The sequence below is a fragment of the Salmo trutta genome, chromosome 21, assembly GCF_901001165.1.
Source record: "Salmo trutta chromosome 21, fSalTru1.1, whole genome shotgun sequence".
Taxonomy (NCBI): domain Eukaryota; kingdom Metazoa; phylum Chordata; class Actinopteri; order Salmoniformes; family Salmonidae; genus Salmo; species Salmo trutta.
Genome location: NC_042977.1, coordinates 200 through 72,288, shown reverse-complemented (window position 1 = coordinate 72,288; position 72,089 = coordinate 200). Strand labels below are relative to the sequence as shown.

The 72,089-nt window shown below is 42.9% G+C and overlaps 1 protein-coding gene across 2 annotated transcripts; it reads left to right on the top strand.

Annotated features, from left to right (window-relative positions):
- The first annotated feature begins 15,283 nt into the window (after window positions 1-15,283).
- LOC115156494 (kelch-like protein 18) lies at window positions 15,284-60,167 on the top strand. 2 transcript variants are annotated; one of them, XM_029703916.1, is made up of 5 exons: window positions 15,296-15,514; window positions 23,011-23,141; window positions 41,724-41,864; window positions 52,016-52,214; window positions 59,886-60,167. In XM_029703916.1, exons 1-5 carry the CDS (start codon window positions 15,380-15,382, stop codon window positions 60,048-60,050), a joined length of 771 nt encoding a protein of 256 aa, XP_029559776.1. In that variant the 5' UTR covers window positions 15,296-15,379; the 3' UTR covers window positions 60,051-60,167. The 2 variants fall into 2 exon arrangements, with proteins under 2 accessions (XP_029559777.1, XP_029559776.1); XM_029703917.1 differs by lacking the exon at window positions 41,724-41,864 and having other exon boundaries at window positions 15,284-15,514.
- The last annotated feature ends 11,922 nt before the right edge of the window (window positions 60,168-72,089 follow it).

The following is a 72,089-nucleotide window of genomic DNA, read 5'->3' as shown; positions in this document are numbered from 1 at the left end:
TCAGAATGAGTTTTTCCCCACAAAAGGGCTTTACTACAGACAGAAATTCTGAAAGCTAGCTCTGTAGAGGGATATGACAGTCAGTCAGTCCCTCAGGGAAACATCACTGATAGCTCTGTAGAGGGATATAACAGTCAGTCAGTCCCTCAGGGAAACATCATGTTAGGGTTGGCTACGAGACTGAGAAATCATAGCAATGACTAACAAGGTATACAGCAGCTGTGATTTAACGTTTACATTTCCTTCCCAAATGGTGTGTGTGTGTGTGTGGGTGGGTGGGTGGGTGGGTGGGTGGGTGGTGTGAACGTGCGTGTATGTGGTTGTGTGTGTGTAATCAGTAACGTGCTGAACCAAGCATCAGCAGTATAAAATCTACTAAACAGAGAGATTAAACTGATCTGTTCTGCTTTACATTACATTGTGAGAAGAGAGGAGAGCCACAGATTGTGTGTGTTATAGTGAAGCCAGTCTGTCTATCCCACTCCTAGACCCTACAGAACAGCAGAGAAGAGAGAGCAGCATGCCAGTGTGTCTATCCCACTCCTAGACCCTACAGAACAGCAGAGCAGAGAGCCAGTCTGTCTAGAACTAGAGAGAGACATATCTGCACTCTGAACTGTGGTGAGACAATATCAACAGGAGAAGAACAGAGCACTAGAGGAGAGGATCAGAGTGCTGGAGGAGAGGGTGAGGGGGGATGACAGAGAACAACCGATTAGAGAGGTGGTCACCCCCGCAGAGAAGCCAGCAGAACAGCCCACCTCAGCTCCCAACAAAGGTCTTGACACCACTGCCGAACAGTCCACCCCAGACCATAGCGTCAACATCACACCAGAACAGACAAATGAAGAACCCCAAGCCCACTTCCCCCAATGCACAAATGGTTATCTCCACCCTGCTTCTACGAAAAGACTTCCACCCTGCTACCATATAGCGGGTAAACGCAAGTATTTCCTGTGACTGTTCCTCAAAACCAAACGTTTACCTGGCCCACCACTCCACCCTGGACTTGAACAGCCTCTATGACCAGGTCCACCTATACAAGGCAGCAGTGCCCACCTTTGCCCGGACCCTAAAGGACATCGTCCTCAAACGCAGCCCCAACACTTCACACAGGAGCAACAGATCAATAGACACACCACCCAGACCAGCGAGACACTATCCCAGACCTGCGGGACCCCCCCCCCCCCAGACCTACACATAGAGGACCCACGCCGAGAGGACCCGCATCCAGACCACAGCACCACCAGCCACATCCCGACCCCAACCAATCAACACCCCCCCTAAGTCAACCATGCCCACACCCCATTTAGGCCCTCTCAGATCAGACCTATGCCCCTCCTGCCCACCCCATGGCCTCCACCCCCACAAAGAGGGCCTCAACATGGAAGTCACACATACGCCCAGGCCGTGGGCAGGCAAACAGGCCCAACCCCAACTCTTACACTAACCCAAGCCAATGGCATGTACCAGATGCTCAGCAGGCTCTGCTCACACTTACTGGCCTATGGCCAAACCACACAACCAACAAACTTGGACACTTTATAGAACACAAAGCCTTCACTATCTCATCCTGGAAATACAGACATTGTCATCCTACAAGAAACATGGTATAAAGGAGACGGACCCACTGATTGCCCTCTAGGTTACAGAGAGTTGGTAGTCCCATCCACCAAACTACCATGTGTGAAACAGGGAAGGGACTCAGGGAGTATGTTAATTTGGTATAGAGCAGACCTAACTCACTCTATTCAATTAATCAAAACAGGAACATTTTACATTTGGCTAGAAATTCAAAAGGAAATTATCTTAACAGAGAGAAATGTCCTCCTGTGTGCTACCTATATCCCCCCACTAGAATCCCTATACTTTAATCAAATCAAACGTTATTTGTCACATGCGCTGAATACAACAAGTGTAGACCTTACTGTGAAATGCTTACTTAGAAGCCCTTAACCAACAGTGCAGTTCAAGAAGAGTTAAGAAAATATTTACCAAATAGACTAAAGTAAAAAACAATAAAAAGTAACACAATAAGAATAACAACAACGAGGCTATATACAGGGGGTACCGGTACAGAGTCAATGTGCGGGGGTACAGGTTAGTTGAGATAATTTGTACATTTAGGTAGGGGTGAAGTGACTATGCATAGATAATAAACAGCGAGTAGCAGCAGTGTACAAAAGGGAGGGGGGGTGTCAATGTAAATTGTCCGGTTTATTAATTGTTCAGCAGTCTTATGGCTTGGGGGTAGAAGCTGTTAAGTAGCCTTTTGGTCATAGACTTGGCACTTCGGAACCGCTTGCCATGTGGTAGCAGAGATAAGTCTATAACTTGGGTGACGGGAGTCTCTGACAATTTTATGTACTTTCCTCTGACACCGCCTAGTATATAGGTCCTGGATGGCAGCAAGCTTGGCCCCAGTGATGTACTGGGCCGTTCGCACTACCCTCTGTAGCGCCTTCCGGTCAGATGCCGAGCAGGTGCCATACCAGGCGGTGATGCAACCGGTCAGGATGCTCTCGATGGTGCAGCTGTAGAACCTTTTGAGAATCTGGGGACCCATGCCAAATCTTTTCAGTCTCCTGAGGGGGAAAAGGTTATGTCGTGCCCTCTTCACAACTGTCTTGGTATGTTAGGACCATGATAGTTCGTTGGTGATGTGGACACCGAGGAACTTCAAACTCTCGACCCGATCCACTACAGACCCGTCGATGTGAATGGGGGCCTGTTCGGCCTGCGTTTTTCCTATAGTCCATGATCTGCTCCTTTGTCTTGCTCACATTGAGGGAGAGGTTGTTGTCCTGGCACCACACTGCCAGTTCTCCGACCTCCTCCCTATAGGCCGTCTCATCATTGTCGGTGATCAGGCCTACCACTGTTGTGTCATCAGCAAACTTAATGATGGCATTGGAGTTGTTTGGCCACATAGTCGTGGGTGAACAGGGAGTACAGGAGGGGACTAAGTACACACCCCTGAGGGGCCCCAGTGTTAAGGATCAGCGTGGCAGACGTGTTGTTGCCTACTCTTACCACCTGGGGGCGGCCCGACAGGAAGTCCAGGATCGAGTTGCATAGGGAGGTGTTTAGTCCCAGAGTCCTTAGCTTAGTGATGAGCTTCGTGGGCACTATCATATTGAACGCTGAGCTGTAGTCAATGAACATCATTCTCACATAGGGGCGGCAGGTAGTCTAGTGGTTATAGCATTGAACTTGTAACCCGAAAGGTTGCAAGATTGAATCCTTGAGCTGACAAGGTAAAAATCTGTCGTTCTGCACCAGAACAAGGCAGTTAACCCACTGTTCCTAAGCCATCATTGAAAATAAGAATTTGTTCTTAACTGACTTGCCTAGTTAAATAAAGGTAAAAAACATTTTTTTTAAATAGGTGTTCCTTTTGTCCAGGTGGGAAAGGGCATCTATGGATCTGTTGGGGCGGTATGCGAATTGGAGTGGGTCTAGGGTGTCCGGGAGGATGCTGTTTATGTAAGCCATGACCAGCCTTTCAAAGCACTTCATGGCTACCAACGTGAGTGCTACGGGGCGGTAATCATTTAGGCAGGTTACCTTCGCTTCCTTGGGCACAGGGACAATGGTGGTCTGCTTGAAACATGTAGGTATTACAGACTTGGTCAGGGAGAGGTTGAAAATGTCAGTGAAGACACTTGACAGTTGGTCTGTGCATGCTTTGAGTACACATCCTGGTAATCCGTCTGGCCCAGCCGATTTGTGAATGTTGACCTGTTAAAAGGTTTTGTTGACATAGGCTACCGAGAGCGTTATCACACAGTCATCCAGAACAGCTGATGCTCTCGTGCATGCTTCAGTTTTGCTTGCCTCGAAGTGAGCATAAAAGGCATTTAGCTCGTTTGATAGGCTTGCGTCACTGGGTAGCTCACATCTGGGTTTCCCTTTGTAGTCCATAATAGTTTTAAAGCCCTGCCACATCCAATGAGCGTCAGAGCCGGTGTGGTAGGATTCAATCTTAATCCTGTATTGAGACTTTTCTTGTTTGATGGTTCATCTGAGGGCATAGCGGAATTTCTTATAAGTGTCCGGATTAGTCTCCCGGTTCTTGAAAGCGGCAGCTCTAGCCTTTAGCTCGATGCGGATGTTACCTGTAATCCATGGCTTCTGTTTTGGATATGTATGTATGGTCACTGTGGGGACGACGTCGTCGATGCACTTATTGATGAAGCCGATGACTAAGGTGGTGTACTCCTCAATGGCATTGGATGAATCCTGGAACATATTCCAGTCTGTGCTAGCAAAACAGAACTGTAGCATAGCATCCGCGTCATCTGAGCACTTCCGTATTGAGCGAGTCACTGGTACTTCCTGCTTTAGTTTTTGCTTGTAAGCAGAAATCAGGAGTATAGAATTATGGTCAGATTTGCCAAATGGAGTCCGGGGGAGAGCTTTGTATGCATCTCTGTGTGTGGAGTAAAGGTGGTCTAGGATTTTTTTTCCTGAGGTTGCACATGTGACATGCTGTTAAAAATTTGGTAAAACCGATTTAAGTTTCCCTGCATTAAAGTTCCCGGCCACTAGGAGCACCGCTTCTTGGTGTGTGTTTTTTTCTTTGCTTTATGGCCTTATAGAGTTGGTTGAGTGCAGTTTTAGTTTCAGCATCGGTCTGTGTTGGTAAATAGACGGCTATGAATAATATAGATGAGCACTCTCTTGGTAGATAGTGTGGTCTACAGCTTATCATAAGGTACTCTACCTCAGGCGAGCAATACCTCGAGACTTCATTAATATTAGATATTGCGCACCAGCTGTTATTGACAACTAGACACACACCCCCACCCCTTGTTTCACTAGACGTAGCTTCTCTGTTCTGCCGGTGAAATCGCGCCAGCTCCCTGCTGCTATTGGACCAAGTCTCTCTTGTAAAAGAGATGTTATCTCAGTGAGAAAAGCCTGTAAAAATAAAGGTTAAATAAAAAATGATATTATCCGTATCATTGTTCAGCCACGTCTGAGAAACATAAGATATTACAGTTTTTAATGTACCGTTGGTAGGATAATCTTAATCGTAGGTCAGCAATTTTATTTTCCAATGATTGCAAGAAGAACGGATGGCAGTGGGAGTTTACTCGCTCGCCTATGGGTTCTCAGAAGGAAGCCCGATCTGCGGTTCCTTTTGCTGCGTCTTTTCTTCAAGCAAATGACGGGGATCTGGGCCTGTTCCAGTGAAAGCAGTATATCCTTCTCGTCGGATTCATTAAAGGAAAAAGTTTCTTCCAGTCCGCGGTGAGCAATCGCTGTTCTGATGTCCAGAAGTTATTTTTGGTCATAAGAGAGGGTAGCAGCAACATTACGTACAAAATAAGTTAAAAAAAATAAGTTACACAAAATGCAAAAAAATAACAAAATAGCACAATTGGTTGGGAGAATGTAAAAGGTCAGCCGTGTTCTTCGGCGCCATCTTTAATGAAGACAGCTTCTCCAGGGGGAAATCAATCATTTCCAGGCCCAGGGACTTGTGCTAGTCTGTGGCGACCTACACTACCGGTCAAAAGTTTTAGAACTTCTACTAATTCAAGGTTTTTTCTTTATTTTTACTATTTTCTACATTGTAGAATAATAGTGAAGACATCACAACTATGAAATAACACATATAGAATCAGGTAGTAACCAAAAAAGAGTTAAACAAATCTAAATATATTTGAGATTTGAGATTCTTCAAATAGCCACCCTTCGCCTTGTAGACAGCTTTGCACACTCTTGGCATTCTCTTAACCAGCTTCATGAGGTAGTCATCTGGAATGCATTTCAATTATCAGGTGTGCCTTCTTAAAAGTTGATGTGTGGAATTTCTTTCCTGCTTAATGCATTTGAGCCAATCAGTTTAGTTGTGACAAGGTAGGGGGGTATACAGAAGTTAGCCCTTTTTGGTAAAAGACCAAGTCCATATTATGTTAACAACAACTCAACTAAGAAAAAAGAAAAGACAATCCATCATTACTTTAAGACATGAAGGTCAGTCAATACAGAAAATGTCAAGAACATTGAAAGTTTCTTCAAGTGCAGTCGCAAAAACCATCAAGCGCTATGATGAAACTGGATCATGATGAAACTGGCTCTCATGAGGACCGACACAGGAATGGTAGACCCAGAGTTATCTCTGCTGCAGAAGATAAGTTCATCAGAGTTAGACAGAAATAGACACATCTCAGAGTCAGAAATAGACACATCTCAACATCAACTGTTCAGAGGAGACTGAGTGAATCAGGACTTCATGGTCGATTTGCTGTAAAGGAACCACTACTAAAGGACACCAATAAGAAGAAGAGACTTGTTTGGGCCAAGAAACACGAGCAATGGACATTAGACCATTGGAAAGGTGTTCTTTGGTCTGGAGTCCAAAATTGAGATTTTTGGTTCCAACCGCTGTGTCTATGTGAGACGCGGTGTGGGTGAACGGATGATCTCCGCATGGACAAGAACCTGACACCCGCAGCACACAGGGGAACAAACACCTGCCTGGAGGTGACAGCATTCCTTCCCCCATATATCCCCCCTAGGCACAACTACGACAACATAACATACAAGAATGGGTCACAACTCCTGCAGCTCTGTCACACGCTGGGTATGTACAGGACATAGTCAATGGTAGGCTTCGAGGGGACTCCTATGGTAGGTATACCTATACAGTGGTTCTTCCTTAAAGTGTTGCGGCATACTGCAGCACAGCTTGTGGGGTACCGCAGAATTCTATAGCACGTTATTTAAGTGTCAGCCATTGTTGCCAGAATGACACAATTTACCACAATTTGCCACCATCTACCACAAATGGTCACGTCATAAGCTCCAAACTTTTAAAGGAAGAACCACTGTAGTTCATCTCTTGGCAGTAGTACTACAGACTACTTTATCACTGACCTTGTCATGGAAATATTCAGTCAATAATATTTCTCAAATACCGGAGTCTGTGAGTTCAAATAGACTTTTATTACAGAGTTATATAAGCCGAGCTGGATCATGAAAACAACTAACTTTCCAATCTTGGCACACACTCTTTATACGTCACACACATAGTAACTCCTCTTTATGTTAATGATTCATCCCCTCTGGCATTTAGCCACCGTTATCCTTTTTGCCGTGCACTACTGATTTTAGTTTGGTTTCACATGGAAACATTAGGCCATAGCAAAGGTTAAAAAATAAATAGATATGTCCACTCCCCAGACAGGTTCATGTCTAATGACCCAGACACACATATAGATTGCACTTATTCTTTTGACCACTCTGAAAGGAACACCAATGAACACATTGCCAATGTGTTCTTTGCCAATAGGCGTAACCAACCATAGCAACAGTAAATATTACGTCACACACATAGTAACTCCTCTTTATGTTAATGATTCATCCCCTCTGGCATTTAGCCACCGTTATCCTTTTTGCCGTGCACTACTGATTTTAGTTTGGTTTCACATGGAAACATTAGGCCATAGCAAAGGTTAAAAAATAAATAGATATGTCCACTCCCCAGACAGGTTCATGTCTAATGACCCAGACACACATATAGATTGCACTTATTCTTTTGACCACTCTGAAAGGAACACCAATGAACACATTGCCAATGTGTTCTTTGCCAATAGGCGTAACCAACCATAGCAACAGTAAATATTAGGACATAGCACTGGTACAGAATTAAACAGTCATGTCCATTCCCCAGACAGGTGCATGTCTAATGGTGTCTAATGACCCAGACACACATACAGAGTGCACTCATCCTGCTAACTCCTCTGAAATGTATAATGGACACATATGTACTGGAACATTTCCAGTAGTATCTGCCAGAGTCGGTATGTCATCAGGAGCAACAGGCATGTCACTCCTCCTTATCCCTGGACTCTCTGGATATTCAGGAGAGAGTGTCTGTTGGCTATTGAGAGTTGCACCTTGGTCCTCTTCTCCTTCCATTCCCTCCAGGCTCCTACCTGGTGTATCAGCATCCTCTCCTTCCATTTCCTCCAGGCTCCTGCCTGGTGTATCAGCATCCTCTTCTTCCATTCCCCCCAGGCTTCTACCTGGTGTATCAGCATCCTCTCCTTCAATTCCCTCCAGGCTCCTGCCTGGTGTATCAGCATCCTCTCCTTCCATTCCCTCCAGGCTCCTACCTGGTGTATCAGCATCCTCTGCTTCCATTCCCTCCAGGCTCCTACCTGGTGTATCAGCATCCTCTGCTTCCATTCCCTCCAGGCTCCTACCTGGTGTATCAGCATCCTCTGCTTCCTCATAGCTCGATGGTTGCTCACCGATCTCCTCCAGAACTCTGGTACAGCGGTTTAGATGGTACCACGTAGTGCTTCCTTTCACCTGGACGGCTGTTGGTGTTGCTAGTGGCCCTCTCGCCTTAGCTCGTTCCACTTCCTCTGGAACACTCGGCTGTAGACCTGGTCCCCTGAGATCACCGGACGTGGAACCTCTGGTCCTGGTTCAGGTTTATGCCTTCTTTCCATAAGGTTTTCAAACTCAGAGACTAATGGGCTCTGTTCTATGGTTACACCATACACAATCTTATTTCCATCTCTCATCACACCTCCACTTTCTCCTTCTGGTTCCTAAGAGAGTGATAGCGTAAGACTTGGAAAGCAACAAAAACACTAAACATAACAGTATTAACAATGTGGTAAGCGATGCAAATTATATATGCATGAAAACCAAAGTCTGAGACCATGACAATTCCCACTCTCTCTTCACCTGACTCTATGTCTCCAGGATACTTTTCTGCTGGACTCCACAAAAATGAAGGCTCTAAAAAGCCTCCTCGTGCTTTCGCCCAGTCTTCCCCTTTCCGGCCCCAGGTTCCAAGAGGTGTTCCCCACCCGATAGGCAAGTGCATATCCCTAATCAATGCTACATCCTCTTGAGGTAACTCAGCACTGTATATGCTGTATATAGACATGGGAGGCAGATAGTTTGAGTCTTTGATATTTATTACATCCAAAAGGGGTAGGCAAGAGAATGGTCGTGGACAGGCAAAAGGTCAAAACCAGTTCAGAGTCCAGGAGGTACAGTGTGGCAGGCAGGCTCGAGGCCAGGGCAGGCAGAATGGTCAAGCAGGCGGGTACAGAGTCCAAAAAACAGGCAAGGTTCAAAACAGGGAGGACTAGTAAAAGAGAATAGAAAAGGCAGGAGCACGGGAAAAACACTCTGGTTGACTTGGAACATACAAGACGAACTGGCACAGAGAAACAGGAAACACAGGGAGAAATACACCAGAGATAACAAGCGGCACCTGGAGGGGGTGGAGACAATATTAAGGACAGGTGAAACTGATCAGGGTGTGACACATTCTGTCTCAAACACCTCGCCTCCTGCTACAGATACATTTGCACATATATCACTACATCTAACCTATAACACACTAGTCATTACTCCTCCTAATGCACTTCTTTAGTTATAAACATACTACAACATTCTCAAATCAGTTAGTCAATATACATCAATCCCTCCTCTGGAACATTGATCACTCCGATGTTCCACAAACCTAATAAACATATTGACTTGAAAAGGAAAGAGAAAAAAAATACATGTTTAATAACTTTACACCACCCATTGATGCGACAAACTATAATTCTGATGACATGGTAAAAACAAAAGACAACAAAAAACTTAGCGGTTAACCCACGCTATCATCCAGTGAGTTCTCTAACAACCTCCCTGTCAGAGCACAGTTAGAAATAAGGTTTCTGGAGCCGCCCTCGGGCTAATAAATTTGAGCAGTGCCCTCACCCCTCACCGTTCGCAAAAGCAATTCTCTCTCGCTGTATCTGAATCATAACTACAACATTTTATAAATTATCCAACACAAATTCAGAATGACAGTCCTTAGTGCTTATTGAGACAATGACTCGCATTCCTGCTTCTTAACTTAGCACACATCATCCCGGTTAGAATGTACATTTGTAAACGGAACCTTTTATTATCGTTAATAACTCTTCTCATTACAACCTCCCTTTGTCCCTGTTTTCCTGTCACAAGTGGCCTGGTAATGAAAGATCAGTATCATAATGCATCCTTAGTCTAAACTGTTCGTAGTGTATAACTCCCTTATTCTACTGGTGACCACTCGGAAGAGTTACCAGATCATGAAGTTATCACCCTAACCCCTCGCAGAATCCCACACTCGAGTATCCCAATCTGGTGAAATTTGTATCGAAACAAAAACACATTATGAAATCAGCAATACATATATCACAATCCATTTGAAGTAACTGTCATCCCTTATTAACATATATTTTCCCTTCTATATACAGACTGAACAAAGGACCTCTGTATATTTACCTAAAGACCATGACCCTCAGGGAACTGGTAATTTTCCCTTCAAACACGTGATTCAAAAGCAACATGTTAAATAAAAAACAAACAATTCAAGTAACTAATCAACTTAGAATTACAACTCTTCATAACTCCCATAGGAAATAATAGTATCTCAAAGTAATGGTACACTTTTACTGGTGTTTCTTATTCATTTTCTAATTAAATCCCACCTGTTTTCGATCATTTCTAGTGAGATTGATCAGTCCTCACCTGAAAGTCAGGATACAGGGCATTCGACACCAGTAAAATATTTCCTCCCCCTTTTCTTTTCCCGTCCTTCAGAACCCATTTCACAACCTTTCCATCCTTCTGTATACCCAATTTAAAACTGAATAAAAAAAAACATCCAAAATAAATCCCACATTATCAACACCACTATGGCATGTTTCATAACCGGTACATTGTGTGTGTGTGCTGGTGTGTGTGGTAAACCATATGGCAAAAACAAACAAAAATGTCCAGGCATTCCTATTCTTTATTTAGCATGTACTACCCTTAGACACAATTCACTCCCATATGGTATTATATGATTGGTCTCTCTGTCCCATAACCATGTACAATTATCCTGGTATCGTTAATAGACCAATGTCCAATTAACATATGTAATAGCTGTTTCACCTTAGATTGTTCCTGACAACCTTTCTAAATGTAATACTTTTTCCTGTCACAAATGTAGTATATTTCTCAGCTTAAGAAATCAGTGATATTTGATCTTAGGTCTCTAATAAAAAGTTGTTTGTGACATGGTCTCATATCTCCCTTAATTAACATACACACTGTATTGGACTTCCATCAGTCCTGGAAGCAAGAATTATATTCAAGACACATCAGAAAATACAGTGTTCCATTAAGTGGAATCGACCCCATCTAAAATAAACAGTCCCAGAGCCCCTTTCCAGTAATCCCATCAGTTTAACCTGTTGCATTAGTTTAGTAAAATACAAAACTGTTGTTTAAGAAAATGTAGAACCTTCAAAAAGTTGGTGCTGTCTTATCAGCTTGATAGTCAATACTTATTTCATTCTACTTTTATTACTGGACACTGTTCCACGTAATGGAAACAAATTCAAATGTCTAGAATACATTAACTTCCTGCTCAAATTCACTGGTGTTACCTGACTATAAACCTAAGCAACAGTAATCATAAACTGTCAAAGAATGTTTCTCATACCTCTACTTAAAATATCCCACTACCTGCTTGCTTTCAACCGCAACTAATCTTTTTTACAATCTCAAGGCTCAATCCCTCTACTCATCATATAACCTCGTATTGAGACCTCAGCTTTTGAAATTACTAAAATATCGCATCATTAGAGTGCTATAAAAAGACACTAATAACATATTATCATTCACATACTGTCAACACTCATTATGTTTACATCAATCCTCCTTACCAATTTGAATATATTTTTTATCACTAACCACTGCTTCACACTGTTGGAAGAGACTGGTTTTTATGTCAGAGGTTAATGGTTCTCATTTGAAAGACAGATGACAGGATATCCTATTATCCTCTTCCTGTCGAACCATAAGATGTAAGGATTGGAGAGAAGGAAGAGTGTCTAAAGTGGAGTATATATACTTGTGGTGGTGGAAACATGTCTTTGTCTGAATTACAGCTCTGTCGACCCTTTGGGAAGAATTAAACTTGGTTCAGTTTCTCTAGTGTCTGTGTTATTTACTCTGAAAAATTAGAACCTAACAAGCCTCATTAAACATTCATTATCTTAAGATTAACCTGTAATGTGCCAAACGTAGAAAATACATCAGTCAATTCTTAATCAATCCAAACAATTCAAATTCGAAGTTCTTACTTTTCAATTGACTAACTCTCCTTTGTTACCTTCCCTAGTCTACATCTCTTCCCTTAAAACCTCTTTGGGCGAGGTGTCCCGCTAGCATTCCACTACGGCAACATCTGGTGAAATTGCAGAGCGCAAAATTTTAAATACAAAAATCGTAATATTAAACATTCATGAAAATACAAGTGTCTCACATCATTTAAAAGCTTAACTTCTTGTTAATCCAACCGCGTTGTCAGATTTCAAAACGGCTTTACGGCAAAGCATACCATGCAATTATCTGAGGACAGCGCCCCACACCAAAATACTTTTCCAAACCAGCACAGGTGTCACAAAATCACAAATAGCGATAAAATAAATCACTTACCTTTGAAGATATTCCTCTGTTTGCAATCCCAAGGGTCCCAGCTACACAACAAATGGTCGTTTTGTTCGATAAAGTCCTGCTTTATATCCCAAAAATGTCAGTTTATTTGGCGCGCTTGATTCAGTAATCCACTCGTTCAACATGCATACAAACGAATCCAAAAAGTTACCAGTAAAGTTCGTCCAAACAAGTCAAACGATGTTTCTAATTAATTCTCAGGTACTCTAATATCTAAGAAAATTATACAATTTAAGACGGAGAATAGTATGTCCAATAGGGAAGATAAATAACGAAGAGTGCGCACCTCATTCACACGTGCAACAAGACTACTTTTCTAATGAGAGAAACCTTGGCAAAACTACAACTACTCGTTCGTTTTTCAAAAAACAAGCCTGAAACCCTTTCTAAAGACTGTTGACATCTAGTGGAAGCCATAGGAACTGCAATCTGGGAGGAATTATTTTGAATATCCCATAGGCTTGCATTGAAATGGTCTGTGACCTCAAAAATGTTTTATTCCGGATGGATTCTCCTCGGGTTTTCACCTGACATATCAGTTCTATTATACTCACAGACATTATTTTAACAGTGTTAGAAACTTCAGAGTGTTTTCTATCCAATGCTACCAATTATATGCATATCCTAGCTTCTGGGCCTGAGTAACAGGCAGTTTACTTTGGGCACGTAAGTCATCCGAACTTCCGAATACTGCCCCCTAGCCTTTAGACGTTTTTTTAAACTCCGAAAGCTCTCTACAATCTCAACCATACTCCACCTCTCTTTTCGCTAATGTTTGTTACCTGGTTACTTTTTTATTTGACTTCTAGTCAAAACAAACCTAATTATACTTTTCACAGGGAAGCCACTTTAATTACTCTTATCTCTTCCTCCCTTACATCAATTCAATACATATATTTTAGAATAAAACGAAATAAAGACAAACGAGTTTAAAACTACTAAGGTTTTCTTGGGTCGCATGGTTCTCGAAACCCCCAAATATGTTATCTTGTTTAGCCGGTTGTACTTTACCATAGCTATACTTCCTTGTGACCCTGCTCTACCACATAGTTTACATAATGTACCAACACAGAACCCCCAAATCTAAACCCTTTAGCGATTGTTTGAATGCGACGTGATACAAAGTTAAACTATTTTTAAACATAATTTATGCTCTCCCCCATATATACTGCCCATTTTAATATGTTACCTAATATCCACTGTCCTTGATTCTTACAAGGATTATTCAACCCTAAAATCCGCTAATGAACAGGGTTGATCCATTTCCCACAAGGCAGTCAAGCACCCAAGCTAACTGGCTAAAGTTGGCTCAAGTTGGCTAGCTAATTTACCTAACACTACTTCCAGATATAAACAAGATAATATATCTAAACTCCATTCTACTCACCTCGCAGAGCTGGTTAGGTTCTTTCCTTGTTTGTTAAAAACGTTGGTAAGTAACTGTGCTGCTGGCAATAATTCAAATTACGCTGCTGTTTTCAACTCTCTAGAGACAGCAGGAGCGGTAGAGATACTCTGAATGATCGGCTATGAAAAGCCAACTGACATTTACTCCTGAGGTGCTGACCTGTTGCACCCTCTACAACCACTGTGATTATTATTATTTGACTCTGCTGGTCTCCACCAGGCATAGCCAGAAGAGGACTGGCCACCCCTCATAGCCTGGTTCCTCTAGGTTTTTTCCTAGGTTTTGGCCTTTCTAGGGAGTTTTTCCTAGCCACCGTGCTTCTACACCTGCATTTCTTGCTGTTTGGGGTTTTAGGCTGGGTTTCTGTACAGCACTTTGTGACATCAGCTGATGTAAGAAGGGCTTTATAAATACATTTGATTGATTGATTGATTAATATAACTCGCAAGCATAGTGAATATTAGGTTGGAGAAAGGATTGTTTGCTGGTAAAATTGTGAAGTGTTGTCACTGCAGTTTTTACATATCTGCAAAAGTTATCTTAGTGTCCCCCTACTCTACAGTTATAATACATGTTTACTGCTAATGAGAGTTTATGCAGTTCCAACATAATCCAAAGGATGGCAGCCTAAAATCACAATCCTACTATATTGCACTAACCAGAACATTATTTCATGCAAAACATTAATTTGTGGTCTAGGCTGCCGTCCTTTGGATTATTTTGGAACTGCACAGTGCTCACGGCATGACAAGATCACATTAGTTAGCAGTAATGTGACCAATATCAACATAAGGCTCTTTATTGTCAATCAAATATTGTAAATGGTTTATGAAAACATTGCAACAAAATAATGATTAAAAATATTTTGCCAAAAATGTTTGGTCTTGGAAAATTAACATTAGTTAAGCATTTGCAATTTGTACTTGCTAATAGATTTGTATAAATGCTATTATAACAGCAGTTACGCAATTACCTAACACCATATTCTATGGGTTTATTGACCACAATCTACTGAGTATTTCCAGGTAGAATAGTTCTCTCTACAACCCAATATTTATCCCATGTACAGTCTATTACAGTGTATTGCATTTCGGCTGAAAGTTTGCTGGATTGAATCCCTGAGCAGACAAGGTAAAAATCTGTCGATCTGCCCTTAAGTAAGGCAGTTAACCACTAACAATTAAGGTGGCCCCCTGCACCTCTCAGATTCAGAGGGGTTTGGGTTAAATGCAGAAGACACTTTTCAGTTGAATGAAATTCACATTGCAATGTTTTGAAATGCAGGCTTTTATTTTGAAGGTTTCCTTATTACCATATAATTGAACGTCATAAATTGCGTTGCTGGCAGAATACTAGTGGATTGGAGAATATTTTCCGACTACGGTGTCTCGAGTTGGTCACTTCCCCATTGTTAGGCGTTTTCAAAATTCGTAATTTCCCTTTTCATCAATGACGATGGGTGATATGATATATGAAGAACTGGAGGATTTGATGCATTTTTCAGTCCACGATTTACCAGGTCGTGGATATGCTGTTATGGAGGAGATCAGAAGGCAAGGGAAACTCTGCGATGTCACCCTGAAGGTATGTGTGGAGTTAGCCTAGAAGCTAGCCAAGCGCACTACAGTAACTTACTTTGAGAAAATAGCTAGCCGGCTAACTAGCTCTCTTGCTAGCAATAGAATTGAGGCAAGCTAACTAACTTTAGCTAGCTAGCTGCAGAGCCTTCTATTTGTAAATATAAAGCTCTAGCCTAGGTAAGTTATTGGCTAAGCAGCATAGCTAGCTATTGACTGTAAAGCATTATATGAATGTAGAAGTCGCGGTTATCGTGGCAAATAAGTAACGTTAGTTATCTAACATATTTAGCACTTCCCTTTCAATTGTCATGGTAGTTTTATCCACGATTTGGCCGCCCAACTTGCTAGTAGACTCACCCTACGTCTGGAAGAACCAATAAAAGCTTTAGCCAGAGGGAGTTTTACTTCGTTAGTTATTGGGTTGTAGAGAGAACTACTGTTAGCACCTACGGAAGTCTACTCTTAAAAAAAAAAATGTTTGCTGTGATTGCGAAGCAGCACGTTAACGTTAATTGGGTGTACGTTTACCTAAAACGTAAAGGTCATCTTTAGTACTAACATCATCTTGACTGTTTGTTTTTTGAGTAACTTACCGCTGGTGTCTAGCTAGCTATAGCAATGGCCTCTCAAGCAAGACTTAGCCAACTGCTTACTAACGTATACAATACACAGCCCTGCTGAATTAGAATAATATAACGTAGCTAGTCCAGTATGCCTTGCTTTCAGACAAATATGGACTACTGACCATTGTTAATTCAGATTGCCGTATTCTTGAATCAAATTAACATGACTAGCCAGCCATTGCCAGCCAGCCATTGTATCTTCACAAACCTCGAGCTGACTGTCAATTGTCCTAAAATCTGTGGCTTTAACACCTGCAGCATCAACTAAAAGTTCACATTGCAGGTGGTCAGTAGGACCTTTGTCAGGGAACATGGAAACAGCAGTTATATATTCGCTCTTCTGGCCCTCCCACGTGATGCACCTGCCCTATTAATAAGCACCATCATTATGATAAGCTGCAGTGTACTGTCCTGTAGCCTACATATCTACTGGGCCATATTCTGAAGCCCTTGGGAATATCATCTTTATCTGTAATGCATTACCTCCAGCGAGCCTTCACTCTGGCTTCCATTAGTGCACTTTCTCTTTTAACACGACCTGCCCTACATGAAGGCAACTTCATGCCTTGACCTTGGTATTGTTTAGGACTAACAGTCAGTGCACCCACCTCATGCAAGATGTCTCTTTTGATTTTATAGTTTTTCATATAAAATAAACACATTTCTCAAATAAGTAGCCTAATGAACAGTGGTGGAAAAAGTACCCAATTGTCATACTTGAGTAAAAGTATATATACACCTTAATACAAAGTTACTAAAGTAAAAGTCACCCAGTAAAATACTACTTCGGTAAAAGTCCAAAAGTTTTTGGTTCTAAATATACTGAAGTAGCAAACGTAAATGGAATTGCTAAAATGTAAATGTATCGATAGCCAGGGGCACACTCCAACACTCAGACATCATTTACAAAAGGTGTGTTTAGTGAGTCCGCCAGATCAGAGGCAGAAGGGATAACCATGTGTTGTCTTGATAAGTGCGCGAATTGGACCATTTTCCTGTCCTGCTAAGCATTCACAATGTAATGAGTACTTTTGGGTGTCACGTAAAAAGTAAATTATTTTCTTTAGGAATGTAGTGAAGTAAAAGTTGAAAATATAAATAGTATAGTACAGATAACACAAACTACTTAAGTAGTATTTTTACTTAAGTACTTCACACCACTGCTAATGAATACAATAGTCTTATGTTGGTGTCGCCAAGGGGAAAGCAATGGTTAAAGGTGACATTAAGTTCTGATTACAGTTGAAGTCGGGAGTTTACATACATCTTAGCCAAATACATTTAAACTCAGTTTTTCACAAATCCTGTCATTTAATCCTAGTAAAAATGTCCTGTTTTTGTTCAGTTAGGATGACCACGTTATTTTAAAATGTGAAATGTCAGAATAATAGTAGAGTGATTTATTTCAGCTTTTATTTCTTTCCTCACATTCCCAGTGGGTCAGAAGTTTACATACACTCAATTAGTATTTGGTAGCATTGCCTTTAAATTGTTTCACTTGGGTCAAACGTTGTGGGTAGCATTCCACAAGCTTCCCACAATAAGTTGGGTAAATTTTGGCCCATTCCTCCTGACACAGCTGGTGTAACTAAGTCAGGGTTGTAGGCCTCCTTGCTCGCACACGCTTTTTCAGTTCTGCCCACACATTTTCTATGGGATTGAGGTCAGGGCTTTGTGATGGCCACGCCAATACCTTGACTTTGCTGTCCTTAAGCCATTTTGCCACAACTTTGGAAGTATGCTTGGGGTCATTGTCCATTTGGAAGACCTATTTGCCACCAAGCTTTAACTTCCTGACTGATGTCTTGAGATGTTGCTTCAATATATCCACATAATTGTCCTGCCTCATGATGCCATCTATTTTGTGAAATGCACCAGTCCCTCCTGCAGCAAAGCACCCCCACAACATGATGCTGCCACCCCCGTGCTTCACGGTTGGGATGGTGTTCTTCGGCTTGCAAGCCTCCCCGTTATTCCTCCAAACATAACGATGGTCGTTATGGCCAAACAGTTCTATTTTTGTTTCATCAGACCAGAGGGCAATTCTCCAAAAAGTACGTCCTTTGTCCCCATGTGCAGTTGCAAACCGTAGTCTGGCTTTTTTATGGCGCTTTTTTTTAGCAGTGGCTTCTTTCTTGCTGAGCGGCCTTTTAGGTTATGTCGATATAGGACACGTTTTACTGTGGATATAGATACTTTTGTACCTGTTTCCTCCAGCATCTTCACATGGTCCTTTGCTGTTGTTCTGGGATTGATTTGCACGTTTCGCACCAAAGTACGTTCGCATCTCTAGGAGACGGAACGCGTCTCCTTCCTGAGTGGAACGACGGCTGCATGTTGACAGCGGTATGACAGCTGCATGGTGTTTATAATTGCGTACTATTATTTGTACAGATGAACGTGGTAGCTTCAGGCGTTTGGAAATTGCTCCCAAGACTTGTGGAGGTCTACAATTTCTTTCTGAGGTCTTGGCATATATATATATTTTTTTTCCCCCTGATGTCAAGCAAGGAGGCACTGAGTTTGAAGGTAGGCCTTGAAATACATCCACAGGTACACCTCCAATTGACTGAAATGATGTCAATTAGCCTGTCAGAAGCTTCTAAAGTCATGACATAATTTCTGGAATTTTCCAAGCTGTTTCAAGGCACAGTCAACTTAGTGTTTGTGAACTTCTGACCAACTGGAATTGTTATACAGTAAATTATAAGTGAAATAATCTGTCTGTAAACAATTGTTGGAAAAATTACTTGTGTCATCCACAAAGTAGATGTCCTAATCGACTTGCCAAAACTATAGTTTGTCCACAAGAAATGTATGGAGTGGTTGAAAAACGAGTTTTAATGACTCCAACATAAGTGTATGTAAACTTTTGACTTCAACTGTATTACAATTCTGTCAAATGAATGCACTCTAGGTGGGCTTGATTTAGCTTGGAGGATGCACCCTTTTGATGCTATTCCATTTGTTCCATTCTACCGTATGGAACATGTATTTGACAGGCTATGTATTTGACCCATGTCTGGACTAAATGACTACACCTCCTCAAACGCGCGCGCTTTTTCAGTTCTGCCCACACAGTGGTAGGCCACACAAGGCTGAGACCTGCTGAACTGTATCAGACAACTTTTTTGCTTTTGTACCTAACATTTTACCTAACATTTTAAACATTTTAACAGTTTACAACAAAGGAGTTTTTTTTTTACCGGGAACGTGTCTCCGGTAAAACATGTACTTTGCCATGATTGTCAGTTATGTAGCTGCTCTACTGATAATCTCAGTGCGTCCTTGCTGGGATGACACAAATCTTCTGCCGGAGAATATCTACACCAAACACATTGGTTCACCGATCCACCGGAGCGGACTATACACAGCATACCATAATGTTCTGAATAATGGCCAAGTCTACCTCGCTCCCTATTCCACTGAACCGCTTAGGCGTGACAAACACAAGTCCAACATTTATCGGAAACTGTTAAACTACCTGTTCGCTACCCTGCTGCTCTCCGGGGATGTGCAACTTAATCCTGGGCCTAACATCACCGAGCCAGCGATACTCACCGGAGTGGAAAGCAGGGGATGGCCTCGTCCACAGATCATCGCCACTGTGGAAGTGGGTGAGTGCTATCGTCCCATGGTTTCTCTCGATTCACCCGGCTCCAGGATAGATTTTGACTCTTCAAACATACCCAAGCCGCTATATGCGATCCCTGACTTTGCTTCTGGTACGCAAGTCGTTTTAATTAGTTCCCCACATCCAGTGCAAGCTTGAGGGATTGTTGGTTCCGCTACCGAACTGCCCCCAATCAAAACGAAACAAAACGGCCTAAACCCAGCTGTCAGAAAACACAGAAAATGTAACTTTTTTCAATGTGTCAATCACTCTCGAGTCATCTGGGACCCACGGGCTAAGCCCAAGGGACTACTAGGAGGGCACTTGAACATTCGTAGTGTCATTCCAAAAAGTGATCAAATTCAACATCTACTCACAGACTCCAACCTTGACTTCCTCTGCCTCTCAGAGACATGGCTCCATAATAACATGCTTAGGGAATGTGATTTTGGGAAGGAGGTCATCTTAATGGGAGATTTTAATATTAATTATGAAGACAAGGCTTGTAGGAAAACCCTCAAACGGATCACTAATACCTTTGACCTTACACAGCTCGTTAAAGGGCCAACCAGGGTGACTTGTTGCTCTAAAACACAGATTGATTTGGTGTTCAGTAATAAACCAGAGAGAGTGACTAAATCATTCAATATGGTTACTGGGCTGTCTGATCATAATCTGACACTTATAGCCAGAAAGTTGTCTAAGAGCAGGTTTAAGCTCTCTACTGTTAGAAAGCCGGAACAACTAAGAATACCTAAGAGTGAATTAAACTATTTTGAAAACGCAATTAATGGAATTAACTGGAATGATCTCTTGTCCTATACAGACGTGGAAGCTGATAGTGAGGTTTTTCTATCCACAATCCAGGCTACAATAAATGGTTTCCTAAAGAAAATCAAATCCAAACCTGGCCAAAAGAGCACTCTTCCTTGGCTAAATGGAGAAATTTGGAAATTGATGAAAGAACGAGATTATGCTCTAAAAACAGACCTAAAATCCAAATTAGAGCATGACAGACGTAGGTTTACCATGTTGAGAAATAAGGTGATGAAAGAAATCAGACGGGCCAAGGCAAACTTTTTTTATTAACATAATTGGTGAGGCAAAGGGAAATTCAAAATTGATCTGGGAGAATCTAAAAAAGTTAACAGGGAAAGACCATAGTAAAACTGCAAAAAGACTAGAAATCATGGTGAATAACAATCTAACACAGGATGCAGTCGAAATAGCAATAGCCTTCAATTCATACTTTATTGACTCTGTCAAGGTACTGACACAGAGCCCCTCCACTGGTTTATTGGGCTCAGTGCTAGTGAATGACGCTCAACCTGTCTTCATCATAAGGGAGGTTTCTGAGTCAAAGGTGAACAAGGTGATTAGCTCACTAAAGAACTCTAAATCCAAAGATGTGTTTGGGCTGGACTCTACCTTTCTTAAAAACTACAAAGTCACTCATTGGCCCCATTACTAAGGTCACCAACACATCTATTGGTCTGGGGGTGTTTCCAAGGGTATGGAAGTCAGCCATAATAACGGCCATCTTTAAATCGGGCGACCCTGCTGACGTGAGTAACTACAGTATACTACCTGTATACTACCTGTAGTGTCGAAGGTTGTTGAAAAGTGTGTAGCAGAACTGATTTCCCACCTCAACAACAGCCCCTTCACATTACACTCCATGCAGTTTGGCTTCAGAGCGAAACACTCCACAGAAACGGCCAACTGCTTTCTTCTGGAAAATGTGAAGTCCAAGATGGACAAAGGGGGCGTTGTTGGGGCTGTGTTTCTGGACCTAAGGAAGGCTTTCGATACTGTTAACCATGAGATTCTCATCACAAAATTGTCCAAGTTCAACTTTTCCCCCGATGCCTTGAGATGGATGAAATCATACCTTGAAGGCATAACTCAGTGTGTCAGAGTGAGCAATGAGCTGTCGCCCACTCTTAGCTATGATGTGGGCATGCCCCAAGGGTCAATACTGGGGCCCCTCTTGTTCAGCCTGTACATTAATGATCTGCCTTCCGTCTGCACTGGGTCTGAAGTTCAAATGTATGCAGATGATACAGTGATATATGTGCATGCAAAGAGCAAACAACAAGCTGCACAAGAACTCACTACTGTAATGGTCCAGGTTACAAAGTGGCTCAGTGACTCGTGTTTGCCTCTCAATGTGAAAAAAAATGTTGGCGTGTTCTTCACAAAGAGGGCAACAGATGCTACTGAGCCAGATGTCTATGTGTCAGGGGAGAAGCTCCAGGTGGTATCTGATTTTAAGTACCTTGGAATCATACTTGATTCCAACCTCTCTTTTAAAAAGCATGTGAAAAAGGTAATTCAAATAACCAAATTCAACCTAGCTAATTTCCGATTTATACGAAATTGTTTGACCACAGAGGTAGCAAGACTGTACTTCAAATCGATGATACTCCACCACTTAACATACTGCTTGACTAGTTGGACCCAAGCTTACTATACAACATTAAAACCTATTCAGTCTGTCTACAAACAGGTTCTCAAAGTGCTCGATAGGAAGCCCAATAGCCATCATCACTGTTACATCCTCAGAAAGCATGAGCTCCTGAGTTGGGAAAATCTGGTGCAATACACCGACGCATGTCTTGTATTCAAGATCCTAAATGGCCTAGCTCCCCCTCCACTCAGTACTTTTGTTAAACAGAAAATCCAAACATATGGTAGCAGATCCACAAGGTCTGCCATGAGAGGTGACTGTATAGTTCCCTTAAGGAAAAGCACCTTAAGTAAATCCGCTTTCTCTGTGAGAGCGTCCCATGTCTGGAATACACTGCCATCAGACACACATAACTGCACCACATATCACACTTTCACAAAATGCATGAAGACATGGCTAAAGGTCAATCAGATTTGTGAACATAATCCCTAGCTGTGTATTGCCGCTTTCCATGTTGTCTGTAGCTTGTGAGGTGTGGAAACACTTTGTTTTTATGGATTTTGTCTTGTTGCTTTTTGTTCTATGTTGCTCTGTCTGTATGCTACATCTTGCTTGTCCTATGTTGCTCTGTCTTTATGCTATGTCTTGCTTGTCCTATGTTACTCTGCGTGTGCTCACTGTTCTATGATTGTCTATATTGTAATTGTTTTTAATAACCTGCCCAGGGACTGCGGTTGAAAATTAGCCGGCTGGCTAAAACCGGCACTTTTACTGAAACGTTGATTAATGTGCACTGTCCCTGTAAAAATAAAATAAACTCAAACTCAAATCACTTGCTTGTATCGCCCTTACAGGTTGGAGACCACAAGTTCAGCGCCCACAGGATTGTTCTGGCTGCCTCCATCCCTTACTTCCATGCCATGTTTACGAATGACATGGTAGAGTGCAAGCAAGATGAGATTGTAATGCAAGGGATGGACCCTAGGTAAGGCCCCTATAGCCTACTTACTCAGCAGCGCTGAGAGTGGAGGCTGTTATAGCAGCAAAGGGGAAGCATCTCCATATTAATGCCCATTTGGAATGAGATGTTCAAAGCGCAGGTGTATTGGCTGGACCAGAAACAACCTGTCACCCTAGCCAATATTAATCATTGTAATAACACATTTAAAATCAGTTACAACGTTATCGCCTTCCTTTTGAAAATAAATCGCTTAAGTCGTGCACACAGGATGTTTCAAGTCATTTAAGTGCGTTATTCTGACAATTCACAAATTCTCTGCTGAACTGTCAAGCTGATAACCTAACAATGCAAACCATGTTCCAAAATGTTCAACAAAGTAGGCTAAATGCTTTTTCTGTAAAATGGACCTGTTTTTAAAGATGCACTATGCAGAAATCGCTCCACCATTTCCTGGTTGCAAAAATTCTAAAAGTTCACCTAATTTCAGTCTGTGACAAAACAAGCTAGTATAATGTAGAGAATCAATGCACAATCTAAACCGCTGTGAAATATTGCATTTTCAGCTGTTTGAAGCTGGTGTACAAAACCGAAAGTAAAAGACGCAAAAACTAGAAGGAAGAACTGGAAGCATAGAAATAGCACACATAGAACATAACTACCACTTTTTAAACTTGCTTTCAATGAGAATGTCAGATCTGTAACTATACATTTCTATGTGAATTTGGTCGGGTCACCCAAAAAGTTACATATTAAAGTTTTAAGTTGATTCCTTCCTCGAAGCACCCCAATGAATATGCATGCGTACCTGTATGAAACAAGAAATCAAACAAAATCTAATTTTATTTGTCTCCTGTGCCGAGTACAACAGGTGTAGACCGTAGTGTGAAATGCTTACTTACAAGCCCTTAACCAACAATGCAGTTCAAGAAATAGAGTTAAGAAAATATTTACTAAATATAATAAAGTAAAAAAAATCAGATCTATCAAAAAGTAACATGATATTTACATAACAATAACGATGCTATATACAGTGGGTACCGGTACCGAGTCAATGTGCCGGGGTACAGGTTAATCGAGGTAATTTGTAAAGTGACTGCATACAGTGAGGGAAAAAAGTATTTGATCCCATGCTGATTTTGTACATTTGCCCACTGACAAAGAAATGATCAGTCTATAATTGTAATGGTAGGTTTATTTGAACAGTGAGAGACAGAATAACAACAGCAAAAAATCCAGAAAAACACATGTCAAAAATGTTATAAATTGATTTGCATTTTAATGAGGGAAATAAGTATTTGACCCCTCTGCAAAACATGACTTAGTACTTGGTGGCAAAACCCTTGTTGGCAATCAGAGGTCAGACGTTTCTTGTAGTTGGCCACCAGGTTTGCACACATCTCAGGAGGGATTTTGTCCCACTCCTCTTTGCAGATCTTCTCCAAGTCATTAAGGTTTCGAGGCTGACGTTTGGCAACTCGAACCTTCAGCTCCCTCCACAGATTTTCTATGGGATTAAGGTCTGGAGACTGGCTAGGCCACTCTCCACAACACTTGATGGTGGGGATGGTATTCTTGGGGTCATAGGCAGCATTCCTCCTCCTCCTCCAAACATGGCGAGTTGAGTTGATGCCAAAGAGCCCCATTTTGGTCTCATCTGACCAAATCAAATCAAATGTATTTATATAGCCCTTCGTATATCAGCTGAAATCTCAAAGTGCTGTACAGAAACCCAGCCTAAAACCCCAAACAGCAAGCAATGCATGTGAAAGAAGCACGGTGGCTAGGAAAAACTCCCTAGGAAAAACTCCCTAGAAAGGCCAAAAACCTAGGAAGAAACCTAGAGAGGAACCAGGCTATGAGGGGTGGCCAGTCCTCTTCTGGCTGTGCCGGGTGGATATTATAACAGAACATGGTCAAGATGTTAAAATGTTCATAAATGACCAGCATGGTCAAATAATAATAATCATAGTAGTTGTCGAGGGTGCAACAAGCACGTCCGGTGAACAGGTCAGGGTTCCGTAGCCGCAGGCAGAACAGTTGAAACTGGAGCAGCAGCATGGCCAGGTGGACTGGGGACAGCAAGGAGTCATCATGCCAGGTAGTCCCGAGGCATGGTCCTAGGGCTCAGGTCCTCCGAGAGAAAGAAAGAAAGAGAGAATTAGAGAGAGCATATTTAAATTCACACAGGACACCGGATAAGACAAGAGAATACTCCAGATGTAACAGACTGACCCTAGCCCCCCGACACATAAACTACTGCAGCATAAATACTGGAGGCTGAGACAGGAGGGATCAGAAGACACTGTGGCCCCATCCGATGATACCCCCGGACAGGGCCAAACAGGCAGGATATAACCCCACCCACTTTGCCAAAGCACAGCCCCCACACCACTAGAGGGATGTCTACAACCACCAACTAACCGTCCGAAGACAAGGCCGAGTATAGCCCACAAAATCTCCGCCATGGCACAACCCAAGGGGGGGCGCCAACCCAGACAGGAAGACCACGTCAGTGACTCAACCCACTCAAGTAGCGCACCCCTTCTAGGGACGGCATGGAAAAACCAGTAAGTCAGTGACTCAGCCCCTGTAATAGGGTTAGAGGCAGAGAATCCCAGTGGAAAGAGGGGAACCGGCAAGGCAGAGACAGCAAGGGCGGTTCGTTGCTCCAGCCTTTCCGTTCACCTTCACACTCCTGGGCCAGACTATACTTAATCATAGGACCTACTGAAGAGATAAGTCTTCAGTAAAGACTTAAAGGTTGAGACTGAGTCTGCGTCTCTCACATGGGTAGGCAGACCATTCCATAAAAATGGAGCTCTATAGGAGAAAGCCCTACCTCCAGCCGTTTGCTTAGAAATTCTAGGGACAATTAGGAGGCCTGCGTCTTGTGACCGTAGCGTACGTGTAGGTATGTACGGCAGGACCAAATCGGAAAGATAGGTAGGAGCAAGACCATGTAATGCTTTGTAGGTTAGCAGTAAAACCTTGAAATCAGCCCTTGCCTTAACAGGAAGCCAGTGTAGGGAAGCTAGCACTGGAGTAATATGATCAAATTTTTTGGTTCTAGTCAGGATTCTAGCAGCCGTATTTAGCACTAACTGAAGTTTGTTTAGTGCTTTATCCGGGTAGCCGGAAAGTAGAGCATTGCAGTAGTCGAGCCTAGAAGTAACAAAAGCATGGATTAATTTTTCTGCGTCATTTTTGGACAGAACATTTCTGATTTTTGCAATGTTACGTAGATGGAAAAAAGCTGTCCTTGAAGCAGTCTTGATATGTTCTTCAAAAGAGAGATCAGGGTCCAGAGTAACGCCGAGGTCCTTCACAGTTTTATTTGAGACGACTGTACAACCATCCAGATTAATTGTCAGATTCAACAGAAGATCTCTTTGTTTCTTGGGACCTTGGACAAGCATCTCTGTTTTGTCCGAGTTTAAAAGTAGAACATTTGCAGCCATCCACTTCCTTATGTCTGAAACACAGGCTTCTAGCGAGGGCAATTTTGGGGCTTCACCATGTTTCATTGAAATGTACAGCTGTGTGTCGTCCGCATAGCAGTGAAATTTAACATTATGTTTTCGAATGACATCCCCAAGAGGTAAAATATATAGTGAAAACAATAGTGGTCCTAGAACGGAACCTTGAGGAACACCGAAATTTACAATTGATTTGTCAGAGGACAAACCATTCACAGAGACAAACTGATATCTTTCCGACAGATAAGATCTAAACCAGGCCAGAACTTGTCCATGTAGACCAATTTGGGTTTCCAATCTCTCCAAAAGAATGTGGTGATCGATGGTATCAAAAGCGGCACTAAGATCTAGGAGCACGAGGACAGATGCAGAGCCTCGGTCTGACATCATTAAAAGGTAATTTACCACCTTCACAAGTGCAGTCTCAGTGCTATGATGGGTTCTAAAACCAGACTGAAGCGTTTCGTATACATTGTTTGTCTTCAGGAAGGCAGTGAGTTGCTGTGCAACAGCTTTTTCAAAATTTTTTGAGAGGAATGGAAGATTCGATATAGGCCGATTAGTTTTTTTTATAATTTCTGGGTCAAGATTCGGCTTTTTCAAGAGAGGCTTTATTACTGCCACTTTTAGTGAGCTTGGTACACATCCGGTGGATAGAGAGCCGTTTATTATGTTCAACATAGGAGGGCCAAGCACAGGAAGCCGCTCTTTCAGTAGTTTAGTTGGAATAGGGTCCAGTATGCAGCTTGAGGGTTTGGAGGCCATGATTATTTTCATCATTGTGTCAAGAGATATAGTACTAAAACACGTTAGTATCTCTCTTGATCCTTGGTCCTGGCAGAGTTGTGCAGACTCAGGACAATGGAGCTTTGGAGGAATACCCACAACACTTTCACCCAGTTGTCCTCTGAATCATTCAGATGGTCATTGGAAAACTTCAGACGGGCATGTATATGTGCTTTCTTGAGCAGGGGGACCTTGCGGGCGCTGCAGGATTTCAGTCCTTAACGGCGTAGTGTGTTACCAATTGTTTTCTTGGTGACTATGGTCCCAGCTGCCTTGAGATCATTAACAAGATCCTCCCGTGCAGTTCTGGACTGATTCCTCACCGTTCTCATGATTTACATTTACATTTACATTTAAGTCATTTAGCAGACGCTCTTATCCAGAGTGACTTACAAATTGGTGCATTCACCTTTATGATATCCAGTGGAACAACCACTTTACAATAGTGCATCTAAATCTTTTAAGGGGGGGTTAGAAGGATTACTTTATCCTATCCCAGGTATTCCTTAAAGAGGTGGGGTTTCAGGTGTCTCCGGAAGGTGGTGATTGACTCCGCTGTCCTGGCGTCGTGAGGGAGCTTGTTCCACCATTGGGGTGCCAGAGCAGCGAACAGTTTGGACTGGGCTGAGCGGGAATCGTGCTTCCTCAGAGGTAGGGGGGCCAGCAGGCCAGAGGTGGATGAACGCAGTGCCCTTGTTTGGGTGTAGGGCCTGATCAGAGCCTGAAGGTATGGAGGTGCCGTTCCCTTCACAGCTCCATAGGCAAGCACCATGGTTTTGTAGCGGATGCGAGCTTCAACTGGAAGCCAGTGGAGAGAGCGGAGGAGCGGGGTGACGTGAGAGAACTTGGGAAGGTTGAACACCAGACGGGCTGCGGCGTTCTGGATGAGTTGTAGTTTAATGGCACATGCAGGGAGCCCATCCAACAGCGAGTTGCAGTAATCCAGACGGGAGATGACAAGTGCCTGGATTAGGACCTGCGTCGCTTCCTGTGTGAGGCAGGGTCGTACTCTGCGAATGTTGTAGAGCATGAACCTACAGGATCGGGTCACCGCCTTGATGTTAGTGGAGAACGACAGGGTGTTGTCCAGGATCACGCCAAGGTTCTTAGCACTCTGGGAGGAGGACACAAGGGAGTTGTCAACCGTGATGGCGAGATCATGGAACGGGCAGTCCTTCCCCGGGAGGAAGAGCAGCTCCGTCTTGCCAAGGTTCAGCTTGAGGTGGTGATCCGTCATCCACACTGATATGTCTGCCAGACATGCAGAGATGCGATTCGCCGCCTGGTTATCAGAAGGGGGAAAGGAGAAGATTAATTGTGTGTGTCGTCTGCATAGCAATGATAGGAGAGACCATGTGAGGATATGACAGAGCCAAGTGACTTGGTGTATAGCGAGAATAGGAGAGGGCCTAGAACAGAGCCCTGGGGGACACCAGTGGTGAGAGCGCGTGGTGCGGAGACAGATACTCGCCACGCCACCTGGTAGGAGCGACCTGTCAGGTAGGACGCAATCCAAGCGTGGGCCGCGCCGGAGATGCCCAACTCGGAGAGGGTGGAGAGGAGGATCTGATGGTTCACAGTATCAAAGGCAGCAGATAGGTCTAGAAGGATGAGAGCAGAGGAGAGAGAGTTAGCTTTAGCAGTGCGGAGAGCCTCCGTGACACAGCGAAGAGCAGTCTCAGTTGAATGCCCAGTCTTGAAACCTGACTGATTAGGATCAAGAAGGTAATTCTGAGAGAGATAGCAGGAGAGCTGGCCAAGGACGGCACGTTCAAGAGTTTTGGAGAGAAAAGAAAGAAGGGATACTGGTCTTTAGTTGTTGACATGGGAGGGATCGAGTGTAGGTTTTTTCAGAAGGGGTGCAACTCTCGCTCTCTTGAAGACGGAAGGGACATAGCCAGCGGTCAAGGATGAGTTGATGAGCGAGGTGAGGTAGGGGAGAAGGTCTCCGGAAATGGTCTGGAGAAGAGAGGAGGGGATAGGGTCAAGTGGGCAGGTTGTTGGGCGGCCGGCCGTCACAAGACGCGAGATTTCATCTGGAGAGAGAGGGGAGAAAGAGGTCAAAGCACAGGGTAGGGCAGTGTGAGCAGGACCAGCGGTGTCGTTTGACTTAGCAAACGAGAATCGGATATCGTCAACCGTTTCAAAATGGTTGACGAAGTCATCCGCAGAGAGGGAGGGGGGGGAGGAGGATTCAGGAGGGAGGAGAAGGTAGCAAAGAGCTTCCTAGGGTTAGAGGCAGATGCTTGGAATTTAGAGTGGTAGAAAGTGGCTTTAGCAGCAGAGACAGAAGAGGAGAATGTAGAGAGGAGGGAGTGAAAGGATGCCAGGTCCGCAGGGAGGCGAGTTTTCCTCCATTTCCGCTCGGCTGCCCGGAGCCCTGTTCTGTGAGCTCGCAGTGAGTCGTCGAGCCACGGAGCAGGAGGGGAGGACCGAGCCGGCCTGGAGGATAGGGGACAGAGAAAATCAACGGATGCAGAAAGGGAGGAGAGGAGGGTTGAGGAGGCAGAATCAGGAGATAGGTTGGAGAAGGTTTGAGCAGAGGGAAGAGATGATAGGATGGAAGAGGAGAGAGTAGCGGGAGAGAGAGAGTGAAGGTTGGGACGGCGCAATACCATCCGAGTAGGGGCAGAGTGATAAGTGTTGGATGAGAGCGAGAGGGAAAAGGATACAAGGTAGTGGTCGGAGATTTGGAGGGGAGTTGCAATGAGATTAGTGGAAGAACAGCATCTAGTAAAGATGAGGTCAAGCGTATTGCCTGCCTTGTGAGTAGGGGGGAAGGTGAGAGGGTGAGGTCAAAAGAGGAGAGGAGTGGAAAGGAGGAGGCAGAGAGGAATGAGTCAAAGGTAGACGTGGGGAGGTTAAAGTCACCCAGAACTGTGAGAGGTGAGCCATCCTCAGGAAAGGAACTTATCAAGGCGTCAAGCTCATTGATGAACTCTCCAAGGGAACCTGGAGGGCGATAAATGATAAGGATGTTAAGCTTGAAAGGGCTGGTAACTGTGACGGCATGGAATTCAAATGAGGAGATAGACAGATGGGTCAGGGGAAAAAGAGAGAATGTCCACTTGGGAGAGATGAGGATTCCAGTGCCACCACCCCGCTGGCTCGATGCTCTAGGGGTATGTGAGAATACGTGGGCAGACGAGGAGAGAGCAGTAGGAGTAGCAGTGTTATCTGTGGTAATCCATGTTTCCGTCAGCGCCAGGAAGTCTAGGGACTGGAGGGTAGCATAGGCTGAGATGAACTCAGCCTTGTTGGCCGCAGACCGGCAGTTCCAGAGGCTGCCGGAGACCTGGAACTCCACGTGGGTTGTGCGCGCTGGGACCACCAGGTTAGAGGGACAGCGGCCACGCGGTGTGAAGCGTTTGTATGGCCTGTGCAGAGGGGAGAGAACAGGGATAGACAGACACATAGTTGACAAGCTAGAGAAGTGTTGTTTCTTGTATTATTGTCTCTTGTGTCTTTAGAGAACTGTTTCACTTTGATATCCTTTTTCTTCTGTCCTGATTTCTCTTTTCTTCTGTTAACTACTAGATATTCTTTGTTATTCTTCGTTAGCTAGCTAGCTTCTTCCAAAAGAGTCCTTAGCAACTGCTTAGCAACTGGTAAACAATTCAGCTAGCTAAGATAACTACAATTTTATGAAAAATAGTAACTTTTTTCAAAAGCCTATCTTCTTTGTTTGTTGCTTGTTTTTTCTCCTATTCAGTCTTGCAGTTTTCTTTTGATTTTTTCCGATGTACTTCACTCTAAAAACCATGTAAATTTCAATATTTGTAGGAGCTAATTTTTCATTTTTCATGATCATTGCAACTCCACGAGGTGAGATCTTGCATGGAGCCCCAGGCCGAGGGAGATTAACAGTTCTTTTGTGTTTCTTCCATTTGCAAATAATCGCACCGACTGTTGTCACCTTCTCACCAAGCTGCTTGGCGATGGTCTTGTAGCCCATTCCAGCCTTGTGTAGGTCTACAGTGTTGTCCCTGACATCCTTGGAGAGCTCTTTGGTCTTGGCCATGGTGGAGAGTTTGGAATCTGATTGATTGCTTCTGTGGACAGGTGTCTTTTTTACAGGTAACAAGCTGAGATTAGGAGCACTCCCTTTAAGAGTGTGCTCCTAATCTCAGCTCGTTACCTGTATAAAAGACACCTGGGAGCCAGAAATCTTTCTGATTGAGAGGGGGTGAAATACTTATTTCCCTCATTAAAATGCAAATCAATTTATAACATTTTTGACATTTTGGGATTTTTTTGTTGTTATTCTGTCTCTCACTGATCAAAAAAACCTACCATTAAAATTATAGACTGATCATTTCTTTGTCAGTGGGCAAATGTACAAAATCAGCAGGGAATCAAATACTTTTTTCCCTCACTGTAGATAATATTCAGCGAGTAGCAGCAGTGTAAAAACAAAGGGGGCCTGGGGTTCAATGTAAATAGTCCGTGTGGCCATTTGATTAGTTTAGTTGTTCAGCACTCTTATGGATTGGGGGTAGAAGCTGTTAAGGAGCTTTTTGGTCCTAGACTTGGTGCTCTGGTATTGCTTGCCATGCGGTAGCAGAGAGAACAGTCTATGACTTGGGTGACTGGAGTCTTTGACAATTTTTAGGTCTTGGATGTCAGGAAGCTTGGCCCAAGTGATGTACTGGGCCGTTTGCACTACCCTTTGTATTGCCTTCCGGTCAGATGCCGAGCAGTTGCCATACCAGGCGGGAATGTAACCAGTCAGGATGCTCTCGATGGTGCAGCTGTAGAACTTCGGGGGACCCATGCCAAATCTTTTCAGTCTCCTGAGGGGGAATAGGCTTTGTAGTGCCCTCTTCACGACTGTCTTGGTGTGTTTGGACCATGGTTGTTGGCGATGTGGACATCAAGGAGCTTAACTCTCGACCCGCTCCAGCCCTGTTGTTAATGGGGGCCTGTTCGGTCCTCCTTTTCCTATAGTCCGTGATAATTTCCTTTTGTCTTGCTCACATTGAGAGGTTGTTGTCCTGGCACCACACTGCCAGGTCTCTGACCTCCTCCCCATAGGCTATCTCATCATTGTCGGTGATCAGGCCTACTACTGTTGTGTCGTCAGCAAACTTAACAGTGTTGGAGTGTGCTTGGCTAAGCAGTCGTAGGTGAACAGGGAGTACAGGAGGGGACTAAGCACGCACCCCTGAGGGGCCCCAGTGTTGAAGTTCAGCGTGGCAGATGTGTTGTTGCCTACCCTTACCACCTGTGGGTGGCCCGTCAAAGTCCAGGATCCAGTTGCAGAAGGTGTTTAGTCCCAGGGTCCTTAGCTTAGTGATGAGCTTTGTGGTGCACTATGTTGTTGAACTCTGAGCTGTAGTCAATGAATAGCATTCTCACATAGGTGTTTCTTTTGTCCAGGTTGGAAAGGGCAGTGTGGAGTGCGACTGCGTCATCTGTGGATCTGTTGAGGCGGTATGCGAATTGGAGTGGGTCTAGGGTTTCTGGCATGATGGTGTTGTGAGCCATGACTAGCCTTTCAAAGCACTTCATGGCTCCCGACGTGAGTGCTACGGGGCGATAATCATTTAGGCAGGTTACCTTCGCTATCTTGGACACAGGGACTATGGTGCTCTGCTTGAAACATGTAGGTATTACAGACTCGGCCAGGGAGAGGTTGAAAATGTCAGTGAAGACACTTGCCAGTTGGTCCGCGCATGCTTTGAGTACACGTCCTGGTTATCCGTCTGGCCCTGCAGCTTTGTGAGTGTTGACCTGTTTAAAGGTCTTGCTCACATTGGCTATGGAGAGCGAGATCACCCAGTCATCCGGATTAGCTTGTGCTCTCATGCATGCTTCAGTGTTGCTTGCCTCAAAGCGAGCAATAAAGGGAATTAGCTCGTCCAGTAGGCTCGCGTCACTGGGCAGCTCGTGGCTGGGTTTCCCTTTGTAGTCGTAATAGTTTTCAAGCCCAGCCACATCCGACGAGCGTCAGAGCCGGTGTAGTAGGATTCAATATTACTCCTGTATTGACGCTTTGCCTGTTTGATGGTTCGTCTGAGGGCATAGCGGGATTTCTTAAAGGTGTTCGGATTAGCGTCCCGCTCCTTGAAAGCCGAAACTCTAGCCTTTAGCTCGGTGCGGATCTTGTCTGTAATCCATGGCTTCTGGTTGGGGTATGTACGTACAGTCACTGTGGGGACGACGACATCGTCGTCGATGCATTTATTGATGAAGCTGGTGACTGAGGGGGTATACTCCTCAATGCTATTGGATGAATCCCGGAACGTATTCCAGTCTGTGCTAGCAAAACAGTCCTGTAGCTTAGCATTTGCGTCATCTGACCACTTCTGTATTTAGTGAGTCACTGGTACTTCCTGCTTTAGTTTTTGCTTGTAAGCAGGAATCAGGAGGATATAATTATGGTCAGATTTGCCAAATGGAGGGCGAGGGAGAGCTTTGTATGTGTCTCTGTGTGGAGTAAAGTTGGTCTAGATTTTCTCTCTCTTGTTGCTCATATGACATGCTGTTAGAAATGAGTTCAAACGGATTTGGTTGCCTGCATTAAAGTCCCCGGCCACTAGGAGTGCCGCTTCTGTATCCACATGTTCTTGTTTGCTTATGGCCTTATACAGCTCGTTGAGTGCAGTCTTGAATCCTACTACACCGGCTCTGACGCTCGTCGTATGTGGCTGGGCTTGAAAACTATTGCGCACTGTGGTGGTAAATAGACAGCTACGAATAATATCGATGTGAGCTCTCTTGCGTTCAGTCTGCATGGTCAATGCAGCACATGCGACAATGTAGATGACAACGTTGTTGCTTCCACTTTGCTTCTTAATGTAAGTCCACAAGTGTTCTATAATTACACTTAGTTTGTTTATGTCTGCAAACAGTTAGTTTGTCTTTTCTTAGCAAGTTTTAGCTAAATCGTGATAGCCGCTAGCTAATAAATGTACTGAGTCAGAGAAAATGTAGCTAGATGTACAGCCTGATACCAGTGATGGTGTAGGCCTAAATCAGCATGTTGTTTGTGCAACAGTATCTTCTAAATCAAAAGGAATAGGTTAAGCATGAATATGTTGGCTACATGAAAAAACATTGAATGTAGCCAAACATTGTAGGGTCCCCTAGGAAACAATGAACAACACTCTGGTACCTACCATGTCACAATAACTCATCCTTGGCATTTTAATTAGTTGTCATGTCAACTATTTGATTTATTAATCAAATGGCCTCCGGACTATTACTTTACATACCCCCCCATATTGTTTTGTACACTGCTGCGACTTGTCGTTATTATCTATGCATAGTCACTTCACCCCTACCTACATGTACAAATTACTTCAACTAACCTGTACCCCCGCACACTGACTCGGTACCAGTACCACCTGTATATAGCCTTGTTATTGTGTTACTTTTTACAATTTATTTTATTTTTTACTTTATTTTTTGGGGTTAATATTTTCTTAACTCTTCTTTAGGGTTGCACATTTTGGGGAATATTCAGAGGTGGAAACTTTCCGTGTGAATATATGGGAATTAACGGAAATATATATAAATTAATATTAATACCATTTAAGTGTCGATGTTTTTTGCATTGGATAGATTTACAATATCATATGGAGACAGAAACATAAACCTTTTACCTTATAAGTAGATATAATTGCAAATGATTAAATCCTTCCAATAGAAATAAAAAAACGATTTTGTTAAGAATTTAACTTGAATTACGAGTTGACTCTTCACATGAGATGATTTCACTGAACAACAAAAGAAAGGAAATATTGAATGATCCCCATTGATCCATCGCATCTCCCAAAAACGTTTTCAACATACATCTGTAAAATAATAGTCTAGAAACTATAGCTTTGGTTGTCTTCAGGCTTCCTTGTCTTCTCCCTGGACCTCCTCAATGTTCACTTCTTGAACATCAGACTGAGGCCTCATCTTCACTGTCACTTTCCAACCTTGTTGAGGATGGCTCGTTTTCAGGCTCAAAAAGGCTCAAATTTGCCCAGATGGCCACCAATCTTTCAACCTTTGTATTGGTCAGCCTGTTGCGTGCTTTGGTGTGTCATGCCCAAACAGTTGCACTCTGAGGCGGCTCATGTTGGTGTGATTTGGAGGATGGAGGCAACAGGGGAAAGAACCTCAGATCCACAAAGTCCCTTCCACCAGGTGGCTGATGAGATGTGTTGGCATGACTGCAATATTGCATCTCCATCCCAAAGCCCTTGCTTGGAAGTGTACATCGCCAGACTGCCAAGAACCTTGCCCTCATCCAGAGCAAGGTGGTGAGACACGGTATTGATGACACCATAGGCCTTGTTGATCTCTGCACCAGACAGGATGCTCTTGCCAGCATACTTGGGGTCCAACATGTACGCTGTGGCGTGTATGGGCTTCAGGCAGAAGTCTAAACACTTTTTGATGCATTTCAGAACTGCTGTTTCCTCTGCTTGGAGCAACAGTTAAGTGTGCAGGGCAATATGGATTTCTTCTCTTATGTCTGCAAGCAGAGTCTGAACTTCATACAGGATGGCATTGTCTCCCTCAATCCGTGCAATGGCTACTGCTATAGATTTCAGGAGTTTTAAGCTGCTTACCACTCTCTTCGAAAATACATCATCCAGGAGGATCCTCTTGATGGGGCTGTCCATATCGGCAGACTGTGATATGGCCATTTCTTGGAGAGACTCCTTCCCCTCCAGGAGATTGTCAAACATGATGACAACACCACTCCAACGGGTGACCTGTTGCACCATCTACAACCACTGTGATCATTATTTGACCCTGCTGGTGATCTATGAACATTTGAACATCTTGTCCATGTTCTGTTATGATCTCCACCCGGCATAGCCAGAAGAGGACTGGCCACCCCTCATAGCCTGGTTCCTCTCTAGGTTTCTTTCTAGGTTCCGGCCTTTCTAGGGAGTTTTTCCTACCCACTGTGCTTCTACACCTGCATTGCTTGCTGTTTGGGGTTTTAGGCTGGGTTTCTGTGCAGCATTTTGTGACATCAGCTGATGTAAGAAGGGCTTTATGAATACATTTGATTGTTGAACTCCGCATCCAGCAAATTAGTAAATAAAGTGTGTCTGGTTGGAGGGGTGTATGCTGGGTGAAGAACATTCAGAAATCTCTTCCTTTACACATTGTCTGTGAGCATCAGAGGTGAACCAGTTGCTTACACAGCTCGAGCAAGACATTCATCAGCATTTCTCTGACTACGTTCCTCCATTGAGTCAAAAAAACATCTGATTCCAGGAGGACCATGAGCTGTTGCTATCGATAAAGGTGTCTGATTTATCATTTTCACCTCAAATAGAGGTGAAGGGACTTTTGTCAGAGGTTACTTGTTGTGAGCGCTGAGGAAACTGTATGCACTTGGCCAGATGATTCTGCGTCTTTGTTGCATTCTTCACATATGATTTGGCACAGTATTTGCAAATGTACACAGCTTTTCCTTCTACGTTAGCTGCAGTGAAATGTCTCCACACATCAGATTGTGCCCGTGGCATTTTCCTGTAAAGATTAGAAGAAAAAAATTGCAATTCCATGTACAGATAAGCAGTTAGATTAAACAACTCCTTTGTAAGATACATTTTAAAAAATGAAACATGTATGGAAACAGGTGAATTAACACTCCTCAGTTAGCAGGCTCAAGCAAGCTAAAACCCACATGGTAGCAAAAACTAACTTGCAGAAATTGTTTATCAAGTTAGAAATGATTTAAACACACTTCTATAGGCTACTATTTACTAGTTAACAAAAAATCATGTATGTCATATCAAATATATTCACCCCACCCTGTATTGTAACCGAAACTTACCAGAAAGCATGTAGTCCTTGGCTCAGACAGTGTATTAGTGTGGGCTCAATAGCATCTCATTAGTGTGCAAGATCTTGAGAATCAGCTGTACATGTGATGGAAGAATGCACTGTGCAGGCAGAGTGTTGCAATTCCATTGAATTGGGGATAGTTTAACCAAAATATGCCACAAGACATAGAATTGCCTAATGTGTATCGACCAAAGGGGTTCACTGTTATAAGCTAACTTTTTTGATGAATTTAAGCAAAATTCCCCAAATTCCCGGGCTTAACTTCCCATGGAAATTTGAAGTAAATTTCAGGAAATTTACCGGGAGGTTTCTGACCCTTTGCACCCCTACTCTTCTTGAACTGCGCTGTTGGTTAAGGGCTTGTAAGTAAGCATTTCATGGTAAGGTCTACACTTGTTTTATTCTGTACATGTGACAAAGATTGATTTGAAACAACACTGTATTCAAAGTGCCCACTATTATTTATATTCTAACTATAGAATTAGAATAACATTCAATTTCCATGATTCCAACTGTTCACCCAAGTGTTTTGATATAAATCGCAAGTCAAATTGCAAGTTCAACATTTGGTTAAAAATAAGGCCTTTTTTTGCCCATATTGTGCAGCCCTACGTAGCAGTGTGGAAATGCTGAAATGAGTGCAGAAATGCAGGTAATTATTTTTGTTTGAAGTTGAATTGAACAGTATAAAACAATCAGAATGGAGAAAGACTCGTTGAAATCACTTAGAATGTATGTGTTGCCTCGCTAGGGTCACACACTACTCATAAATCTAATTTGTGTACTTTTAATCAAAAACATAAAATATTGTCAAATACCGCCATACTGTAACAAATTTGGAAAATACCGTGATATATTTTGGTCATATCGCCCAGCCCTATGATTCATTTAATTGTTTCATGCAAGTACACAATTGTAATCATTGGGCTAGCTTCCAGATAGCTTGCAGGTGCGTCGAAGAGGGAATGAACTTCAAAAAAGACAATTTTATAGAAAAGGTATTTACTTTATTTACAGCAGTACAGCTGTAAATTAGGGGAGGGTTTGGCCGGTGGGGCTTTACTTGGCTCATCGCTCTCTAAAGAGCGAGGCTAGCCTCTGTCACGAGTTTTAGTGTTTCCTCTGACACATTGGTGCTGCTGGCTTCCTGGTTAAGCTGGCAGGTGTTAAGGAGCACGGTTTGACAGGTCATGTTTCAGAGGACTCATGACTCCACCTTCACCTCTCAGGAGCCTGTTGGGGAGTTGCAGCGATGAGAGAAAAAAGGGGGTAAAATACTACAACAACAACAAAAACATGCCGATTTACTCTGTTCCATCTGACTGCTCAATCCACTGTCTAATAAACCCAGCTAGACAAATTATAAACTTCATCTCCACTATAAAAAGCATCTAGACATTATCTCACATTTCTTTTAAACTAACATTTCATTTTCAATAGCGGAGATTTGTATAAACCCTGCTGTCTGTCTCTCCGACATTTGCAACATTGTTTCAATAATTTAATTCCATTCCATAGTAATGAATGTGTCCTGGGAGTCGGGATGAGACGGACAGGTAGGCAGCTTTTCTCAACCAATCAAAATCATGAATTTTTATTGTTATACAGTTGAAGTCGGAAGTTTACATACACTTAGGTTGGAGTCATTAAAACTCGATTTTCAACCACTCCACGTCGGTTAGGACATCTACTTTGCATGACACAAGTAAATGTATGAAAAAAAAAATGTATGAAATGTATGCATTCACTACTGTAAGTCGCTCTGGATAAGAGCGTCTGTTAAAAAAAAGACAAAAAATGACTTTGGTGCGAAAAGTGCAACTCAATCCCAGAACAACAGCAAAGGACATTGTGAAGATGCTGGAGGAAACGGGTACAAAAGTATGTGTATCCACAGTAAAACGATTTCTATATCGACATAACCTGAAAGGTCGCTCAGCAAGGAAGAAGCCACTGCTCCAAAACCTTCATTAAAAAGCCAGACTACAGTTTGCAACTGCAGAAGATCGTACTTTTTGGAGAAATGTCCTCTGGTCTGATGAAACAAAAATAGAACTGTTTGGCCGTAATGACCATTGTTTGGAGGAAAAACGGGGAGGCTTGCAAGCCGAAGAACACCATCCCAACCGTGAAGCACGGGGGTAGCAGCATCATGTTGTGGGGGTGCTTTGCTGCAGGAGGGACTGGGGCACTTCACAAAATAGATGGCATCATGAGGTAGTAATATTATGTGGATATATTGAAGCAACATCTCAAGACCATCAGTCAGGACAATGACCCCAAGCATACTTCCAAAGTTGTGGCAAAATAGCTTAAGGACAACAAGGTATTGGAGTGGCCATCACAAAGCCCTGACCTCAATCCCATAGAAAATGTGTGGGCAGAACTGAAAAAGCATGTGCGAGCAAGGAGGCCTACAAAGCTGACTCAGTTACACCAGCTCTGTCAGGAGGAATGGGCCAAAACTCACCCAACTTATTGTGGGAAGCTTATGGAAGGCTACCCGAAACGTTTGACCCAAGTTAAACAATTTAAAGGCAATGCTACCAAATACTAATTGAGTGTATGTGAACTTCTGACCCACTGGGAATGTGATGAATTAAATAAAAGCTGAAATAAATCATTCTCTACTATTATTCTGACATTTCCCACGGGGGGCCAGCACAAGAAAAAAATGTATGAAATGTATGCATTCACTACTGTAAGTCGCTCTGGATGAGAGCGTCTGCTAAATGACGTAAATGTAAATGTAAATTTCACATTCTTAAAATAAAGTGGTGATCCTAACTGACCTAAGACAGGGAATTTGTACTCGGATTAAATGTCAGGAATTGTGAAAAACTGAGTTTAAATGTATTTGGCTAAGGTGTATGTAAACTTCCAACTTAAACTGTATATACAAAACTATCAATAGAAAACAGGTAAAACAAAACGAAGTGCAGCTAGTTTGCAGTCTTTCCAACTTCAGTTTGAAGTTGTGTTAGTAGTTTTGTTGGCTAGCTCTCGAACAACAGTCCTGACGAGAGAGCACATTTTCTATACCAGGTGAAATCGCGTCTCATTAGCTCATTGTTATGTATGTATCCAAATGTCATTAGAAAACAAATGCTTTTCTTTAGTTTTGTGGTTATGGACTGTGGGATACTGGATGAGGCTAACGTTGACTTATTGGAACTTTTTTACATCAAAACAATAGCGTGTTGGTAGTTTAAATCTTATTCACGTTGCTGACACAATTTGGCAACCATCTTATAAAATAACATCTGTCAAAGTTTGTCAGACATTTTTGTCCCTTTAACATTTGTTTGTTTTTAAGAATTGGGTTTGTTGTTATTCTGGTTGCACTGTTTGACGTGATTGTCAGTTAGCTGTAGTTGGCTAGCTAGCAAGCAAGGGATAAGAATGTTGCCAGCCAGTATGGCAATGGAACATTTAGAACAAACGACTTGGTTGCCTCCATAGATACAAAACAAAAAGACTGAACAACTGGGTTGCATCTTTGACAACCAAACCAATAGAACGAACGACCAGCCGACTTTGGAAGCAACCCCTGATTTGTGTCGGGACTGTTTCTTGTGGAAGGAAGAAATTGTATTAATAACCTGTTGTATAAAAGTGATAATGCCCTCAAAGCCGGTGTTTGGAGGATATATTGGCACGGTTTGACGGCCCTCGACATCGTTCGGCCCAAACAACACCCATGCCAATATATCCTCCAAACACCGGCTTCTGGCATTATCACTTCATTATTTTATGGCTGCTTGTGACACCTACATAAGTGTCAACCCACATTTATTCAAATTCGTTTTTTCCCTGCCAAGAAATGTCCTTTTGTTTTGAAAGTTTGTTTCTTAAATCCCTTTTTGTTGTTGTAATAAATTCATGTCTTTTTCATCCATATTTGAAATAACTTGTTGAAAATACACTGACACTGTCATAAAGCACTATGACATCCTGTCACTTTACTTGGACTAAGAAAATACACTTTATGACACTGTCAAGAAGTATTATGACCATGTAAGCCAGATAGGCCTATCACATACAACCCTTATATCAGTCAAAAAGAGGGTGTCTTGTCCTACTCCTGAAATATGCTGCTGCTGCTGCTGCGTTTAGCCCAGTTATCAGCAACAGAACATTGGGGTAGGGGCATGTCTGACGTCAATGTGTGTGCAATTATAATGATGTATGAAGATTATATATAATATAAACATACTGTTGACACGCAAGCTATGGTGTAATGGAATGTGTTGCCTTGTGTGGTAGGTTTTGACATTCTAATGTAGGTATCATAACCAGCCATAAATCAACGCAATATATGTCACAAGTATAAATATGTCAAGACAATGTTATGACCATATTATAACAGCTAATGATAAGTTATGTCAGCTGTTATGACATGGTTATGCCAGTGTTATGACTTTGGGTGTCAAGCAAAGTGTTGCCAAAGTAACTAATCGGGGGGGGGGGGGTTGTTTCTGTACTGGGCCACAGTGCTGCTCCCTTACATCAGGTGTCCTTTCTTTTTCCCCCTTGGCAGTGCACTTGAAGCTTTGATCAATTTTGCGTATAATGGCCATGTGGCCATCGACCAGCAGAACGTCCAGTCCCTGCTGATTGGTGCCAGCTTTTTGCAGCTGCAGAATGTCAAGGATGCCTGCTGCTCCTTCCTTCAGGAAAGGTGTGTTATCACACACGCATTATACACGCACACACACATTTAATTGGTCCTTGAGAAATGTAAATGCATGTGCCATGTGTTGGCTGATTTATATTGATTGATCAAGAGAGAACCTTGTTTAACTTTTTCCTCCCTCACGTCACGTTTGGGCTGCTCAAACCACTGAAGCATTTAAAACAGGCCTTAAGACTCACCTCTACCAGCTGGCCTGCCCTTCCTCTTATATTTGATTGTTGCGTTTTTTTATATATATATTTAACACTAAACATTCTAAGCTGTGGGGGGATTTCCTCCCTCCTACAATTTTTGCGCCAGTTTTTGGGTTCAAAAGAAGTGCTTCGTCCTCTTACATCCGGCTGGCCACTTCATATTCTGCTGTGTTTTGTCTTTTTGTTTACTGCACCCAATGTTCCCGGACTAAATCATTTGGCTATATTTAGCCTACAGATATAGATTTGATATACATCTATACATCTTGATGAGGAATGCTTTTCCAAATGTCTTGAAGGAGTTCCCACATATGTGACCGAATGACCACCTTGATTCAGTCTTATGTAGCAAAATTTGAAGTTGTGTTTTTTACATTGGATAAAAGCAGAGACACAGAGCTACACAATTGTATATCATACACTGCATTTGAGGAACAATGGGAAAGTAATTCTGCTTTGAAAGTTGATCAACTTGTAACCTCACTTTTGAGAAAATTGTCTTTTTGAATGTTTTGGTACCAACTGGAGAGCTCTTCTTTGTCTGCACCCCTTCAGCATCGTTCACACTCTCTTAAGCTTTAGCCCGACCATCTCTTTTTAAGGGTTGATCTGAGCGTTCTGTACTAACAGCAGTCAAGCACCAAAGCTAACTGGCTAAGTTGATAGCTACTTCCAGACACAATTGAGAGAACAGCTCACTGAACATTACTTGCCCTAGCAGAGCTGGTTAGGCTGTTATGTTATCCAGAGCGTTGGTGACAGTTTGTCTGTTCATAAATTCAGAGAGTTTCGCTCTCGGAGCGGTCAGAGCGCACAATGGATGCTCTGGCCAATGAGTAGGGTTGACCTGAGCGTTCTGACCTCAAAACGGCAGTCACGCACCCAAGCTAAGTGGCTAACATTGGCTAGCTTGCTAGCTACTTCCAGACACATAATGAGAGAACACCCGACTCTGACCATTTGACTCTCCCTAGCAGAGCTGGTTAGGCTGTTCTCATGCTATCCAGAGCGTTGATGACTGTAACTGTGCTGCTGGCAACAGTTTAATTACGATTTTTTATTTCCCAACGTTTACTGACACTGGCCATATTCACCGTGTGTTGAGCGTTTAACTAAATCAGTTATTCTGCGCTTTGGCACACTAAGACGAGAGTGCTCTGAAATCGGAGTAGATGGCCAGACTGAATTTACGAACGCACCCGAAATGGTTACTTGCGTAGTGGAGTCTTGTGTTAAGACATGTAGGTAAGTAGCTAGCTAACAATGAACCATAACCCCATGACGTTACTACGCTGCATGAATCTGCAGGTAGCTAACCAACCAGGTATATCTAATAATTTTATATCAATGACATGGGCACATGTAGTTGTTTAGAATATAATATATACAGTTGAATTCTGAAGTTTACATGCACTTAGGCTGGAGTCATTAAAACTCGTTTTTCAACCACTCCATACATTTCTTGTTAACAAACTATTGTTTTGGCAAGCCGGTTAGGACATCTACTTTGTGCATGACATAAGTCATTTTTCCAACAACTGTTTACAGACAGATTATTTCACTTATAATTCACTGTATCACAATTCTAGTGGGTCAGAAGTTTACATATACACTAAGTTGATTGTGCCTTTAAACAGCTTGGAAAATTCCAGAAAATGATGTCATGACTTTAGAAGCTTCTGACAGGCTAATTGACATCATTTGAGTCAATTGGAGGTGTACCTGTGGATGTATTTCAAGGCCTACCTTTCAACTCGCTGCCTCTTTGTTTGACATCATGGGAAAATCTAAAGAAATCAGCCAAGACCTCAGAAAAAAAATCTATTGAATATACGGAATAAACGGAATATATAGATATATTGAAGCAACATCTCAAGACATAAGTCAGGAAGTTAAAGCTTGGTTGCAAATGTGTCTTCCAAATGGACAATGACCCCAAGCATACTTCCAAAGTTGTGGCAAAATGGCTTAAGGACAGCAAAGTCAAGGTATTGGAGTGGCCATCACAAAGCCCTGACCTCAATCCCATAGAAAATGTGTGGGCAGAACTGAAAAAGTGTGTGCGAGCAAGGAGGCCTACAAACCTGACTCAGTTACACCAGCTCTGTCAGGAGGAATGGGCCAAAATTGCCCCAATTTATTGTGGGAAGCTTGTGGAATGCTACCCAAAACGTTTGACCCAGGTTAAACAATTTAAAGGCAATGCTACCAAATACACTTAATTAGTATGTAAACTGCTGACCCACTGGCAATGTGAGGAAAGAAATAAAAGCTTAAATAAATTATTCTCTCTACCATTATTCTGACATTTCACATTCTTAAAATAAAGTGGTGATCCTAACTGATTTAAGACAGGGAATTAGGACTAGGATTAAATGTCAGGAATTGTGAAAAACTGAGTTTAAATGTATTTGGATAAGGTGTATGTAAACTTCCGACTTGAACTGTATATGCTACCGTTCCAAATTTTGTGGTCACTTAGGAAATGTTTTGACCATTAAAATAACATCAAATTGATCAAATTTTCTTAATTACCTGCGCCGAGGACAACAGGACAACCTTACAGTGAAATGCTTACTTACAAGTAGAGGTTGACCGATTATGATTTTTCAACACCGATGACGATTATTGGAGGACCAAAAAAGTCATTACCGATTTAATCGGACGATTTCTATTTATTGTATTTATTTGTAATAATGACAATTACAACAATACTGAATGAACACTTATTTTAACTTAATATAATACATCAATAAAATCAATTTAGCCTCAAATAAATAATGAAACATGTTCAATTTGGTTTAAATAATGAAAAAACAAAGTGTTGGAGAAGAAAGTAAAAGTGCAATATGTGCCATGTAAAAAAGCTAACTTTGAAGTTCCTTGCTCAGAACATGAACATATGAAAGCTGGTGGTTCCTTTTAACATGAGTCTTCAATATTCCCAGGTACGATGTTTTAGGTTGTAGTTATTATAGGAATATATATATATATATATATATATATATATATATATATATATATATATATATATTGGATGTTCTTATAGGCACTTATTATTGTCAGTGTAACAGTATAGCTTCCGTCCCTCTCCTCGCTCCTACCTGGGCTTGAACCAGGAACACATTGACAAAAGCCACCCTCGAAGCAGCGTTACCCATGTAGAGCAAGGGGAAACAACTACTCCAAGTCTCAGAGCGAGTGACGTTTGAAGCGCTATTAGCGCGCACCCTGCTAACTAGCTAGCCAATTCACATCGGTTACACCAGCCTAATCTTGGGAGTTGACAGGTTTGAAGTCATAAACAGCGCAATGCATTGCGTAGGGCTGCTGGCAAAACGCACGAAAGTGCTATTTTGAATGAATGCTTACGAGCCTGCTGCTGCCTACCATCGCTCAGTCAGACTGCTCTATCAAATCATAGACTTAATTATAACATAATATCACACAGAAATACGAGCCTTAGGTCATTAATATGGTCGAATCCGGAAACTATCATCTCAAAAACAAAACGTTATTCCTGTTACATTGCACAACCTTCAATGTTATGTCATATTTACGTAAGATTCTGGCAAATTAGTTCGCAACGAGCCAGGCGGCCCAAACTGTTGCATATACCCTGACTGCGTGTAATGAAAGCAAAATGACACAATTTCACCTGGTTAATATTGCCTGCTAACCTGGATTTCTTTTAGCTAAATATGCAGGTTTAAATATATATATACTTCTGTGTATTGATTTTAAGAAAGGCATTGATGTTTATGGTTAGGTACAGTCGTGCAACGATTGTGCTTTTTATCGCAAATGCGCTTTTGTTAAATCATCCCCGTTTGGCGAAGTCGGCTGTCTTTGTCAGGAAGAAATAGTCTTCACAGTTCGCAACGAGCCAGGCGGCCCAAACTGCTGCATATACCCTGACTCTGTTTGCAAGAGAAGTGACACATTTTCCCTAGTTAAAATAAATTCATGTTAGCAGGCAATATTAACTAAATATGCAGGTTTAAAAATATATGTTTGTGTATTGATTTTAAGAAAGGCATTGATGTTTATGGTTGGAGCAACGTGTACGTAAGCGATTATATGCAACGCAGGACAGGCTAGATAACTACACATGGTTGATGATATTACTAGTTTAACTAGTGAATATGATTGATTATTTTTTTATAAGATAAGTTTAATGCTAGCTAGCAACTTACCTTGGCTTCTTACTGCATTCGCGTAACAGGCAGGCTCCTCATGGAGTGCAATGTAAAGCAGGTGGTTAGAGCGTTGGACTAGTTAACCGTAAGGTTGCAAGATTGAATCCCTGAACTGACAAGGTAAAAATCTGTCGTTCTGCCCCTGAACAAGGCAGTTAACCCACCGTTTCTAGGCCGTCATTGAAAATAAGAATGTTTTCTTAACTGAGTTGCCTAGTTAAATAAAGTTTAAAAAAAAAAAAAAGTGGGAGGCCCCAGTGCACAACTGAGCAAGAGGACAAGTACATTAGTGTTTAGTTTGAGAAACAGACGCCTCACAAGTCCTCAACTGGCAGCTTCATTAAATAGTACCCACAAAACACCAGTCTCAACGTCAACAGTGAAGAGGCGACTCTGGGATGCTGGCCTTCTAGGCAGAGTTGCAAAGAAATAGCCATATCTCAGACTGGCCAATAAAAGATTAAGATGGTCAAAAGAACAGACACTGGACAGAGGAACTCTGCCTAGAAGGCCAGCATCCCGGAGTCGCCTCTTCACTGCTGACGTTGAGACTGGTATTTTGCGGATACTATTTAATGAAGCTGCCAATTGAGGACTTGTGAGGCGTCTGATCAATTTGGTGTTATTTTAATGGACAAAAAAATTGCTTTTCTTTCAAAAACAATGACATTTCTAAGTGACCCCAAACTTTTGAACAGTAGTGTATATGTAGGAGACATGGTGCATAAACAGTGTATCCAATAAAGTTCTCTTCATAAAACATTGTCATGATCTCCTAGGAGTCTTAACAGGTTCGATACCATTGTGTCTCAGAGAGCTAATGTTATGACGAGCCTCCATGAAATGCGGAGCCACGGAGTTTCTCTGGTCAATAATCCTGATATTACTCCTGTGTTCTACTATCCTTCTTTACACTTGATCAGATATATCACTTTTTTTGTGTAACACGCAAAGAATCCCTTAATCTTAATGGCTCATGCCCAATCTTTTCAGCCTCTTAAGGGGGTAGAGGTGTTGTCATGCCCTCTTCACAATCAGTGCTCAGACTGTCCGCAATAGGCTGAGAGAGGCTGGACTGAGGGCTTGTAGGCCTGTTGTAAGGCAGGTCCTCACCAGACATCACCGGCAACAACGCCGCCTATGGGCACAAACCCACCGTCGCTGGACCAGACAGGACTGGCAAAAAGTGCTCTTCACTGACGAGTCACGGTTTTGTTTCACCAGGGGTGATGGTCGGATTTGCGTTTATCGGCGAAGGAATGAGCGTTACACCGAGGCCTGTACTCTGGAGCGGGATCAGTTTGGAGGCGGAGGGTCCGTCGTGGTCTGGGGCGGTGTCACAGCATCATCGGACTGAGCTTGTTGTCATTGCAGGCAATCTCAACGCTGTGCGTTACAGGGAAGACATCCTCCTCCCTTATGTGGTACCCTTCCTGCAGGCTCATCCTGACATGACCCTCCAGCATGACAATGCCACCAGCCATACTGCTCGTTCTGTGTGTGATTTCCTGTGTGTGATTTCCAAGACAGGAATGGCAGTGTTCTGCCATGGCCAGCGAGGAGCCCGGATCTCAATCCCATTGAGCACGTCTGGGGCTGTTCAGGCACGTCTAGGGCTGTTCCCCCCCCCCCCCCCCGAGAAATGTCTGGGAACTTGCAGGTGCCTTGGTGGAAGAGTGGGGTAACATCTCAAAGGGAAACATTATTCAATTTCTGTTAGTCACGTCTGTGGAACTTGTTCAGTTTATGTCTCAGTTGTTGAATTTTTATTTTATTTATTTATTTCACCTTTATTTAACCAGGTAGGCAAGTTGAGAACAAGTTCTCATTTACAATTGCGACCTGGCCAAGATAAAGCAAAGCAGTTTGACAACATACAACAACAGAGTTACACATGGAGTAAAACAACATACAATCAATGATGCAGTAGAAAAAAAAAATAAGACTATATACAATGTGAGCAAATGATGTGAGAAAAGGGAGGTAAAGGCAAAAAAAATGCCATGGTGGCAAAGTAAATAAAGTATAGCAAGAATTTTCACATGTTATGTTTGCTGAAAATAAATGCAGTTGACAGTGAGAGGACGTTTCTTTTTTTTTTTGCTGAGTTCATATAAGAGTAGGGAAAAAATTACCTAATTATGATGTGGGGCCTGGCAATGTTCCCTCAATGTTTTTGGGGTACTGGGCAAATTTTAGATCTTGTGAGCGGAAACTTGAACATTGTGAGAATTTTGTGCAACTTCCAGTGTGCGTTTAAAGTTAACATTGAGGCTGTACCCTTAGTTTTAGACAGTAGTCAATAGGCTATTGTGGCTATTTTTGCATAATTTAAGCCTACCAACAAAACCAATAGAGCAAATCCCATAACATTTTCACATGGAAATATCTTTTCATTTCTATGATACAGCCCACAGTAGTGCATATGAGGTGTTCAGGCCCACAGTAGTGTATATGAGGTGTTCAGGCCCACAGTAGTGTATATGAGGTGTTCAGGCCCGCAGGAGTGTATATGAGGTGTTCAGGCCCGCAGGAGTGTATATGAGGTGTTCAGGCCCGCAGGAGTGTATATGAGGTGTTCAGGCCCGCAGGAGTGTATATGAGGTGTTCAGGCCCGCAGGAGTGTATATGAGGTGTTCAGGCCCGCAGGAGTGTATATGAGGTGTTCAGGCCCGCAGGAGTGTATATGAGGTGTTCAGGCCCGCGGGTGTGTATATGAGGTGTTCAGGCCCGCGGGTGTGTATATGAGGTGTTCAGGCCCGCGGGTGTGTATATGAGGTGTTCAGGCCCGCGGGAGTGTATATGAGGTGTTCAGGCCCGCGGGAGTGTATATGAGGTGTTCAGGCCCGCGGGAGTGTATATGAGGTGTTCAGGCCCGCGGGAGTGTATATGAGGTGTTCAGGCCCCGCGGGAGTGTATATGAGGTGTTTCAGGCCCGGGAGTGTATATGAGGTGTTCAGGCCCGCGGGAGTGTATATGAGGTGTTCAGGCCCGCGGGAGTGTATATGAGGTGTTCAGGCCCGCGGGAGTGTATATGAGGTGTTCAGGCCCGCGGGAGGGTATATGAGGTGTTCAGGCCCGCGGGAGTGTATATGAGGTGTTCAGGCCCGCGGGAGTGTATATGAGGTGTTCAGGCCCGCGGGAGTGTATATGAGGTGTTCAGGCCCGCGGGAGTGTATATGAGGTGTTCAGGCCCGCGGGAGTGTATATGAGGTGTTCAGGCCCGCGGGAGTGTATATGAGGTGTTCAGGCCCGCGGGAGTGTATATGAGGTGTTCAGGCCCGCGGGAGTGTATATGAGGTGTTCAGGCCCGCGGGAGTGTATATGAGGTGTTTACGCCTACAGTAGTCTATATGAGGTGTACAGGCCTACAGTAGTCTATATGAGGTGTTTACGCCTACAGTAGTCTATATGAGGTGTACAGGCCTACAGTAGTCTATGTGGTGTACAGGCCTACAGTAGTCTATATATGAGGTGTTCAGGTCCAAAGTAGTCTATATGAGGTGTTCAGGTCCAAAGTAGTCTATATGAGGTGTTCAGGTCCACAGTAGTCTATATGAGGTGTTCAGGTCCACAGTAGTCTATATGTGGTGTTCAATGCAGGCCTACATTGCATGAGACTTTTAAATATGTTTTTACATTATGAAGGGCTTGACAATAATTCATGATTTTTCACTTGGTCTGGAACACAATGGTTCAAATATGTGACTGTAAGTTGTATTGTGTTGTATGATGCAAGAAACCACTTGACAAAATAAAATGTTATTACCATATAGAGAATTAGACAATGTAGGCTACCCCTCTGCCTATTGGCTTTTTGCATATTCAAGCCTGTCTCAAAATAGAACACTGCCCCTTTAATTAAGACAATTAAGTGGCACAGTGGTCTAAGGCACTGCATCTCAATGCTAGCGGCGTCACTACAGACCCTGGTTTGATTCCAGGCTGTATCACAACCGGCCGTGATTGGGAGTCCCATAGTGCGGCGCACAATTGGCCCAGTGTTGTCCGGTTTAGGGTTTGGCCGGGGTAGGCCGTCAATGTAAATAAGAATTTGTTCTTAACCGACTTGCCTAGTTAAATAAATATTTCCACCTGACTGGCTTTTCAAAGACGGCTTGAGATGTAGCCTACACATTTTGTGCTCTTGTAGGAAGCAGTAACTTCCCATTGCTTACCTATACTTATAACTGGGCTGCTAACTAGCAAAGAATATCAACAATGTGCTCACGCATGGATCTGAACTGATCTGAAAAGCGCAGATATGTTGATTCGATCACAGAAAAAACATTGCTCCATATTGTGCCATCTAATGGGGCGAACTCGGTGAATTTCAATCTCTTGCATCTCTGTGCGACATGGCATTTCTTCTGCGCTGCAGTCCTGGAGGAGGTGCGCGGCCACGCGGTTTAGAGGGAACATTGGTGCCTGGCCAAGGGGAACTATTCAGGTTACCTGTAATTATGCAATCCTAAGGAACTATGCCATCTGCTGACATTCCAAATGACAACAAATGTGTTATCATAGATTTTGATCAAGAAATCTTTGAGTTGAATGTCTATTTCAGACTCTGTAACATCCATAATGGAGGGTGTAACATCCAAGTTGTTTTTCCTCTCCTCTCCTCTCTTAACGTAATGAAATGACAATTTTCAAAATGATCGTTTTTGTGTTTCCTTCCACATGGCAATCCATGTTTTGACTTACAAACTCAGACTTTTGCTAATATATTGAGTCTCCCCAAAAATCTTGTCCATGTCATGTAACATCCATAACCCCAAGCACACATCAAAATCCACAAAGAAATTATTATTTGACCACAAAATCAACATTTTGCAATGGCCATCACTCTCCGGTCTTGAACCCCATTGAAAACTTGTGGTTTGAATTGAAGAGGGCAGTCCATGAGGGCAAATCTGAAGGATCTCAAGGATCTGTAAAGAGTCTGTATAGGGGTCCTTCCCAATGTGTTCTCCAATCTCATAAGACATTTTAGAAAAAGACTCAGGGCCGTTATCCTCACAAGGGGAGGTTGCCAGGGGATTGAAAATAGGAGTAGCAATTATTTTGACACCTTTTTAAAAAAAATACTTAAACATTAGGTCTTTCTCAGAGCAATTGTATTGGTATAAAATAATAACATTTTCCAATTTGTTTGAGCATATTAGCAAAGTATTTGTATAATTAATTTTCTACAGTCTTTTTTGCTCATCTTTATCAAGGGTGCCATTATTTTTGGACCTGAAAATAAATAAATATATATTATTTACTGTTATATTTTCATTATTTGTAATCTTTATGTACTCTTAGATCATTTTTGTAATAAAAACATTTTCAAATGTAATAAATAATTATGTCCAAAGAAGGGTAGTGCTGTACTCGGCAGCACCACCTTATTTAAAATTCCTGGGGAGAACCCTATTACTAGCAGCACCCAACTCTTGTGGGTGGTAAATCATTGACAATTAATCATTTGATTCCTCATTTCTGCAAATCAAAAATGTGTTTTTCTGTTCAGCTTTTCTCTTTTATATGACAATAATATTCTCAACACTGGAGCATTTAAGTCCCAAAAGTCCTTGGCACTATAACCAAATTATTTTTCAATATTGCACACTTAGGGTGACATCTTGCATGAGCAAAATAACCATGACATTTAAAATTAACTGGAAGTTGCGAATAACTAATTTGAACTTTTGCTCTCTCTCTCTCTCTCTCCCACACCACCTCTATTTCACCCCAGACTTCACCCTAAGAACTGTCTGGGCGTGCGACAGTTTGCAGAGACCATGATGTGCACAACACTGTACGACGCGGCCAACAGTTTTGTCCACCAGCACTTTGTGGAGGTGTCCGTGTCTGAGGAGTTCCTCAGTCTCAGGCCAGAGGAAGTACTGGAGCTGGTGGGTTGTGACGAACTCAACATCAAAGCGGAGGAGCAGGTCTGTGGCTTTTATTGTCATTAGTGGTTCAAGCAGTGAAACATCGTTAAGCTATACCAAGGGACTCGGTATGCAAATTTGGAAAGCTCAAACCGCCCACCCTGTTTGAGATAGTCACACATTTGGTCAAATCCATTCAATTTAAATACATTGAAAAATAATTTTTCCAACTTCTCAAGAACATTTGCCATGATGGATTTTCCATAATTTTGACTTTTGTGAGCAACACTTGAAAAATGTTATCACTCAATCTGTATACAGTGCCTTCGGAAAGTATTCAGACCCCTTGACTTTTTCCAAATTTTTGTTACTTTACAACCTTATTCAGAAATTGATCGAAAAAGTGACAGTGCCCACTTTTTCCTTTTGCTCCAGGTAGTTCAAAAGTTCATTAAATATGCTTTTTTTTCTCTCAGCAATCTAAACACTATATCCCATAATGACAAAGCGAAAACACGGTTTTAGATTATATATAAAAAAATGTTTTAAACAAAATACCTTATTTACATAAGTATTCAAAACCTTTGCTATGAGACTTGAATTTGAGCTCAGGTGCATCTTGTTTCCATTGATTCTCCTTGAGATGGTTCTGCAACTTGATTGGAGTCCACCTGTGGTAAATTCAATTGATTGGACATGATTAACACAGTTGACAGTGCATGAATGGAGCAAAGTACAGAGAGATCCTTGATGGAAACCTGCTCCAGAGCGCTCAGCACCTCAGACTGGGGCAAAGGTTCAACTTCCAACAGGACAACGACCCTAAGCACAGGCAAAACAACGCAGGAGTGGCTTCGGGACAAGTCTCTGAATGTTCTTGAGTGGCCCAGCCTGAGCCCGGACTTGAACCCGATCAAACATCTCTCGAGAGACCTGAAAATAGCTGTGCAGCAATGCTCCCCATCCAACCTGACAGAGCTTGAGAGGATCTGAAGAGAAGAATGGGAGAAACTCCCCAAATATAGGTGTCCCAAGCTTGTAGTATCATACACAAGAAGAATCAAGGCTGTAATCTCTGCCAAAGTTGCTTCAACAAAGTACGGAGTAAAGGTTCTGAATTTTTTATTTCACCTTTATTTAACCAGGTAGGCAAGTTGAGAACAAGTTCTCATTTACAATTGCGACCTGGCAATTGAATACTTATGTAAATGTGATATTTCATTATGGGGTATTGTGAGTAGATTGAGGGGGAAAAAATTATTTAATCAATTGTAGAATAAGGCTGTAACCTAACAGTGTGTAAAAAGTCGAGGGGTCTGAATACTTTCAGAAGGCAATCGTATGTATGTGTATATATGTATGTGTGTGTATGTATGTATGTATATTGTGTGTAAACATTATTAAAGTGGCGTTTATTTAAAGTGACTAGTGATACCTTTTTATTAAGTCAATTTATTTAAGTGGCCAGAGATTTGAGTCTGTTGGCAGCAGCCTCTCTATGTTAGTGATGACTGTTTAACAGTCTGATGGCCTTGAGATAGAAGCTGTTTTTCAGTCTCTCGGTCCCACCTTTGATGCACCTGTACTGACCTCGCCTTCTGGATGATAGCGGGGTGAACAGGCAGTGGCTCGGGTGGTTGTTGTTCTTGATGATCTTTTTGGCCTTCCTGTGACATTGGGTGGTGTAGGTGTCCTGGAGGGCAGGTAGTTTGCCCCCGGTGATGTGTTGTGCAGGCTGCACTACCCTCTGGAGAGCCTTGCGGTTGAGGGTTGTCCAATTGCCGTACCAGTGATACAGCCCGACAGGATGCTCTCGATTGTGCATCTGTAAACGTTTGTGAGTGTTTTAGATGACAAGCCAAATTTCTAAAGCCTCTTGAGGTGGACTGTTGCGCGTTCTTCACCACCCTGTCTGTGTGGGTGGACCATTTCAGTTTGTCTGTGATGTGTATGCCGAGGAACTTAAAACTTTCCACCTTCTCCACTACTGTCCTGTGTATGGGGGGGGGGTGCGTGCTCCCTCTGCTGTTTCTTGTAGTCCACAATCATCTCCTTTGTTTTGTTGACATTGAGTGAGTGGTTATTTTCCTGACACCACACTCCGAGGGCCCTCACCTCCTCCCTGTAGGCCGTCTCGTCGTTGTTGGTAATCAGGCCTACCACTGTAGTATCGTCTGCAAACTTGATGATTGAGTTGGAAGCGTGCATGGCCACGCAGTCATGGGTGAACAGAGAGTACAGGAGGGGGCTGAGCACGCACCCTTGTGGGGCCCCAGTGTTGAGGATCAGTGGAGTGGAGATGTTTTTCCTACCTTCACCACCTGGGGGTGGCCCATCAGGAAGTCCAGGACCCAGCTGCACAGGGCGGGGTCGAGACCCAGGGTCTCGAGCTTAATGACGAGTTTGGAGGGTACTATGGTGTTAAATGCTGAGCTGTAGTCAATGAACAACATTCTTACATAGGCATTCCTCTTGTTCAGATGGGATAGGGCAGTGTGATGGCAATTGCATCGTCAGTGGACCTATTGGGGCGGTAAGCAAATTGGAGTGGGTCTAGGGTATCCGGTAGGGTGGAGGTGATAGGGTCCTTGACTAGTCTCTCAAAGCACTGCAGGATGACAGAAGTGAGTGCAACAGAGCGATAGTCATTTCGTTCAGTTACATAAGCTTTCTTGGGGACAGGAACAATGGTGGTCATCTTGAAGCATGTGGGGACAACAGCCTGGGATATTGATTGGTTGAATATGTCCATAAACACACCAGCCAGCTGGTCTGCGCATGCTGTGAGGTCGCGGCTAGGGATGCCGTCTGGGCCGATAGTCTTGCGAGGGTTAACACGTTGTCGATGTCAGATACGGGGCTGGTTTCTTTCTGTAATCCCTGATTGACTGTAGACCCTGCCACATACGTCTCGTGTCTGAGCCGTTGAATTGTGACTCTTATATCTTACATGTTTTTTGGGGGAAAAAACATAGAATTCAAACGTTGGTCAGCTGATGATTCTTCAAATACACTCCAGGAGGTACAGTCAAAGCATCCCTGAAAGTGATCGACAAGAAAAAACACACTGCCATTTTCCTAGCAAGAAGAGGCGTCACAAAAACCAGAAATACAGCTAAAATTAAGCACTAACCTTTGATCTTCATCAGATGGCACTAGGTCTTCATGTTACACAATACATGTATGTTTTGCTCGATAAAGTTCATATTTATATCCAAAAACCCCATTTTACATTGGCCCATAATGTTCAGAAATGTTTTTCCTTCAAAAACTTCCGGTGAATGAGCACATCAATTTATAGAAATACTCATCATAAACATTGATAAAATATTAAACTGTTATTCAAAGAATTATAGATAAACATCTCCATAATGCAACCGCTGTGACAGATTTCAAAAAAGCTTCATGGGGAAAGCACACTTTGCAATAATCTGAGTACAGCGTTCAGACAACAGCAGGCAATACAGATACCCGCCATTTTGGAGTCATCTAAAATCATAAATAGCATTATAAATATTCACTTACCTTTGATCTTCATCAGAATGCACTCCCAGGAATCCCAAGTCCACAATAAATGTTGTTTTGTTTGATAAAGTCCATAATTTATGTCCAAATACCTCGTTGTTTGCGCGTTCAGTAAGCTACTCCAAATGTAGGAAGTGCGACGAAAATTTCACGACGAAAAATCTAAAAAAGTTATATTTACGTTCGTAGAAACATGTATAGCATCAATCTTTAGGGCCTTTTTAACATAAAACTTCAATAATATTCCAACCGGACGATTCCAATGTCTTGAAAAATGTAATGGAACACAGCTAACTCCCAAGTGAAAGCACGCCAATGAAGTCATGTCCTTTCCTGAGTCAACTACTTCCAACTTCCTTTGTTCGTTCTCTGTTTACCATAGAAGCCTGGAACAACTTTCTAAAGACTGTTGACATCTAGTGGAAGTCTTAGGAATTGCAAAATGAACCCTAAGTCACTGTATACTGTAAAGGCAATCACTTGAAAAAAAACACAACCTCAGATTTCCCACTTTCTGGTTGGATTTTTCTCAGGGTTTTGCCTGCCATATGAGTTCTGTTATACTCAGACATCATTCAAACAGTTTTAGAAACTTCAGAGTGTTTTCTATCCAAATCTACCAATAATATGCATATCCTACCTTCTGAGCCTGAATAGCAGGGAGTATACTTTTCATCCGGACGTGAAAATAGCGCCCTCAAGCCATAAGAACTTAAGCTATTTCTGCTTACCTGACCTGTTTCTGATTACCTGGCTTCCAGCTAACGTCAACCCGTATCTTGCCCGGCTTCTCTGTTGAGTAGCAGTGTGGAGTAGCTAGCTAGCTAGCTACTTCCCCCCCGGGTATTCCAGCTTGTTTTCACCCATCTGATCTAAACAAATGTCGACAGGTTAACCGACCAAGTCGTCATAGCAGGGGGAGGGATAGCAGCGCAAGGCTTTCCCCTGCAGCCATTTCGTCTCCCAGTCTGATTCACATTGCTTTCAGCTGGGCCCCGATGTCCTTAAACATAGATCATGGTAGGCCTCGTTCTTGCTCGAGGAAGACGTTGCGAACAAAATCTCAAGAGGGACAGCCATCTTCCCCTCAAGCTCCCAGCATATTCGGAGGACGCCTATCTGTCCCGGGGGGCGGACCTTAAAGATGAATCACGAAGTCAGGATGACGGCATGTCTCTTGCTGCATCAGGCAGCGCCCTCTCTGACCAGGGGAGGTATTACGCCCCTGAGGAAGAGTTCATCTCCTCTGCTCAGCTTGTACTGCCCAGCCAAACTGAGAAGGGAGGGCAGGAGTCAATGGCTGATCTCCCCTTCTTCAAGCCGATCAGACGCGCTGCCTCCAAACTCGATCCCGAGTATTCTTCGTCTCCCACACCTACAGTACCAGTCAAAAGTTTGAACATACCTACTCATTCAAGGGTTTTTCTTTATTTTGACCATTTTTTTACATTGTAGAATAATAGTAAAGACATAAACTATGAAATAATCATGTAGTAACAAAAAAAGTGTTAAACATCAATGTATTTTAAATTTGAGTTTCTTCAAAGTAGCCACCTTTTGCCTTTGACAGCTTTGCACACTCCTGGCATTCTCTCAACCAGCTTCATGAGGTAGTCACCTAGAATGCATTTCAATTAACAGGTGCGCCTTGTTAAAAGTTAATTTGTGGAATTTCTTTACTGTTTAATGTGTTTGAGCCAATCAGTTGTGTTGTGACAAGGTACAGAAGATAGCCCTATTTGGTAAAAGGCCAGCTCAAATAAGCAAAGCGAAACGACAGTCCATTATTTTAAGACATGAAGGTCAGTCAATCCCTAAAAATGTCAAGGTCTTTGAAAGTTTCAAGTGCAGTTGCAAAAACGATCAAGCGCTATGATGACACTGTCTCTCATGAGGACCGCCACATGAAAGGAAGACCCAGAGTTACCTTTGCTGCAGAGGGTAAATTCATTACAGTTACAGCCTCAGAAATTGCAGCCCAAATAAATGCTTCAGAGTTCAAGTGACAGACACATCTCAACATCAACTGTTCAGAGGAGACTGCGTGAATCAGGCTTTCATGGTCGAATTGCTGTAAAGAAACCACTACTAAAGGACACCAATAAGAAGGGCCAAGAAGCACGGGCAATGGAAATTAGACCGGTGAAATCTGTCCTTTGGTCTGGAGTCCAAATTTGAGATTTTTGGTTCCAACTGCTGTGTCTTTGTGAGACGCAGAGTAGGTGGACGGATGATCTCTGAATGTGTGGTTCCCAAAGCATGGAGGAGGTGGCATGGGGGTGCTTTGCTGGTGACACTGTAAGTGATTTATTTAGAATTCAAGGCACACTTAACCAGCATGGCTACCACAGCATTCTGCAGCGATACGCCATCCCATCTGGTTTGCGCTTAGTGGGATGATCATTTGTTTTTCAACAGGACAATGCCCCAAAACACACCTGCAGGCTGTGTAAGGGCTATTTGACCAAGAAGGAGAGTGATGGAGTGCTGCATCAGATGACCTGGCCTCCACAATCAACCGACCTCAACCCAATTGAAATACTTTGGGATGAGCCACTCAAGTCACCAGTGCCAGGCTACGGATATGAATGGCATGGAGTTGTTGGGATAGTTCAGAGACCCCCACCTCAAGACCTATAGCCCTCGTTGGGGTGGGTCAAAGCCACTGTTACCCCAGTTTAGTTCTTTAAAGAGTTCCCATCATATCCAGGGGCAGAGGGTGATGGTTCTACATTTTGCCTTTTTAACCATCAACCTCTCAAGGCCAACCTTGTCCAGCCAACAGGCCTGACACGTCCCCCGTCCCTTCCATGGGACAGGTTGCCCAAATACGCAGTTGCCCCAGAGGGCTCTCTCCACCCACCTATTCCCCTGCTCTGGGTTCCCCCGCTCTTCACAGAAGTCTCCCCCTGGGCAGTCTCCCCATGGGTCCTGCGTTTCATGGGAGTAGTGCAGTCCACTGCACAGGGTGAAGCGGCCGTGTCCTCAAAGATGAGTGTCTCTTTTGGCCAAGGAAGTGGTACCTAGGGAGGAAGCTCACCAAGGCTTCTTCAGGGGAGGGGTACACCCCGTCCTAGATTTATGGTACCTCAAGTGTCTGAGTGCGAATGCTAATGCATCGCATGCTGTTAGATTCTATTCGGCCGAACGAGTAGTTCACTACTGTTGACCTCAAGGATGCTTAATTCCACATCAGTTTGTCCTGCACACAGGTGATATGATGTTCACCTTTGAGAGCATAGCTTGGGAATTTCTCACCTTCCCATTCCGTCTGTCCCTGGCACCACAGACATTCAGGAAGTGTGCTGAAGCCACCGTAGCCCTAGTCCTAACCTACACCCGGGCTCAGGAAGCAGAGCACAAAGCCCTCCTGATGTCGCACCTGCTCACCGTGGCGAGCGCAACAGCTTTTTGCCACAGCTTCTCAGTGTTTTGCCACTGCTTCCCGCTTGGCCTCCTCCTCGTGAGACTTCCAGCGTGCCCCTCTCTAATGCTAGAGAGACCCATCCCTCTTGATGCAGGGCTGCCCCAGGGGGAGAATCATACGCAAGTTGGTGACAACAGATGCGTCACTACAGGGAGGTGGGACAGTTCACAAAGGGCATATGGTCAGACCATATCAATGTTCTCCAGCTCTTTCTTTATTTTTATATAACCTTTTATTTAAGGGAGTCCCATTGAGACAAAGGTCTCTTTTGCAAGGGAGCCCTGCATCACAAGACCAGCAACAATTACTAATTTAAAGTTAGACATAAAAACTTCAAGGCGGGAGCACAGGAAACTCAAAAACAGTTGTAAAAAAACATGCACATTCCTCTCTAAAGAGGTCTTCGACCAAGTCTCCGAATTGCCCGAAAGGCACCAATGCGTCCAACTGTAGGGTATTCTGAAGACATAAGTGAAGTGCAAAGAAACAAAAAGCCATCCCTGTGAGCGGGTATCTCATACTTCTATAGGTTAGTAATGATTTAAGTTAATGCAGGAGTTTTTGTGCAAGAGCTTTATAAATGATCAGACCAATGTTTCGACCTACGCGATACCAATGAGGGCCAGCCCACTTTCTGATAGAGAATGCAGTGATGAGTTCAACATCGTTCGCCTGTGATAAAACTGACTGTGCTGTGGTAAACAGCGTCTAACATGACCGGATTTGAATTCCTAAGCTTGTTCTTAATCCCTCTGACATTCTGTGTCCCCTCATTCTAGGTGTTTGAAGCAGTTCTTGCGTGGGTGCGGCATGAACGCGAGGAGCGGCAACCTCGGCTCCCTGAGTTGCTCTCGAAGACCCGTCTGCCCCTTTGTCGACCCCAGTTCTTGGCAGACCGCGTTCAACAGGATGAGCTGGTGCGCTTTTGCCACAAATGCAGGTGACTGACACTGTTTGTTGCATCTATGTTTTAATGTATGGTTGCTTTAACAGTGCCTTCAGAAAGTATTCACACCCCTTGACATTTCCACATTTTGTTGAGCTACAGCCTGAATGTAAAATAGATTAAATTGGAGAGAAAAAATGGCATTGGCCTATAGACAATACCCCATAATGTCAAAGTGGAATTGTTTTTCGAAATGTTTACAAATTAATATAAAATGAAAAGCTGAAATGTCTTGAGTCATTAAGTATTCAAACCCTTTCTTATGGTAAGCCTAAATAAGTTCAGGAGTAAACATTTGATTAACAAGTCGCGTAATATGTTGCATGTACTTACTGTGTGCAATAATAGTGTTTAATATACACTGCTCAAAAAAATAAAGGGAACACTTAAACAACACAATGTAACTCCAGGTCAATCACACTTCTTTGAAATCAAACTGTCCACTTAGGAAGCAACACTGATTGACAATACATTTCACATGCTGTTGTGCAAATGGAATAGACAACAGGTGGAAATTATAGGCAATTAGCAAGACACCCCCAATAAAGGAGTGGTTCTGCAGGTGGGGACCACAGACCACTTCTCAGTTCCTATGCTTCCTGGCTGATGTTTTGGTCACTTTTGAATGCTGGCGGTGCTTTCACTCTAGTGGTAGCATGAGACGGAGTCTACAACCCACACAAGTGGCTCAGGTAGTGCAGCTCATCCAGGATGGCACATCAATGCGAGCTGTGGCAAGAAGGTTTGCTGTGTCTGTCAGCGTAGTGTCCAGAGCATGGAGGCGCTACCAGGAGACAGGCCAGTACATCAGGAGACGTGGAGGAGGCCGTAGGAGGGCAACAACCCAGCAGCAGGACCGCTACCTCCGCCTTTGTGCAAGGAGGAGCAGGAGAAGCACTGCCAGAGCCCTGCAAAATGACCTCCAGCAGGCCACAAATGTGCATGTGTCTGCCCAAACGGTCAGAAACAGACTCCATGAGGGTGGTATGAGGGCCCGACGTCCACAGGTGGGGGTTGTGCTTACAGCCTAACACCGTGCAAGAAGTTTGGCATTTGCCAGAGAACACCACGATTGGCAAATTCGCCACTGGCGCCCTGTGCTCTTCACAGATGAAAGCAGGTTCACACTGAGCACATGTGACAGACGTGACAGAGTCTGGAGACGCCGTGGAGAACGTTCTGCTGCCTGCAACATCCTCCAGGATGACCGGTTTGGCGGTGGGTCAGTCATGGTGTGGGGTGGCATTTCTTTGGGGGGCCGCACAGCCCTCCATGTGCTCGCCAGGTAGCCTGACTGCCATTAGGTACTGAGATGAGATCCTTAGACCCCTTGTGAGACCATACGCTGGTGCGGTTGGCCCTGGGTTCCTCCTAATGCAAGACAATGCTAGACCTCATGTGGCTGGAGTGTGTCAGCAGTTCCTGCAAGAGGAAGGCATTGATGCTATGGACTGGCCCGCCCGTTCCCCAGACCTGAATCCAATTGAGCACATCTGGGACATCATGTCTTGCTCCATCCACCAACGCCACGTTGCACCACAGACTGTCCAGGAGTTGGCGGATGCTTTAGTCCAGGTCTGGGAGGAGATCCCTCAGGAGACCATCCGCCACCTCATCAGGAGCATGCCCAGGCGTTGTAGGGAGGTCATACAGGCATGTGGAGGCCACACACACTACTGAGCCTCATTTTGACTTGTTTTAAGGACATTACATCAAAGTTGGATCAGCCTGTAGTGTGGTTTTCCACTTTAATTTTGTGTGTGACTCCAAATCCAGACCTCCATGGGTTGATAAATTGGATTTCCATTGATTATTTTTGTGTGATTTTGTTGTCAGCACATTCAACTATGTAAAGAAAAAAGTATTTAATAAGATTATTTCTTTCATTCAGATCTAGGATGTGTTGTTTAAGTGTTCCCTTTATTTTTTGAGCAGTATACTTTCTGAATGACTACCTCATCTCTGTACCCCACGCAAACAATTATCTGTAATGTCCGTCAGTCGAGTAGTGAATTTCAGACACAGATTCATCCACAAAGACAAGGGAGGTTTTCCAGTGCCTCGAAAAAAGGCCATCTATTGGTAGATGGGTAAAAATAAAAAAAGCAGACATTGAACATCCCTTTGAGCATGGTAAAGTTATTAATTATACTTTGGATGGAGTATCAATACACCCAGTCACTACAAAGATACAGGTGTCCCTCCTAACTCAGTTGGCGGAGAGGAAGGAAACCGCTCAGGGATTTTACCATGAGGACAATGGTGACTTTCAAACAGTTAGAGTTTAATGGCTGTGATAGGAGAAAACTGAAGATGGATCAACAACATTGTAGTTACTCCACAATACTAACCTAAATGACAGTGTGAAAAGAAGGAAGCCTGTACAGGAATACAAATATTCGAAAACATGCTTGTTTGCAACAAGGCACTTGTAGCAAGTAATAATGCACAAGTAATAATGCAAAAAAATGTGGCAAAGCAATTTACGTTTTGTGCTGAATACAAAGTGTTGCGTCTGGAGCAAATCTGATACAACACATAACTGAGTACCACTCTCCATATTTTCAAGCATAGTGGTGGCTGCACACACTTGTAATAATTAAGGACTGGGGAGTAAGAATAAAAAAAGAAATGGAATGGAGCTAAGCACAGGCAAAATCCTAGAGGAAACCTGGTTGTCTGCTTTCCACCAGACACTGGGAGATGAATTCACCTTTTAGCAGGACAATAACGTAAAACACAAGGCCAAATCTACACTGGAGTTGCTTACCAAGAAGACAGTGAATGTTCCTGAGTGGCCAAGTTACAGTTTTGACTTAAATTTGCATGGCAAGACTTGAAAATGGTTGTCTCGCAATGATCAACAACCACTTTGACAGAGCTTGAAGATTTGGTTTTTTTAATGGACAGATATTGTACAATCCAGGTGTGCAAAGCTCTTAGACTCACCCAGAAAGACACAGCTATGATCACTGCCACAGGTAATTCTAACATGTATTGACTCAGGGGTTCAAATACTTATTTAAATGTTTTCAATAAATTTGCAACAATTTCTAAAAACATGTTTTCACTTTGTCGTTATGGGGTATTGTGTGTAGATGGGTGAGACAAAAATATATTTCATAAACTTTTTATTCAGGCTGTAGCACAAAATGTGAAAAGTCGAGGGGTATGAATACCTTCTGAAGGCACTGTAGTAGCAGAACCAATTTTATTTTTGCATACTTTAATAAAGACACATGGCATGGACAAAATGATTGGCACCCCAGAGTACTTGTTTGCACAGCCTTTGGCCAAGATAACTGCAGACAAATTAATTTGCTGCACTTTCTTACTGGCAATTTGGCCTGCTCTTTAGTAGCACACTGCTGTAATACTTCAATGTTTGAGGGGTGCCCTCCACCAAGGGCTGTTTCCAGCTCTTGCCATAGTTATGGATGTGATTCAGATCTCGACTCTTCACTGGCCAGTCCAGCGTTTTCTTCTCAAACCATTCCAGGTTGCTTTTGATGTTTGGGGTCGTTGTCCTGCTGGTAGACTTCCAACCTACAACAGAGACACCGTTGGACACTGAGTTGAACATTGCACTTCAAAACACCTTGATAATCTGCTGATTTCATGATGTCTTGCACACGTTCAAGGCCCCCAGTACCTGAGGCAGCAAAGTAACCCCACAGCATTATCGAACCTCCCCCATGTTTGATTGTAGGGAGGGTGTTATTTTGTTTTTAATGTTTCGTTTCATTGGTGGTAAACAGGAAGACCCCACTGCTGAAGAGACACGTGGTTTGATTCTGTGGTTTCCAAGGCGCAGAGATGGCAGCCTTGGATGGTTACTTTTGTATATTTATTCATTATTCACTCTTAAGTGTTAGATTTAGGAAGCTGATTAAGAAAATATTACATTAATCTAGAAATGTTGGACGTGGAAGAATGGTATATTTGAGGATAATACAGTCCTATTAATTTAATGTTTTGATTCGAATTTGCTAAACAATAACAAACTATTCAAGAGGATTTCTTAATGGTCATCAGCAGGTCAAGACTACCCTGAGTAAGCAGCTTGAAAACATGGAAAAACCATAGACGAGACGGAGAGGTAGAAAACGCATTCACCGACCGAAAATGTTAGTTTGTCCTCTTGGCCGCAGAGACAACATTTTTCCTTATATTCTACACATTTTGCCATGGGAGAGAGAATAATTCAGTTTTAAAGCTAGTTCCCTGCATTTCTACACATTCTGGCATGGGGCTGAAAGAAAAAATATCAGTTTTAAAGCTTATTTCTGGCTTTTCTACACCTTTTGCCATGGGGCTGAGAGAAAATTTGCATCTTTAAAGTACATTTTCTGCAGTTCTACACATTTTGCCATGGCTTACGCTGTGTTCTTATGTTATCTGAGTGGCTCAAACATTATTTAAAAAAATCAATGAGTACCCCATGCCATGACATTTCTTGAATTTTCGATTCTCCCCGACTGTCTAGTTTTATTTTGGTGATTTGTTAGTTCTCAAATAATCGTATTTAAAAAAAAATGTAGATCCATTATCTTTTCTACATTGTTTTTTTTTTTTTATCATATATTTTGGAGTGGCGGCAACGATTTGAGTATGTGGCACAGTTGGTAGAGCATGGCACTTGCAACACCAGGTTTGTGGGTTCGATACCCATGGGGGACCAGTAAGAATAAATATGAAAATGTATGCACACAGACCAGAAACGTCTTCGCCGCCCTGGATCCAGAGGTTCCGGCGCCTTCGTCCTTGATTGATTCCCAATCAAGATCGGATCCAGAGCTACCTGCGTCTTCGTCCTCGGTTCTGTCTCCCTCTCCGGTGGCTTCTACCTCGGGTTCAGATCCTCGGAGCTGCCCATTCAACATCACCAGCTGTCATCATTGGCAGCTCTATGGTGAGAAATATCTCGGTCCCCAAGGCAAAAACCCTGTGCTACCCAGGAGCACGAGTACAGGACATAACAAGGCTGCTTTCGACTGTTCTACCACAGATTCCGGGAGAAGACACTGTCGTAGTCCATGTGGGGTCAAACGATATCAGGATTACTGTAGCTCTGCTTGAGTCACTTTTATAGATAACTTTGACCCCTTCTGGAAACAGAAGATACTCTACAGGAATGGCGGAGTCCATCCAAATCATCTTGGCTCCTAGACTCTGTCCACACATTTCAAGGCTGTGTTAAAACAATGACTGGTAAATGATCCAAGACCAGCTCAGTTAGTCCCTACCATTGTGACAATGAGATGTCATAATGCTGCATCAAATATACAGTGGGGCAAAAAGTATTTAGTCAGCCACCAATTGTGCAAGTTCTCCCACTTAAAAAGATGAGAGAGGCCTGTAATTTTCATCATAGGTACACGTCAACTATGACAGACAAAATGAGAAAAAAAATCCAGAAAATCACATTGTAGGATTTTTAATGAATTTATTTGCAAATTATGGTGGAAAATAAGTATTTGGTCACCTACAAACAAGCAAGATTTCTGGCTCTCACAGACCTGTAACTTCTTCTTTAAGAGGCTCCTCTGTCCTCCACTCGTTACCTGTATTAATGGCACCTGTTTGAACTTGTTATCAGTATAAAAGACACCTGTCCACAACCTCAAACAGTCACACTCCAAACTCCACTATGGCCAAGACCAAAGAGCTGTCAAAGGACACCAGAAACAAAATTGTAGACCTTCACCAGGCTGGGAAGACTGAATCTGCAATAGGTAAGCAGCTTGGTTTGAAGAAATCAACTGTGGGAGCAATTATTAGGAAATGAAAGACATACAAGACCACTGATAATCTCCCTCGATCTGGGGCTCCACGCAAGATCTCACCCCGTGGGGTCAAAATGATCACAAGAACGGTGATCATTACAAGATTATTACAAGAACGGCAATATTACTGCAGATTAAGAAATCATGTGACTAAACTAAAGAAAAAGAAACTACACTATTGTCGTGTCTTTGGGTCACCATTAAACTGAAGACATGTTTATCAATTAACTCCCTGTAATTATTATCACGCGATTAAACTGATTAATCGTTTAATTGTAATTAACTAGGAGATCGGGGCACCAAGGAAAATATTCAGATTACAAAGTTATAATTTTCCTAATATAACTTTCCTATATTATAACATTATATATTATTTTTTATTATAGTAAAGGCCGATTATCTTCTGGTTTAAATGGTGTATTTTACCTCGCGTCCAGTCTCATTCCAAACGTCGTAAATTGTTGTATCTGCACGAACCCAGCCTTTACTAAGAGTCATCCATACATCAATTGTCTTAAAATCATTTATTTACTAAACTAAGTAATTCACAGAAAGCATACAAAGAATTGGTAGAGTAATGTGCCCTAGTGGGCTAAACAGGCATGGCTGGTGTCTTGTTAAACAAAGGGTCATAAATGGTCAGCTGAGGAGGCACACAGAGTTAATTAATATTAACAATTGATATGCTAATCCTTTGCACATGAACGCTCACTCATTCGGGAACAATTGCAATCAATATATATTTACGCTCAGTGTGTCGTCAGGATCCTTGTTGGAGAGGTCTGTCTGTCTGTCTGTCTGTCTGTCTGTCTGTCTGTCTGTCAAAGCGACATTCATTAATGTCGTTATAGAATGGATGTTTCGTTGGTCTTCGCGTTCAATGATATAATTTACTTAGCTGCAGACTAATAATTAATATCAAAGACTTGTTCTTATTCTGTCGGTATCGATAGTCTAAAAGTTAACCACGTGGTATAGTTCACTTTCAGTAGATGAATTGGATGGTCAAACATATTGGCCAACTTGCAATGGAGTGGAGGCCTGGTCTGAAGAAAGTAAATCAGGGTGGGGTTTTATAGTGAACATAGAACAGGCTTGTCACATGACGCCTGGTCCTGTCTGTGTCCCTGGGGGCGTGCCGATGACTGATTTAATCTTTGAACATAAATACATTCTATCACATTAACATCAGTACACAGCATCTCAATGTATTACAAAATAGCTTTATCCTTATTAATACATTCTATACAACCATTTGGATGCAAGTCCCATAGCCGAGGCTATTATATAAACAGTTTTATGGTAATATGGCTATATTGTCTCTTCTGAGTATCACAAAATTGTACCAAGCGGACCAGTTCGTAGCTGGATTCTTCACCGATCTTCCATACCTTCTCCAGAACATAAATGTCGTTCGGTTCCCCAAGAATTTCCTGTGTCTCTCTATGAAACCCCTCTGTGTCTCAACTGGGCCATATGGCAAGAGATTCTCCTCTAGAATTTTACAACCCCTTCACACAGGGCCTGGGTGGGGGGAGGTAGGTTGGGGGATGGTGCAAGGGGGAGGGGGGTCAACTGTCCTCCCTGTACTCAAAGAGGGCAACGTCATGACACTATGAAACAAAGGTGATAAATTATATAAAGAATGATAGTAAAAATCTTTTAATGAAATTTTGGGGAAAAAAGCTTACTCGGCTTCTTCATTCATTGAATCAGATGGCTCATTCATCACAAAGCCCACAAATATTGCAAACTATTTTAATTACTTTTTCATTGGCAAGACTTGGGGAAACATGGGGATAACATGCCAGCAACAAACACTGACACTACACATCCAAGTATATCGGACAAAATTATGAAAGACAAGAATTGTACTTTTGAGTAACGTAAAGTCAGTGTGGAAGAGGTGAAAAAAAAATATCGTTGTTTATCAACAATGACAAGCCCCCGGGGTCTGACAATCTGGATGGAAAATGACTGAGGATAATAGCAGATGATATTGCCACGCCTATTTGCCACATCTTCAATTTAAGCCTACTAGAAAGCATGTGCCCACAGACCTGGAGGGAAGCTAAAGTCATTCCGCTACCCAAGAATAGTGAAGCCCCCTTTACTGGCTCAAATAGCCGACCAATCAGCCTGTCACCAACCCTTAGTAAACATCTGGAAAAAAGGTTTTGACAAGAAACAATGCTATTTCACAGTAAACAAATTGACAACAGAATTTCAGGATGCTTATAGGGAAGGACACTCAACAGGTACAGCACTTACACAAATGTCTGATGATTGGCTGAGAGAAATGGATGATACAATGATAGTGAGGGCTGTCTTGTTAGACTTCAGTGCAGCTTTTGACATTATTGATCATAGTCTGTTGCTGGAAAAACTTGTGCTATGGCTTTAGATAAGGACACTCAAGTGTTTACTTACTGACTTTATTGTCCCCATGGGGAAATGTTGTTGCAGCTTCATGTACACGTTTAAAGTGGCGTTTAAATACAGAACAAAATTGACAATACAACTTTCATAACAGTTACATACCAATAAAACATTTTTTTTTTTAAAGACTAGCCTGCTGGCCTTAGAGTCGATTGGAACATTAGCCCGAGCTATTTAGGAAGGATATCACACCTGGCACAAATGATTGTCTAGTTCTGTTTTTCCTGCAGAGGGGTGCCCAATATATGCGCCCAGAGGGGAGTAGTTCCAAGTCCGGGAACAGAGGGTGGTTTGGGTCTAAAATGATTTTTGTGAGCCTTGCGGAGGGCCCTGACCTTAAAGATCTCATCCAGGCCTGTCTGTTTGTCTCCAAGTACCTTGCTTGCTGTGGTGATAATCCTTCTCAGCATATTTCTCTGGCTGACAGTGGCATTGCCAAACCAACAAACAATGGTCAAAACATGTTGATGCAGTAGTAGCTAAAATGGGGAGAAGTCTGTCTATAATAAAGCGATGCTCTGCCTTCTTAACAACGCTATCGACAAGGCAGGTCCTAGTAACCTACTAACGGTCGGCTAACTGCTAGCGTGCTTGCTTACCCGGTCTGCTAACTAACTGCTTGCTTACCCGGTCTGCTAACTGCTAGCTTGTTTAACCCTGGCCTACTAACTGTTAGCTTGTTAGCATCAGCCTGCTAACTGTCTGAATCGCCGTATCCCCAGTCAGCCCAACCACTCACTCGACCCATATGTTCACTTGGCTACGCATGCCTCTCTCTAATATCAATATGCCTCGTCCATTACTGTCCTGGTTAGTGATTACTGTCTTATTTCACTGTAGAGCCTCTAGCCCTGCTCAATATGCCTTAACCAACCATGTTGTTCCACCTCCTACATATGCGATGACATCACCTGGTTTAAAAGTCTCTAGATATATCTCTCTCATCATTACTCAATGCCTAGGTTTACCTCCAATATACTCACATCCTACCTTACCTTTGTCTGTACATTTTTCCTTGAATCTATGCTATCGTGCCCAGAAACCTGCTCCTTTTACTCTCTGTTCCGAATGTGCTAGACGGCCAGTTCGTATAGCCTTTAGCCGTACCCTTATCCTACTTCTCCTCTGTTCCTCTGGTGATGTAGAGGTTAATCCAGGTCCTGCTGTGCCTAGCTCCACTCCCACTCCCCAGGTGCTCTCATTTGTTGACTTCTGTAACCGTAAAAGCCTTGGTTTCATGCATGTTAACATTAGAAGCCAACTACCTAAGTTTGTTTTACTCACTGCTTTAGCTCACTCTGCCAATCCGGATGTCTTAGCCATGTCTGAATCCTGGCTTAAGAAAACCACCAAAAACCCTGAAATCTCCATCGCTAACTATAACATTTTCCGCCAAGATAGAACTGCCAAAGTGGGCGGTGTTGCAATCTACTGCAAAGATAGCCTGCAGAGTTCTGTATTACTATCCAAGTCTGTACCCAAACAATTCGAGCTTCTACTTCTAAAAATGAACCTTTCCAGAAACAAGTCTCTCAGTGTTGCCGCTTGCTATAGATTTCCCTCTGCCCCCAGCTATGCCCTCGATACCATATGTGAATTGATTGCCCCCATCTATCTTCTGAAATCATGCTACGAGGTGACCTAAACTGGGACATGCTTAACACCCCGGCCATCCTACAATCTCACACAAATTATCAGTGAACCTACCAGGTACAACCCCAAATCCATAAACACGGGCACCCTCATATCATCCTAACTAACTCGCCCTCCAAATACACCTCTGCTGTTTTCAATCAAGATCTCAGCGATCACTGCCTCATTGCCTGCATCAGTAATGGGTCTGCGACCAAACGACCACCCCTCATCACTGTCAAACTCTCCATAAAACACTTCTGCGAGCAAGCCTTTCTAATCGACCTGGCCGGTGTATCTTACTAGCCTTTTGACTTGTGTGTTTTTCTGTACTGCTCCTTCAATTTCTATTTCAGCCTTTTGTGATTTGGCATCTGTTGTTTTCTTTTTCAGGTCCCTTCTTTCCTCAATCATTCGCCATGCCTTCTGTGTCCTATGGTTTTCTTTCTACTTTCTCCCACTTCCTATCTATATTCCTCGCTGTCTCCTCCTCATCTTCTGTGTTGTTTGAAAGGGCTTGATACTTGTTGCGAACTTGCATTGTGAAGGTTTTCTTGGCAGTTTGTTCCCTCAGCATGCCAACATCAAATCTTGGTGTTTCTTTTGTTGGTGGTACTGAGCGTTTCCACTTTAGTTTGATGATGGTGGTCACTGGCGACATCTGCTTACCTTCGCACCTTGACGTCCCTCAGCGAGCTTCTCCGCTTGCTGTTGATCATCAGGTGGTCAATCTGGTTCTTGCCTCTTCCATTAGGAGAGTACCATGTCAATTTGGGGATATTCTTGTGGGGAAACAGGGTGCCACCTATCACCAGGTTATTTGTGACAGAGAATGTTGGCAGTCTCTCACTGTTGTCATTCAGGTCTCCACATCCATGCTTCTCCATTCAGGTCTCTGATGACGATTCAGGTCTCTGTCAGATTGGAGGGTGTTATAGAACAGGTATTTTTATTCGTCTTTGGCATAATTTGTGAGAGCATAACATTGGATTAATGTTCGTTTGGTATGTTGTCAATTGCGGCTGGCTTTTATCATTCTGCTGCTGATAGTTTCCATTCCATCAGGGTTTTCTCTACACCGTTCTGTAGGATGATGGGGAGACCTTCACGATGTTGTCTGTCCTCCCGTCCAGGGTGTAGTACTGTTTCTCCATTGCTGGTTCTCATGGATCCAGAGCTAGTCCAACTGGTTTCCCTCACCCCCAGGATCTGTAGCTTGGGATCTCATTTCGTTGGTAACCTGTGCCAGCTTTCAGACTCAAACATTGTTTGAACATTCAATAAGCCAACATGCAGTTTGTTTTTGGTGTATAGTGCTCCCGTCTTCATGTCACCAGATTCCCGTAGGCTTTCACTGATGGTGCTCATACAAGTCTGGGACTCTGGGAGATCCTCGCATCCACTTGTAGAATTGACATTTGTTGCTGATTTTGTAGCACAAAGGTTTTACGGGATGGGGTTGCTAGTCCCATGGCCAACCGTCCACCATTTCTTGTTTCTGGAGATTTTGGAGTTGATTTGTTAGTCCTCTCCCCTAGCCTTTTGTCTTTCTGGTGATGGATTAGTCTCATACCACGTGAGACCAAACAGGCTTTGGGTTGTGTACAAGCTGCCTCAGCGCGTCAGGCCAAACCAATTTCTGCTGCTGTGTAGTGAAAGCCAACAGAATATGTTGGCTTTGGTTTTAGCAGTTTATACAAGCAGTGCAAGGCAGACTCCTTTTTGTTATGTTAACTTCTTGGGGCTATGTGGGACGTTAGGGTGCGCCACGGGTGGCACGCTATCAACAGCAGGTGCATTTCAAGAGTGGCAAATTTGAAACCAAATAAATGTCAAAATTCAAATTTCTCAAACATACAACTAAATTACAGCCTTTGAAAGATAAACATCTTCTTAATCTAACCACGTTTACCGATTTCAAAAAGGTTTTACGGGGAAAGCATAAAGTTAGGTTATGTTAGGAGAGTACATTGACAATAGCTGTGTGTAATGTATTGTCGATTCAAAGACAGGCGTCACCAAAACCATAAAATCAGCTAAAATTATGCACTAACCTTTTACAATCTCCATCAGATGACACTCCTAGGACATTATGTTAGACAATGCATGCATTTTTAGTTCTATCAAGTTCATATTTATATCTAAAAACAGCGTTTTACTATGGCGTTGATGTTCAGGAA

What these genes read in the sequence shown, in the direction of transcription:
- LOC115156494 (XM_029703916.1), top strand. Translation starts at nt 15,380, where the DNA reads ATGACGATGGGTGATATGATATATGAAGAACTGGAGGATTTGATGCAT. An exon ending in TCTGCGATGTCACCCTGAAG is followed by an intron (nt 15,515 to 23,010) that starts GTATGTGTGGAG and finishes TCGCCCTTACAG; the next exon opens with GTTGGAGACCACAAGTTCAG. An exon ending in TGCTCCTTCCTTCAGGAAAG is followed by an intron (nt 41,865 to 52,015) that starts GTGTGTTATCAC and finishes ATTTCACCCCAG; the next exon opens with ACTTCACCCTAAGAACTGTC.